The sequence below is a fragment of the Theropithecus gelada genome, chromosome 4, assembly GCF_003255815.1.
Source record: "Theropithecus gelada isolate Dixy chromosome 4, Tgel_1.0, whole genome shotgun sequence".
Classification (NCBI taxonomy): Eukaryota; Metazoa; Chordata; class Mammalia; order Primates; family Cercopithecidae; genus Theropithecus; species Theropithecus gelada.
Window position 1 is genome coordinate 92,683,255 of NC_037671.1, and position 72,089 is coordinate 92,755,343.

Below are 72,089 nucleotides of genomic sequence, written 5' to 3' on the forward strand. Positions count from 1 at the left end.
CTCCTTCGTTCCTTCACTCCTTCCTTCCTTCCTTCTTTCCTTCCTTCCCTCTTCCTTCCTTCCTTCCTTCCCCCTTCCTTCTTTCTCACTTTCTTTTTTCTTTTTCTTATTTCCCTTCTTCCTTCCCTCCCTCCCTCTTTCCTTTCCTCCCACTTCCTCCCTCTACCTTTGCCTTTGCCTTTGCCTTCCCTTCCCTTCCCTTCCTTCTGTTCTCTACTTTTTACTCTCTCTCCTTCTGTCTTTTTGTTTTATGATTTTCTTTTATGTTATTGAAGGGACATTTTGAATAATCAAAATCAGTCTTCGATTGAAGAAAGCTAGAGATTTTAATGTCCAGAAAACTTTTTTTTTTTTTTCAGTGAAATGATATGCTGTGTTGGATGTCTCAATACTGTAATGATGTCATTACAAATTAACAAATTAATTTATTTGCATCTGCTCTCAAGCAATATTCCTACAGGATATGTGTGTGTGTCCATCTGTGTGTGTGTTTCAAAAGTTGTCAAACTAATTTACATTCCCATCAACAGTGTATAAGTGTTCCCTTTTCTCAGCAGCCTCACCAACATTTGTTATTTTTTGACTTTTTAACAAAAGTCATTCTGACTGGTGTGAAATGGTATCTCAGTGCAGTTTTGATTTGCATTTCTCTGATGATTAGTGGTGATTAGCATTTTTTCACTGGCAGTTTGATGATCTCTCAAAGAATTGAGAGTTGAATTACCATTTGATCCAGCAATCTTGTTACCAGGCGTATATCCAAAGGCAAGTAAATCATTCTACCAGAAAGATACATGTACCCATATGTTTGTCACTATTTACAATAGAAAAGGCATGGAATCAACCCAGGTGCCCACCAATGGCAGATTGGAATTAAAAAAAAAAAAAAAGTGGTACATATACACTATGGGGTACATATACACTATGGAATACTCTGCAGCCATTAAAAATGATGAAATCATGTTCTTTGCAGCAACATGGATGCAGCTGGAAAACATTATCCTAAGTGAACAAACACAGAAACAGAAAACCAAATACCACATATCGTCACTTACAAATGGTCATAAGAATGGTAACAATAGACACTGAGGAATACAAGAGTTGGGAGGGGGATTAAGGGTGGAAATAAACGAACTTTTGGGTACTATGCTCACTACCTGGGTGATGAAATCATTTGTACTCCAAACCTCAGCATCACATAGTATACGTTTGTAATAAATCTGCACATGTAACTCCCTGATTCTAAAATAAAAGTTAAAAGTAGGCCGGGCGCGGTGGCTCAAGCCTGTAATCCCAGCACTTTGGGAGGCCGAGACGGGTGGATCACGAGGTCAGGAGATCGAGACCATCCTGGCTAACACGGTGAAACCCCGTCTCTACTAAAAAAATACAAAAAACTAGCCGGGCGAGGTGGCGGGCGCCTGTAGTCCCAGCTACTCCGGAGGCTGAGGCAGGAGAATGGCGTGAACCCGGGAGGCGGAGCTTGCAGTGAGCTGAGATCCGGCCACTGCACTCCAGCCTGGGTGACACAGCAAGACTCCGTCTCAAAAAAAAAAAAAAAAAAAAAAGTTAAAAGTAAAGAATAAATTGTCAAACTGATTTTATGTTTTCTTCTTTGGCTTATTTGTTACTAGTTTTTAAATTGATTTTTATTTCTTATCTTTTCTAAGAACAGTTTATATTATGGATATTAATCATTCACTAATGTTTTTCTTGTTTCTCTTCAGGCCACTTTGCGTTTGACATTTTAATGATGTATACAAGCATATGATCTTAAATATTTTTGTAGACAAATTTATCATTGTTTTTTATTTTTTTCTTCCTCCAGAAGATATTGCTTATGTAAAGTTTCTGTAAGTACTCTTCTATAGTTTATTCCAGATGTTTATGTGTGTATTTATATTTAATGTTTTAATTAATCTGCATAACTTGTATGTATGTGCATGTGTGTGTGTATATACTGGGTGAGATAAATCTCTAATGTGATTTTTGTCTTTGACTCCATTTTATACAAAATGAATCTTTCTCTTAATGTTTAGAAAAATAATGCTTACTGCTAGCAAAATTTGTATATATAATAGATTTATTTCACACTCTCTGATATGGTTTGACTGTGTCTCCACCCAAATCTCATCTTAAATTCCCATGAGTTGTGGGAGGGACCTGATGGGAGGTGACTGAATCGTGGGGGCAAGTCTTTTCAGTGCTGTTCTTGAGATAATGGATAAGTTGCACATGATTTGATGGTTTTAAAAATGGAGTTTTCCTGCAAAAACTCTCTACTCTTTTCTGCTGCCACGTGAGATGTGCCTTTCACTTTTGCCGTGATTGTGAGGCCTCCCCAGTCACGTGGAACTGTAAATCCACTAAATGTCTTTCTTTGTAAATTACTCATTCTTGGGTATGCCTTTATTAGCTGCGTGAAAATGGCCTAATACAGTAAGTTGATGTAAGTAGAGTGGGGTACTGCTGAAAGGATACCCCAAAATATGGAAGTGACTTTGGAACAGGATAATAGGCAGAGGATGGAACAGTCTGAAGGGCTCAGAAGAAGACAGGAAAATGTGGGAAAGTTGGGAACTTCCTAGACTTGTTGAATGGCTTTGCCCAAAATGCTGGTAGTGTTATGGACAACAAAGTCCAAGATGAGGTAGTCTCAGATGGAAATAAAGAATTTGTTGGGAACTGGAGCAAAGGTGACTCTTGTTATGTTTTAGCAAAGAGACTGGAAGCATTTTGCCCCTGCACTAGAGATTTGTGGAACTTGAACTTGAGAGAGACAATTTAGGGTATCTGGCAGGAGAAATTTCTAAGCAGCAAAGCATTCAAGATGTGACATGGGTGCTGTTAAAGGCATTCAGTTTTACAAGGGAAGCAGAGCATAAAAGTTCAGAAAATTTGCAGCCTGGCAATGTAATAGAAAAGAAAATCTCATTTTCTAAGGAGAAATTCAAGCTGGCTGCAGAAATTTACATAAGTAATGAGGAAAAGAATATTAATTCCCAAGAGAAAGGGGAAAATGTCTCCACGTCATGTCAGAGGTCTTCACAGCAGCCCCTCATGTCATAGGCCTGGAGCCTAGGAGGAAAAAGTGGTTTCATGGGCCAGGCTTAGGGTCTTTTGCTGTGCGTAGCCTAGGGACTTGATACCTTGCAACACAGCTGCTCCAGCTATGACTGAAAGGGGCCAGTGTAGAGGTTGGGCCATGGCTTCAGAGGGTGCAAGCCTCAAACCTTAGCAGTTTCCACATGATATTGAGCCTGAGAGTGCACAGAAGTCAAGAATTGAGGTTTGAAAACCTCTGCCTAGATTGCGGTGAATGTATGGAAACATCTGGATGTCCAGGCAGAGGTTTGCTGCACAGGTTTGCTGCAGAGGTGGGGCCCTCATGGAGAACCTCTGTTAGGGCAGTGCTGAAGGGAAATGTGGGGTCAGAAACCCCACACAGAATCCCTACTGGGGCACTGCCTAGTGGAGCTGTGAGAAGAGGGCCACCATCCTCCAGACCTTAAAATGGTAGATCCACTGACAACCTGCACCATGCACCTAAAAAAGCCTCAGATACTCAATTCCAGTCTGGTAAAGCAGCCAGGATGGAGGTTGTACACTGAAAAGCCACAGGGAGCTGCCCTGACCATGAGAACCCACCTCTTGCATCAGCATGATCTGGATATGAGACATGGAGTCAAAGGAGATAATTTTGGAGCTTTAAGATTTGACTGCCCTGCTGATTGCACACTTGCATGGGGCCTGTAGCCCCTTTCATTTTGGCCAGTTTCTTCCATTTGGAAATGCTGTATTTCTCCAATGCCTGTATCCCCATTGGATCTAGGAAATAACTAATTTGTTTTTGATTTTACATGCTCATAGGAAGAAGGGAGTTGCCTTGTCTCAGAAGATACTTTGGACTGAGAACTTTTAACTTAATGCTGAAATTAGTTAAGACTTCAGGGAATGTTAAAAAGAGATGAATGGTTTTGAAATGTGGGGACATGAGATGTGGGAGGGGCTTGAGTGGAATGATATGGCTTGGCTTGTCCCCATTCAACTCTCATCTTAAATTTCCTTGTGTTGTGGGACAGACCTAGCGGGAGGCAATTGAATCATGGGGGCAGGTCTTTTTTCATGATAGTGAGTAAGTTTCGCAAGATCTGATGGTTTGAAAAATGGGAGCTTCCCTGCACAAGCTCTCTCTCTTCTTTTTTCTGCTGCCATGTGAGATGTGCCTTTCACCTTCCACCATGATTTTGATGCCTCCCAAGCCACGTGGAACTGGAAGTCAATTAAACCTGTTTCTTTGTAAATTTCCCAGTCTTGGGTATGACTGTATCACCAGTGTGAAAATGGACTAATACACTCTTTATTCTGTTTTACTGACCTATCTGTTCATTACTGTGTGTATGCTACAATGTTTTACTTGCCTGGCTTTTTATTATGATGTGATATTTTCCAGACCACTAATTCTCAATCTTATGTCAGTTCATATCACTAGGGAATTTTTGGAAGGTGTGAAGTGTTTTACAGCATCACAATGACTGAGGATATATCATTAGCTTTGATAAGTGAGGGCCAGATATGTTAACATATTCCAATAAATGAAAAAGAAAGTGCAACCCAACAAATAATTACCTTTACCAAAGTGTCAATAATACTTCTAGGCCAGGCATGCTGGCTCATGGCTGTAATCACAGCACTTTGGGAGGTGGAGGAAGGCAGATCACCTGAGGTCAGGGGTTTGAAACCAGCCTGGCCAACATAGTGAAACCCCATCTCTACTAAAAATACAAAAAAATTAGTCAGGTGTAGGGGTGGGCGCCTGCAATCCCAGCTACTCAGGGGGCTGAGGCAGAAGAATCTCTTGCACCTGGGAAGCTGAGATTGCAGTGAGCCAAGATTGTACCATCACACTCCAGTCTGGGTGACAGAACAAGACTCCATCTCAAATAATAATAACAATAATAATTATGTGAGCAATTGGTTTCAAGGAAAAAAGCAGCAAGAAATCAATCAAACAAAACCTAGTTTAGAATCAGTTTATCAAGTACAGTTTAAAAATTTGAATTTGATTAAGAAATCTTTAAATTTATTAGCTGATTTTGAGGAGAATGAACAATTACAGATAACTAAGAATTAAGATTGATGCTTATCCACGAAAAAAGCATTCTTAAGTTGTTTTATATTTACAGGAAAGTTGTATTTTTCCCTCCACTTAGATTTTACACATTCTTCTCAGAATAATCTAAAGGAAATTTAGAGATTTTGCTATCACTGTAAATGATTTTTTAAAATTTTCCACTACATTTTCATTCTGTATATCCATTCGATTTTCTAGTCATGATAGCTGGTGCATCTGACTAGTAAAGACATATATTTTTGTTGTTGCTGTTGAAATTGTACTCAGTTATTTTTCCTCTCACTTGGGAATTTATTTATTTTTAAATAAATTTTATTGTGTATATTTAAGATATGTAGCATGATGTTATAAGATACAGTAAAACAGTTATTACAGTGGAACAAATTAACATATCCATTATCTCACATAGTTACACATTGTCCTCCCTTACCCCATGGCAAGAACAGCTGTAATCTACTAATTTAGTAAAACTCCTGAATACAATACACTGTTATTAACTATAGTCCTCATGCTGTACACTCTATCTTTGTACTTGTTTGTGGCACATATTTGCTACTTTATATCCTTTCATCTACTTCTCCTTATTTTCTCCCTCCTCCCTGATAACTGTTGCTCTGCTCTCTGTGTACATATTTGACTTTTATTTTTAGGTTGCACATGTAAGTGAGAGCATGTAATATTTTACTTATGTGTCTAGTATGTGATTTATTTTACTTAGCATAATGTCCTCTAGGTTCATCCATGTCAGTGTCTCTTCCTTTTTTAAGGCTGAATAATATTCCATTGCATTTTTACTACTATTTCTTTATCTATTAGTCAATTGATGGACGCCTAGGTTTTTTCTTTAGCTCGGCTATTGTGAATAATGCCACAGTGGACATGGGAGTGCAGGTATGTGTATGAGGTGTTGATTTTATTTCCCTTGTGTATATACACAGGGGTGGGATTGTTGGATTACATGGTAGTTCTATTTTTAAGTTCTTTAGGAACCACCATACTGTTTTCCATAATGACTGCATCAATTTACATTCCCACCAACAGCATCCATGGGTTCCCTTTTCTCTACACTCTCTCCAATACCTCTTATTTCTTTTCTCTTTTCTTTTCTTTTCTTTTTTTTTTTTTTTTCTTTTGGCAGCATCTCGCTCTGTTGCCAGGATGGAGTGCAGTTGTGCGATCTCGGCTCACTGCAACCTCTGCTTCCTGGGTTCAAGCAATCCTCCTGCCTCAGCCTTCCGTGTAGCTGGGACTACAGCATGTGCGACCACCTCCAGCTAATTTTTGTATTTTTAGTAGAGATCAGGTTTCACAATGTTGGCCAGGATGGCCTCAATCTCTTGACCTTGTAATCCACCTGCCTCGGCCTAACAAGTCTTTTTAATAATAGCTAATTTAACAGGTGTAAAGACGTATCTCATAGTGGTTTTAATTTGAATTTCTCTGATGATTAGTGATTTTAGCATCTTTTCAAACTACCTATTGACCATTTTTGTGACATCTTTGGAGAAATTTTTATATGTGTCTTTTGCCTATTTTAAAATCAGGTTATCTGTTTTCTTACTATTGAGTTGTATGAATTTTTTATGATTCTTGGATGTTAACCCTTTATCTAATATTTTTCCAAATTGTAGGTTGCCTTTTTATTTTCTTGATTGTTTATTTTTCTGTGCAGGAGCTTTTTAGTTTGATGTAGTCCAGTTTATTTATTTTTGCCTTTGATGCCTGAGCTTTTGATGTGATATACAAAAAATCATTGCAAGGTAAATGTCAAAGAATTCTTCATCTGTGTTTTCTTCTAGGATTTTTATGGTTTCAGGTCTTACATTTATATCTTTTATATATTTTTTAGTTGATTTATATGTATGGTGTAAGATAAAGGTCTAATTTCATTCTTTTGCAAATGAAGACATGGTTTTCTTAAAATAATTTATGGAAGGATTAACCTTTGACCATTGTGTCTTTTTGGTGCCCTGGTCACAAAGTAATTGACTGTATATATTTGAATTTATTTTTGGGCTCTCTATTTTTTCCCCTCATCTATGTGTCTGCTTCTATGTTGAAACCATGCTATTTTGATTACTATAGCTTTGTAACATGATTTTAAATCAAGAAATGTAATTCTTCCAACTTTGCTTCCCCACCCCTCTGCCTCAGGATTGCTTTGGCAATTTATGGTTTTTGTTGTTGTTGTTGTTCCAATTTTAGCATTATTTTTTCTACGTCTGTGAAGAATACCATTGGGATTTTAATAGGGATTGCATTAAATCTATATATTGCTTTAGGTAGTATGGACTTTTTAACAACATTAATTCTTTCAATCCATTACCATGGAATATATATTTTATTTATTTGTTTTCTCCTTAATTTCTCATATTGTTTGGCTGTGTCCCCACCCAAATCTCATCTTAAATTGTAGATCCCATAATCCTCATGTGTTGTGGGAGGGACCCAGTGGGCAGTGGGAGGTAATTTAATCACGGGGACAGTTACCCACATGCTGTTTTCATGAGAGTGAGTGAGTTCTCACAAGATCTGATGGTTTTATAAGGGGCATTTCAGGCTTTTTCTTCAGCACTTCTTGTTGCTGCCACCATGTGAAGAAGGATGTGCTTGCTTTACCTTCTGCCATGATTGTTTCCTGAGGCCCCACCCAGCCATGCTGAACTGTGAGCCAATTAAACCTCTTTCCCTTATAAATTACCTAGTCTTGGGTATGTCTTTATTAGCAGCATGAGAATGGACTAATACAATTCCTTTCACCAATGTTTTACAGTTTTCAGTGGACAATCTTTCACCTGTTGGTTAAATATATTCCTAAGTATTTTATTTTATTATTTAATATTATCATAAATGGAATTCTTTACTTGATTTATTTTTTTGGGTAGACAATGCTGTGTGTATAAAAATGCCATGGATTTTTATATCGATTTTATATTCTGTAACTTTACTGAACTCATTAATTAAAGCTAACAGGTTTTCAATGGAATCTTTGGCATTTTCTACATATGGATTATGTATTCTGCAAATAGAGATAATTTTACTTCTTATTTTCTGATTTGGATACCTTTCGTTTATTTTTATTTGTCTAATTGTTCTTGACAGTACCTCCAATACTATGTCGAAAAGAAGGAACTAGAGTGAGCATGCTTGCCTTGTGCCAGATCTTAAAGAAAAAGTCTGTTTCTGTCCATTAACTATGATGTTAGCTATGGTTTTTTCATAAATGGCTTTTATTATGTTAAAATATTTTCTTTGTATACCTAAATTCTTAGAAGTTTTTATTAAGAAATGACATTGAAATTTGTTGAATGCTTTTGCTGAATCAATTGATAGGATCATGTGGTTTTTGCCTTTTATTCTATTAATATGATGTATCACATTAATTGATTTGCATTTGGTAAACCAGCTTTGCATACCAGGAATAAATTCCACTTGATCATGATGCATAATTTATCTTATGTGCGGTTGAATTTGATTTGCTAATATGTTATTGAGGAATTTTGCATTAATGTGCATAAGAGATATTTGCCTGTAGTTTTATTTTCTAGTGGTATCTTTGGCTCACATATGATAGTCATGTGGGCCTCGTAAAATGTGTTAGGAAGTATTCTACTGTTTGGAAGAGTTTTAAAAGTATTGGTATTAATTCTTCTTTGAAAGCTTTGTAGAATCCAAATGTAAAGCCATCTGGTCCTGGGCATGTTTTGGGGGGACGCTGGGGAGTCTTTTAATTACAGCTTTTATTTATTCTTTTGTTATAGGTCTCTTCAGGCTTTATATTTCTTTTTGATTCAATCCTGTTAGGTTGTAATTTTCTAGGAATGTATCCATTTTTTGAGGCTATCAAACTTATTGGCATATAATTTTTCTAATAGTTTAAGATCCTTTTTGTTTCTAAGAAATCTGTTGTAATACATCCAATTTTACTTCTGATTTTGCATATTTGATTCTTAGGTAATTTAGCTAAGATTTTGTTAATTTTGTGTATTTTTTAAAATACCCATTAGTTCCATTGCTATTTTTGTATTACAGGTTTTCTATTCCTTATTTATTTATTTTCTGTTATTTACAATTTTATTCATTTTGCTAACTTTTGATTTAGTTTGGTTTTTTTTTCCTAGTTCCTTGGGGCATAATGTTAGGCTGTTCATTTGAGAAACTATTTTTTTTTTCATTTTTTCTTCATTTCTGAAGGACAGATATAATGGGTATAGTATTCTTGGTTGACAGTTTTTGTTCTGTTTTTTTTTCTCAGCACTTTGAATAAAACATCTCAGTGTCTCCTGGCCTGCAAGGTTTCTGCTGAGAAATGTTCTGATAGTATAAATGATTTTCTGCTATGTCACGTGACACTTTTATCTTGCCACTTGTCAAATTCTCTTTGTCTTTGACTTTTGATAGTTTAATAATAATATGCCTCAGAGAGGACCTTTTTGGGTTGAATCTGTTTGAGATATTTGAATTCCATGGATCTGGATGTTTATATTTCTTCCAAGACTTGGGTTTTTTTCAGCAATTATTTCACTAAATAAGCTTTTTGACCTTATCTTTGTCTCTCTTCTTTCTAGAACTCCCATGATGTGAATATTTATTTACTTAATTGTGTCCCAGGAGTTTCATATGCTATTTTTATTATATTTTATTCTTCTTTCTTTTCTCCTGTCACTGAGTAATTTCAAAAGACCTTTCTTTAAGTTCATAGGTACTTTCTTCTGCTAGATCTAGTCTATTGATGAAGTTCTTGATGATATTTTACGTTATAGTCATTGAATTCTTCAGCTTCAAGATTTGTGTTTGGTTCTTTTCTATGATATTTATCTCTTTGTTAAATTTCTCATTTAAAACATGAACTGTTTTTATTTTTTTAAATTGCTTTTTTGTATTCTCTTTTATCTTGTTGGGTTTTCTTAAGAGTATTATTTTGAGTTTTTTTGGGGGGGGGGAATTTGTAAATTTTCTTTAAAGTTCAGCTACTGGAGAATTATTGTGTTCCTTTAGGAGTGTATACTTCTTTGCTTTTTAATGTGGTTTGTGCCCCTATGTTGATGTCTATATATCCAGTAGAAAAATTATATCACCTCTCCAAATTTTAGAGTGGCTTTCACAGAAAAAGATTTTTACCTTCAGATGAAAGATGCCAGATGGAAAGGGTATGTTGACTGTTTCTGAGTGGATGAGATAGTATAGCATCCATGCAGCTCCTTCAGTTGCACTCAAAATGAGATGACTTTGGATGCCTCAGTGGCATAGGCTGTAGGAGTCTATGGAAATGGATATGGAAGTATAGGTTGTTAAGAACCTTGGTGGCAAGGACTTTTGGGATTCTCCTCTTCTCATTTTTCCTTACAAGAGATAGTTTTGGTTCCTTCTTGGGATCCAAGGGGGGTCCCTCTTCAATACCACAAAGGAGATCCCTCTTCATGTTGATTACGATACAGCCCACAATCAGCTGCAGAAGTTATGGATTCTAGGCTGAAAGTGCTCAGAGTAGTTGTGGTGCTGAGTTTCTGGTCTCAGGGTCCAAAGAACCTATTGTGCCACCTGGGTCTCAGGGCACAGGTTCAGTTTCTGAGTCAGTGTGGGATGCAGATTGCCTACAAAGCTAGGGTCTGTGACTCTGAGCACCCCCAGCAGCTCAGGCTCTGGGGGACAAGTTTTAGCTCTAATTCTGTTCCTGAAGGGCAGGGTATAGCACTGCCCTGGCTCCAGAGAAAAGAGGATTCTCTGAAGATTTGAGCACAAGCAGCAGATACAGCTGGAATTTGAGAATGAGATCCAACAGGGCGCCATAGTTACTCGGTCACCAGAAGATGCAGCATCACATAATGGTGACTCTGGATCTAAGATGGTGGGATACAGCAGTATTTTCAGGTTCAGTGGCAGCAATAAACCCAGAATGGCTTTGACTTGAGCCCTCGGGTACAGGGGACAGCTCAGTGATGATTCCATTCCCTGGGTAGGAGGTTGTGTGAGCAGCTCAGACTCTAGGGTGTTATTCTAATTCCAGAGCAGCAGGGTATTACAGCAGTTTGGCTCTATGGGAGTGTCTCTCAGCTCAGTCAATACTCTGTTTCCCTGGGATGTGGGGTACCATGTCAGGTAAGTTCTGGGATGCACACAATGCTTGACTTGGCCAAAGCACCAATTCCCCATGAGTCAGGGTTCCATTTCAGCTCAAGCACAGGAAGGGTGTGAATGCTCTGGGCAGCTAAGTATCATTTCCCTGTGAGGCAGCACACTGCTTCAGCTCAGTCCCTGAGGGTCATGGCACAGCAGTAGCTGAGAAAAGCAGATTGAATGGCTTCATGGCAACTTGTCCCCATATGTTAGCATGTAGTATAATGATGATGAGTGATGAGCCACGAGGTGAGAGTGGTTCAGAGGTGACAAAGCCTAACTGATGGAAGGGTATCTTGATTATTTGTCCCAGAGCAATGTTTATGGCTCCAAGATGGTGTAGTATGATAGTGGCTTCGGCCATGCTGGGTGGTAGGAGTGGGATGGACACAGTGTTGATTCCTTCTCTGGGTCGGGGGGTGGGGTGCAGCTGTGTGCATCCCAGGCAGCTCCCTCAGCTGGGCTTAGTGCTTGTGAGAATTGCAGTAGTCCCTACTGTGAGGATTGTAGGTACTCAAGGTGGTGATGGGGGATGATGGGGTCCTCTTGCTTACCTTTTCCCTATAGGAAGAATTTTCCCTTGGTTCCAAGCTGATTCCATCTGGGTGATGGAGTGACAGAGGTGAGATGTTTCCTTCTGTTCTTTGTGTGGCTATCCTGGGTTTCTTTGATCTACAAAGTTTCTGCTCTTTCTTTCGTGTACTCCAGTGCGTTCCTTCCGTTATTTTCATCAGAATGTACTCATTGTTTCTGCTGTCTTTGTAGGGGAGATGAGTGCTGGGGGCTTCTAACTGTCCATCTTGCTCTCAATCATTTTTTTTGGAAGTGTTTTATTAGGCTTACTTTAAAAAATTTGTGTTTTCTTAACTCCTTTGTTTTCTTTTGAGATAGATAATCATGTTTTCTGCAAGAGTAATATTTTCCTATCATTCTCACATGTCCTATATGTATTAGTTTGTATAATCAAATTAACTAGAAGCAGAAGCAGTAGCCACAGTGGCATCCTTGTCTTGTTTCTCATTTTAATGGACTCTCCATTAATATTTTATCAGCACACATATTGTGTTTTGGTTCTTATTAGATATGCTTAGGTAAATTTGTTTCTATTCTTAGGATATTAAGTACTTTTATTAAAGAAACTTTAATCCAAAGACAAGTGTTTCAGCTTTGAGAAAAACAATTTTGTAATGATTATTGCTTAATTTGTTTAGGATAAGATAAAAAGTGGGAGATACTTAATTGACCAAGTTGTTACAGTGACAGTTTAATAATTGATTACAGTAACAGTTGCGCAAATGCTTCCTTCTCTTTGTACTCATACCTTTTTTAATTACTTTTTCTTCAAAATTGAGGTGACTTTAATGTTGCTATTACTTCAATAGTACCACAAATAGTTAACTAACCCTATAAAGTACATACTACATGCTGGGCACTATTCCATGTGAGATATATATATACACACACACCAATTTTTCCTCAAGGTATATCATTTGGTAGAGACATTATTGTCTTTATTGTAGAAACATTGAACCAGTTATAGTAAAGAAAAAGTAATATTTTCAAAGCCATCCAGCTGATTATTGGCTGTAATGGAAGGTATCGGGTGATGATGGCACATTAGCCAAATGCCTCTCAAAACCCCTCCCTATTTAAATCTCAGATAATTATTTCCTCTATTATATTGCTGCATATCACCAAGAGATGAACTTCTGTTTCTCTCCGGTTTGTTTTTCATTTTTTCTCGTGGATAATAATGATCTGTGTTTGGATTTGTGTCTTTTGGATCCACCATTTATTATTTTCTGCTATATGTAGCAGTGGTAGTATCCAGCAGCAAATCTTCTTGATAGCACTGGTAGTACCTATGGGGCATCCAAACAAGAGTATTTCTTCATCACAATCTTGGCTGTGGTTCCCTCTACAAAGCTTCTGTTGTTTTCTGCCCATTTTCTTAGCAGGTACCCCATCATGCCAGCTAATTCTGTGAGCTACCCAACATTCTTTCAACAAATTTATATTCTCCTTTTGTTAGCTAGAACTGCTTTTTCTGCTCACATCCAAGATTTTTAACTGAGAGAGAAATTGTTACCTGGGGATGGGGTGCATCAGATACTTTCAAGGAAATGTGGAAACTGTTAAATTGTTCATCTGGCATAGCTGGGGCAGAAACCAGTCAAAATCTTGCTTAAATGCCAATGCAGGAATTCAGTAATCGTGAAAAAGCTAATCAAATTGTTGTCTGTAGTCACCTGGCATCAGGTGCTCATTGCAGTGATGGCTTTTGGGAATTGAGGTGCCCCCACCACAGAATTGAGTTGCCCCCACCACAGAGTAGTGGGGTGTACATGAAGAATTTATGGACTTAGAGAAAGGGCAGCTGTTTTGAACATCAATGGACAGCTTAAAGAAACAGAATGACAAGTTAAAATCCTTGAATTCTAGGCTCACAGCACTGACTGAAATCCAGGGAGTTTCTAGGATCAAGATAAAAGGATCTCTTATCTTTTGTTGCTGCAGGGACTGAGCTGGCAAAAAACAAAATGTGGTATTAGAGATAGTAAAATTAGACTATCAGTTGAATTCAGAGCTTTTCCTCGTCTCTTATGTAAAAATTAGAGAATTGGTAGGGAAAGAGTATTTTGGCACCCTGAACACTAGCTCCCATTGTTAGCCCATTGACACTGAAGAATACACTATGAAAATTCCTTGTACCTCTTCTTAAAGGCACCCATCGCGACTTACCAGGGGAAGAATGCACTGGGAAAATGGAAATGCTAAGATCTTTTTGAGATTCTTAGACACAGAATTAAACACATTAATCTATTTTGCCCATTGGGAGGATTTTCTCTCTAAAACCTACTGGATGACTTGTGGAGCTCATGGGCAAAATAATGCCCCAAGAAGTCCAGTTTTCTCTTGTGCTTTGATAATAGTTTCAAATTGCCTTAAATGTCAACTTACCAGTATTTATGGCAAATAGCTGCCAGTTTGCCTAGAAACTAGATAAGGGATCTCAAAGGAACTGAACTGGGGGACTAGTGGCAGATTTTTTTTTTTTTTTTTTTTTTTTTTTTTTGCGGGGGGAGATTGGGGAAGAGAAGCATGGAAGAATTTCTTAAAATAGGCTCAGAACATAAAGAATATTCATGCTACATGTTAATCCAAAGGACATTTCTAGCCAAACAGCTCATAATATTTAGATGGACGAGTTAACCTAATCTCTCAATGTAGGTTGTCTTCCTTCTATAGAAGCTTTAGAATTTAATGAACAAAGTGACCATAGTTGAAAAGATAGCAGCTACTCAAGCACAACAACACAGGATTCCCTTTACCTGTGTACCAAGATATTTTACCAAGAGTAGTAAATGCAAACCTATAATACTATAGGATAATTGTTTGGACAACTGTTTGCTTGGAATCAGTTGATGATTGTTTTACTGCTTTTGTCATGGAGAATTCATGTAATGCCTCGAGTCAGCATCATTATACCTTACACAACTGAATGCTTTATTCAATGTCACTGTATTTCTCATAGTTTCTTCCAAACAAGGAACTCTATTTCCTATGAACAAAGCAGGAAAATGGGATAATGCCCTTAGGTTTGTTTAGTCTTATATACTTTTTTGAAGAATAAGTTAGGTATCATGTCATAGGATATTACCTATGATTTGAAACATTTGAAACGTACACATTTCTATTTATTTCACAGTCAGTATACAATAGAATTGAAATTAGTACTTCTCCCAATTAAACCTAATTAATTATTCACAATATATTTATTCCTATCTCTGAAATAATGGGAACTACTGGTTTAGAAACTAGTAATGTTCAAGGCAGAAATGTTACACCAGGGTATTCAGTGATGGTTGCATGGAGTAAACATTGCCAACTGGTCAATTCAGAATCTCATGACCTGAGTCAGCAAACAATAAAATGGGTTAGTGTGTTGTATAGGGCAATTGATATTGAAAATCAAGAGGAAAGATAATTTATGATACATCAGGAAGGGTGGGTCTCCAGTTGGTTCCATGGGTAATTTTTATGTGACCATATTTATTTGTAAAAGATTGAACTATACAGATAAAACTAGTAAGAGTTCAGAACCCCTAGGAATGAAGGATTTTCATAAATCTACTTCCCCTTTCTTTCAGTTGCTACTGTGGCAAGATCAAGACTGGATCTAGGAGATCTCGGTTCAATATGGAGATTATCCAAGGATTCTAGTGTTGGAGCTATATGCTGTAACTGAAGAGGGTTAAAATTGTCTCCTTTTGGGACATTGGTAAACTGGACTTTTGCTATGAGAGGAAGTTTCATGGTATAAGACAGGAAGTTTTTTGATTAGAATGGGCAAAAGATTTTATATGAATTCCAGGTTGCTAAAGAGATTATTGCTAGTGGGAATGTTGTGAACCTATCATACACGTTTACCTTATTTGGGATGAAAATCCATACTACGGGCTGGGCGCGGTGGCTCACACTTGTAATTCCAATACTTTGGGAGGCTGAGGCGGATGGAACATGAGGTCAGGAGATTGAGAAGATCCTGACCAACGTGATGAAATCCTGTCTCTACTAAAAATACAAAAGTTAGCTGGGCATGGTAGCTTGTGTCTGTAGTCCCAGCTACTTCATTCCACTCCAGTCTGGGTGATAGAGCAGGACTCTGTCAAAAAAAAAAAAAAAAAAAAAAAAAAAAAAATCCTTGCTATGTAAATCTTGGAGGAAGCCAGAATTTAAGGTCAGACTAACAAGGTCGTATATTCTTCTTTGTTTCCCCTGGCACCCAGAGCAGGGCAACTGACCTAGGTTCAACCTACTGGATGGCCCACTTTGAATTTTCAGGAAGTGATACAAAATTTTAAAAAGGCCTATGAAAAATTATTGACTATCACTGTGTTCATGGCAGCTGTGCCCGGTGACAGTAGGTCTAGTTCAGTGGTATTCAGGAACAACAGTGAGTGATTCCTGTGTTGTAACCAGGAAACTCCTCTAGTGGAAATTACCTGTATTTTCTGATGTTTGACCTTCCTATTTTCCCAAATACAGTTATCAAGCTTTTGAGTGAATTCTAGTATCTACTCAGTAGGCTCCTGTCTATTGAATCTTTTCAGGATTCAAATCCAACTTCAACATTACCTCCAATCAAATGCTCTCCCTGGACTCTACATTGGTAATTGAAATGCCATTCTAAAAACTTCAGATTATAGCTTCTGTCATGGCACTTCTCATATTTTGTTATAATTGTTTTCTTTGTCATGTTAATTTCCCAAGTAGAAAGTTGAAAGGACTAAAACTTTCCTGTGGTTAAAACAATCTGGCCTCATATAAGATTTGGTAAAGTAGGAATTCTACAACTGTGTTTCTAATCAATCAGTATAGTTGACCTCTGGCTGTTACCTTACATGGGTATTAAGTTATTGCCTCTCAGCTCAGACTCTTTCTTCTACACTCTGTTCTGTGAAGCTGGACTAGAAATCTGCAAGCTTCATGTCTGCTTTGCCAGCTGCCTTCCTCTTAGTCTTGGCTAGTAGAAAGCACTAGAGGGAGCTGTAAGGATGGAAGAGGGAAAAGAGACTTGCTCCATCTTGTTTGTTTGGTGCTGGCTTTCCGTTTGCTTCCTGTCATTGAGCATCATCTTAGCCTCATCTCACCTCTTCCTGCTGGTAGCAGCAGTTTGTCTCTGTAGAATGTTTAATTGACTTTGCAGTTCTTCAGCATTTGCAGAATCAATCTCAATGTGCTCCTGCAAAAACAGCAGCCCCTGATGCTGTCAATCAGCATTCCTCTTCAGAGGCCTGGGTCCTAGTCCCATAAGATATTTCCCTCAAGCAAAGAGACACAAGCATGGGTGAAGCAGCACACTTTATCCGAGATCTGAGTTTCAGCTCTGCACAGACCCTCCTCCAAGATTGTACGTTTGCATACCCAGTCCTAGTAGGGTAACTGCAGTCTATAGAAACTCCTTCCATAACAATGCAATTATTTTTCTTTTTGCCATTTTAAGTCTTTAGTACTTAGTTAACACTTATTATATAAAACCATTTCTGTTAAAATAACTGACTTGACTTTGTCTTATGAATGGACCCTGACTGATACACACTCATTCTAGGGTAGTATATGCAAAAGCATGCTTGATGGTACCCTGAACTGTTCTGGCCCATTTTAACCATAAGTAACCATGAAAAGTGCATCCTTCTGCATGTGATATATTGACTCAGAAAACTAGAAAAATTCAGGTGCTTAGGCCAATTTGAATTGTATTTTCAGTATTCAAAATGAAAAGATGTAATGAGGATGTTCATGTTTTACTCTATTCTTGAATTGCTTATTTACAAAAATAATCATGTCAGGGTGTTGCATAGAACAGGTTATGTACTCAAATTGGATAATTTGAGATACTTTGAGATGAAATTAATAAAATGATGATCTACAAAAGCTAGAGCAGGGTATAGAGAAATCAAAAGAGATTTCAATACCCCAGGGCCAGTTGTAATGGAGAGACCTGTTATCACCCTTATATCTGAAAGGACTAAAACCCATAGAGCGATTTGTGCAGCAAGAATCACCCGTCAAGAGCTGTGACCTTTGGCAGAGGTATACAATCAACCTGCAGAAAAGGAGCAAGGAAAATAAATTTTCCTACCTACCTCTGATCTCCTGCCAGGGATATCCATTAGCCAAGCTCAACTAGAAACTGCAGGGCAAGGGAAACACTTAATGCCGTTCATAGAGATCATTGTCCTGTGGGTCTGCTGGGGAGAGGTGGAGGGCAGAAGATCTGAAGGAGTGAATGGAACACAGCTTCAAAAAATGGGTTAATTATAAGCATAAATGAAATGTTTTTAATAATGGAACATTTTCAGGAAGAAATCTTTTTGAATAGGGGAAAATATTCTGAGGGCAGGGAGGGAACGTGATGGGAAGAGAAGAGAACATTTACAAAGCATTTCTGGAAGCATAGAAGTTAAATATCAAAGAAAAACACTCTGTCATCTGAAAACATGAGAGGAATTGGAAATATAAGTGTTCTAAATAACATTTTTACTTTTAACAATAAATACAGATTTTTAACACACTTTTATCTTGATTCTGGGAAGCATTTTAGTGCTCGGTAGCATTAAGAAACACTGAAACAGGTTGACAAATACCTCCAAACATATATAACATGTGTATGTATGTATGCTTTAACGTTTCAAAATATAATGTGGTAAGTTTCAAAGCATTTATAATTAATTAAGCTGTTTTCACAGCCCTTTAGAAGAATATTTTTCCAGGATAGCTGACTGCATAATGCTTTGTATGATTTATTTATAGACTACTAATGAAGACATATCTAATCATCATAATTAATTGGTATTTTTGTGCTTTGGGGCCTAATCACAAAATCTTTTACATGCTAGCTCAAAGTAAACCTGGCTATGGGGCAAATATTTAGGACAAACCCTGCTTGTTGTTTTTAATATACAGCTCCATTTTATTGATTTGTTTATTCAACATTTCTGACTCTGATTATACAATGCCAGAATAAGTGGCCCATTTGGTCAATTTAACTTTTTAAAATACTTTCTTAAACAAACAAAAAGAAGACAGAGGAATCATATTTGGCATAGTAGATAAAAACTTCAGTTTTTTACATTATTTATTGTGTTGTATTACTATCAGATAGTGATACTGTTCAGAAGGATTTTGATTACCTTGAAGTGAAAGCAGAATTATTCTCTTCTAATTTACTTGTTAATTTTCCTTTCTCTTTTACTCATATGAAAAGTAACTTGAACTCACTGTTATGAGACAAATTAAGGTTTTTGTTTTGTGTATTTTTTATAGCTATTGGGAGTTCCTGAGGAAAACTCTCAGAACACCCACTTTCATGTCTAGATACTGAAATAGTGAGAAATTACACCAAGAACAAAGGTGAATATCAAATATCTCTTTTATTTTGAACAGAGGCCAGTTTAGCATGTGGCTTTTATGCTTTGATATGCAGCAAGCACTAAAATTACACTGGTGTTTACCCTGTGTCCACAAACAGAAACATATAGAAGGCTGCCCGGGAAGGGCAGGGCAGAACTTATATTCTCTTTGATCAGCTTCCCAGAGAAAAAGAAGGCCGGAGTGAAGCCAGGTATGTCCAGTTATTCTTTCCCAAATGTATAAATGTCTTAAATCACTCCACCTTCCATGGACAGAATGAGCAAAGAGAGGGGACTAGAGTTTTACTAATTAATCTCCTCTCAAAGAAGAGTTTCAGATTAAAGATTTCAGTCTATTAAAAGGAAAGAAGGAAAAACAAGTATTTTGTATTTTCCAATGGCTTTATTCAGTTTAAGTGATCCTTTGAATATTTTAGCATTAAAATATTCTAAACATTTCATCTGATATATTTAATCCTATCATGAATCCCAAATATCACCTCAGTGTTTGCTTCAGGAACCCAACCTGTGACAGGTGCCCATTGTTTTATGAATATGAGCATGTTCTCCTTAAAAAGAGACAATACTTCAAACAGATTATAAGACAATGATTGAATATTAATAATGATAGTGATAAATTAGAATATAACATGATGTATTTAGTTTTTATTTGAAACTTATCTAAAGTTCTGAACCTTCCTTTGCTTTATAACTAAAACACCATTTATTTGAACTCCTGCAAAGGGTAGTGAGTTTTCTGGATGGTGACTTCTACTGAAGTTTCTGGAATTGGAATAACTTTCCTAACTAAATTAGTATATTAACTAATTTTATTTTTAGTGATCCTTCTATATCTATGATTTTCATTTAAACTGACTACCTAGTGATGCAACATAATTCACTTGCTTCTGCAAACATTCTGATTAAATCAGTCACTATGAAGCCCTTCTGAGAAGCCACTAAGACAAGAAAAACTGAATATTCCATCAATAAAAGGAAATCAAAGTGAGAGATGGATAAATATCATTAGTATTAATTAGTCTAATATAATTATTTAAAAATTTAAGCAATAGAAAAATGTAGGGCCCAAAAGATCGTATTTCTAAGTTAATGAATTTATGAACATGAGAATTGTATAACTGTTTGCATTAGTTTGGGCTGCTATTTAAAAAATCATAGACGTGGTGACTTTAGAGCAGACATTTGTTTCTCAGATTTGGAAACTGGAAAGTCTAAATTCAAGGTGCCACTAAATACAATTTCTGGTAAAATTCTTCTTTCTGGCTTGTAGACAGCCATCTTCATCTTCATCCTGTGTCATAACATGACGGAGACAGATCAATTTTTGCTTTTCTTCTTCTTATAACACCAATAACTCCATCATGAGGGTCCCTCATAACCACATGTAGCCCTAATTACCTCCCATTGTCTCCATCTCCAAATACCATCACACTGTGCATTAGGACTTCAACATATGAGTTGAGTCTTGGGGAGACTGAAATCAGTCCATAGCACCAGTAACAAAAAAAAATATTTGAGATGAGCAGAAAAAATTTGCTTTTCAGATCATAGAGAAACACTTGGATTCCAGCAGGTATCATCTTAGGAATGCTGAACTTAAGATAAAGAGACAGGGGGCTGAGTTCCATTGTGGGGCTGAATGCCTAAAACTCTTGAGATGGCTTAAAAAATGTCTGTAACTATACCTTCCTCAGGAATAAGATAGGGCTACTGAAGATCTTTCATAGGGTTGTGTGTATTTCTAAATGAGGTAAGATATATACTCTATGTGTCGAAACAATAATAGAAAATTAAAGGTAAGATATCACAACGTAATTTCTTCATTTCAGATACCGACACTATATATATCACTATATATATGTATATACATATACATATATATACACACACATTACATTTTAAAGGAGTTATGAGAAGGATAGAGTATTTGAGAAATTAGCAATTTTGAGGAAAGAATAGCTAGTCTATATGAAAGATGTTTAGGGAACTATATTTTAAGCCTTCCACCACTGACTGTCTTATGAACCTTCCCACACTCCTTATTGGATATTGTTCTTCCTGAGGAAGTTTGCTTTTCCTCTTTAAAATAATCCCTGTGAAATTTTAAACTGTACTTTTGCATCCAATTGTTTGAACCATTTAAGTAGAGTTGATTGATTTCAGAAGCAGTGCTATTAAAAATGATGAGTAATTTGTTAAAGAAGGAAAACAAAACATGCGGGAGAGAAAACACAGGGTGAGACTGGAAGAGAAATACAGAATATTGAGACCCCTGTGATGGCGTTAAAGCATTGGGTTAATTACTCCTTCCCGGAAGTTAAGATGAGAGCTACTGGCTCAAACGTGCGAGTGAGTGAGGACAGGGAACACAAATAAACCTAACAGTAATTTATCTTACAAGTGTGAGAAAATACCGTCTCCTTAGAATGTGTAATGTGTATATTTCTTATTAAGGATTGATAGGTAACCTTTAGAAACTGCCCAATTAGCATTAGAAATTGATAGTGTGGGTCAGGTGGGGTGACTCACACCTGTAATCCCAGCACTTTGGTAGGCTGAGGCGGAAGGATTACCTGCGGTTAAGAGCTGGAGATCAGCCTGTCCAACATGGTGAAACCTCGTCTCTACTAAAAACTACAAAAATTATCTGGGTGTTGTGGTGGGCCCCTGTAATCCCAGCTACCTGGGAGGCTGAGGCAGGAGAGTTGCTGGAACCTGGGAGACGGAGGTTGCAGTGAGCCGAGATCATGCCATTGCACTCCAGCATGGGTGACAGAGTGAAACTCTGTCTTAAAGAAACAAAAAGAAAAAGAAATTGATAGTGTGGGCTGGTTGTGGTGGCTCACGCCTGTAATTCTAGCACTTTGGGAGGCTGAAGCAGGCAATCACGTGAGATCAGGGGTTCGAGACCAGCCTCGCCAACATGGTGAAACCCCGTCTCTACTAAAAAAAAAAAAAAAAAAAAATAGCTGGGTGTGGTGGCACATACCTGTAATCCCAACTACTTGGTAGGCTGAGGTAGGAGAGTCACTTGAACCCAGGAGGCAGAGGTTGCAGTGAGTGGAGATCATGCCATTGCACTCCAGCCTATGTGACAAGAGTGAAACTTTGTCTAAAAAAATAATAATAATAAAAAAGAAAGAAATCGATAGTGTGACACAGCACATTCTTGATTAATACTAAAAGTGTGTGTGTATATACATATATATATATATATTTTGAGACGGAGTCTAAAAGCATATATTTTCTAAATGAACACTTCCCTTATTTTTTATTAAAAATACACATTTTCTCCACTTCCACACTGTATAGTTTACTGTGTTAAACATTTGCCCACCATTTTTTTTAAAGGATGTAGAATATACAAAAAAACTCTTCATAGCTTGAAATGTGCATAGGAGATAGACAAGTTTAGCTACTGCAGGATGAAAAGACTTGATGTGTTTTATGCCATGTTTATTTATTCCAACTATAAAAACAGAAATGATCCGCAAAGTAGTTTGATGGATAATGACTGAGGTTGTAAACGTTATTGTGACTAATGGTATTTACCTTGTTTGGTTAAGTTAATTGAAAATCAAGGTGAAATTACCCTCTAGATAGATCCTATATTTTATAACATTTGTAAAATCATAAAAAGGTTATGCCATCCTCAATTCTCAAAAACTTGTATTGTTTTTGAAACTGTCAGAACATATTTTCCATCTGTGTTACAGAAACAGGTAAACAATCTGATATGATGACCTCATTGTGTTTGTGTTTGGCCATTACAAGTGTTGGCAGTTCCCTGGCTTCTGTTTGGAAGTAGTGTGTCAGTTGCATCTTATAATATGTTTGCCTTTGGTGAGGCATCAGAAAACATGTCACATAGTGGAGATTTATGTACTATAAAACGTCTCAGGAGCTTAACTTCACCATTAGGGTTACTCCTGTATAAACTTTGATAAAAGTAATATCTTTGCTCCCTCCCAAGACAAATGAAAGAATTTAAGCCCACTTTGAGAATTCTAAGCTTTTGTGGTCAGTCTTCTTTTGTCCTCCAAGTTTGTAATTAATAGGGTTTAAACAAAGCTGTAATCTGGTGGATAGTTTGAGCTTTTGACTTAATCGATCAGTTGGAAAATTATTAGCTAGTTCCTTTACTTTACTTTTACTCCACCCCAGGATTTAGCTGTCTATCTGAGTAACGTATTTGCCTGGTTTTATGTATTAGCATACTCTCAGTTGAAAAACCAAATCCGAATATGCACATTGATAAAGCACTTGCACAATAAAAGGGGCCATAAAAATATTTATAATGCTTCTGAGATATATTAGTCAATAAAATGAGTTATTCATTGAAATTTAATAGGGTGCAATCTCAGATGGAGTGCAAGCTCCTATTGAAAAATTGACACATTTTCTTGCTGGAGGGAAGGATACATGTACGTCTAGCACTATGCAAGTTGTAAGGATGCTGGGAAGCTGGCAACTGGATGGAATCCTGAATCACATCTTACACAGCTGCTGCTTCACTTTCTCTAAGAGCAGGGCTATGCTGATTAAGCCATAAGCATTTGCAAAGATTTTTTTTAAATTTTCTTTTATTATTTTCTGGCCATCTGTAAATCATAGAAGAACAGGAATAGGTGGCTTTCTTCCTTCAGCAACAGATCACCAATCCAAATACTCCTCTCTCACATAAAATTTTGCCCTGGTCAAACTCTTTTCTATTCCTCAATCAAATTCTACAGTTTCTTTTTTCTTCTCTCTAAAATGATTTTTATCAAATGTTCATTTATCAAAAGGCATCAGTAACCATTTTTTTTCATTTAAACCTTTACTTATCACTTTAATTTAACTTGCTCTTATATATTTATAAATTCTTAGAATGCTTTACCTATATTATTGGAATTTTTCACATATAACCTTGCCAACTTATTGTAGTCATTTAAAAGACATATCTCTAAATTCTTTGATACTCCTCATTGCAAAATACGCAGCTTAATTCATTTCCTTTTGAGTGAGGACTAGACTTAGTTATTCTTTTCTAGTGAATAGCATATGGCAGAAGTAATAAGATTTCACTTACAAGATTATGTTATAAAAATCTGTGGTTTCCTTCCAGAATTTTATTTCTTTCTTGCTCTTCTCACTCTCTTTTTCTTCCTCTATTTCCTGAATTACTCATTCTGGGGAAACCAATATTGTGGCTATTCAGGCAACCTTCGGAGAGGCCCACATCGTGAGGAACTGAAACCCACCAATATCAGTTATCTTGGAAATGAATGATATTCATATTCACTCCTCCCCATTGAACCTTGAGATAACTATCGCTCCAGTCAATATGTGGCTGAAACTTTGCGAGTGATCTCAAGACAGAACCACCCAGCTAAGACACCTAGATTCCTGACCCTCGGACACTGTGAGATAATAAATGTTTACTGTTTTATGTTATTGAGTTTGGGGTAATTGGCTTTGACAGCAAAAGACAGCTAATACACTTGTATATCTTTACTTTCTCTTTTACTAGATTATGAACTTTATGAAGAAAAGGATACATACTATTGATGTTCTATTTTTAGTCTAGATAATACATGCCTGCAGATGTAAAAAATAAAATCTCAAAAGATTAAGCCGATAAAAGTTGATTTGTACTAATATAAAGCCTAATATGGGTAAGGAGATGTAATAAAAATAAACAAATACATACATAAGATAATTTTTATGGTAATTAATTATCTGAAAAATATAAAACACCTGTAGTAACTTAACAGAATTACTGACAAAAGGAAGACAGAAGGTACGTTTGGACAGAGTGGTGAAAAATCCCCACTACTAGAAGTTAATATTAGAGTTGAAATCTGAACATTGCCAATTAACTCTGCAAATACTCAGGGAAGAGCATTCTGGACTGAAGAGCAAATACCCCAGGTAAGGACCTTTCCTAGCTTGCCAATAGGAAACAAAGTGAGCTGGTGGGCAGGAACCTGTTAAAGCAGTATTTTGTAGGTAATAATGAAGAGGTTGGAATTTATCGAAAAGTTTCATTGGAACTCGCATTTGCTGTAAGTCAACACTCCAGAGAAGACCACGGTCAGCTGTGAGTTATTATCAGCCGACACAACAGCTGGGCAATGAGTGGAAAAGGACATCAAAGTGGATCAGCAAAAGCGTCTATGACAATCACATTGGCCATTGAATGGAGAATTAATTGTGGTGGTGGTAGTGTGATTGGGCAAGTGGAGAGTAGGACAACCAATTAGTAGACTGTGGTAATACCACAGAAAAGGGTAAATCGTTCATTAAACTGGCATTAGATGTAGAAAAGAGGAGTTGATTGAAAAAAAAAGATTTAGGATGTATTTTGGAAGAAGAGTCATGAGATGAGATGTTTAGATTTACATCTCCTTTCAGAATACATTCTAAATCTCTTTTCTTTCAACTCTTCTTTTCTGCGTCCAGCCCCAGTTTAATGGAAAGTGGATAATGAAACATGACCCCCTTCACCACCTTTTTGTTTTGTTTTGTTTTGTTTTTGGTTTGGCCTGTATTACTGGATAGTGCTCTCTACAGAAAAAAAAAATTAAGGAGATACAAAAAATACCATATCTTTCCAATATCTCCCAAGATAATTCCATTTTCAGAAAGACACTTCAGTTTTGTATATCACTTGAAGAGAACAGGGTAGAGAGGGTTTCAAGGGGAGGAAGGAAAAGTGGAGAAGGGAGCTAGAGGTCAGTAAGGAAAGGAGTAATTAAAAAGATAATAAGGTAAAGAATAATACAAAAGGAAAGGAAAAGAAATAAAATATGTGAGGCATTAAAGGAAAAAAGAAAAGAAAGACCAAGGGTAATCAATGTAAAGTGGTTAAAAAAGAAAAGTAAAAATGAAAGCAATGAAAGGAATAGAGTTAGATGTCTCTGAGACTCTTCGGGGGTCTGTAAGGTCCTCCTTTGTCCCAATCCATGTCTGTGTGAGGGCAGATTTTCTTCATATAGTTCAACCAAATAACATATTGCAACAGACCGAATGTAGAAGTAGGTATGAAAATCTAGCTATTTTCTAATAAGTGAGGCAATGCAGAGATTTACAAAACTGAAAAATTATGCTACTTTTATCATTTTCTAAGCAATATAGTTATTTTAATAAAACACATTATATTGATTTTAACAGGTAATGAATTTATGTTATTTATAAGAATATTTTAAAACTGAATTCAATATGTTTTCTAATAAGGAATATGTGTGTGTGTGTATGTGTGTGTGTGTATGTGTGTGTGTGTGTGTGTGTGTGTATATATATCTCCTACAGAAATAAAAGCTCTTTGGGATCTAGTTTTTAAGGGAAAAAGTGGTTCTATGACCAAAACATTTGAGGATTATTACTGTAAAAGCAATCGAGGTTTTATGGCAAGTATTAATTAATATACTCTTCTGCCAAGCTGCTCTTCATCTGGAAAAACAATGTGTTATCACCTGTTTATTTAGTAATTATAACTCAGAGATTTCACTCTGAAAAGAATAGCCAAAATTGCCAGACAAGAAGTAAAATAAGTTTATGTCATTTAATGACAGGAATATGTTCTGAGAACTGTGTCATTATATGATTTAGTCATTGCGGAACACCATAGCATGTACTTACACAAACTAGATGGTACAGCCTAATACACACCCAGGCTATATGGTGTAGCCTATTGTTCCTAGGCTATAAAACTGTACAGCATGTTACACTACTGAATTTTATGGCCAATTTAACACAATGGTAAGAAATTGTGTACAATTATGTGCAATTACCTACAGATATTAAAAAGTTATAGTAAGAGAACAGTATTAAAGACTTTTAAAATATTACACTTGTGTAGGGAACTTAAAGCTTATAGGCCTGGAAGTTGCTCTCAGTGAGTCATTGAATGAGTGAGTGGTAAGTGAATGCGAAGGCCCAGGACATTAATGTACACTTTGCAAACTTCAGAAATATTGCAAACTTTGGCTACACTAAATTTATAAAGAAATTTCTTTCTTCAATTATATATTAATCTTAGCATACTGTAACTTCCTTTCTTTATAAACTTTATAAAATTTTAACTTTTTGACTCTGATAATAACACTTAGTTTAAAACCAAAACACCTTGCACAGCTGTACAAAAATATTTTCTTTCTTCATACCCAAAATAAGGTAGAAGAATTTGGAAGAACCCTTGGAAGTAGATGCTGTGATAATTAAATGTAAATATCAAAATTGGGTATAACAAATTATATTAAAAAATCAACAAAATCCCTGCCATTCAGTGTTTAAAAACAGGTTCTATAAATCTGAAGAGAAATCTTTTCCCATATATCAGGTACTATAATAAATTTTGGCAAAAAAGGCTCTGATAAATGTAAAAGGGAATATTAGTCATTGTCACCATGATCCCTGATAAGTGAAGACATGCAAACCATAAATGTACATATACAGAGACACCAGAATGTCATTAATTTGGATTTGCAAAAGCAGACATCTTCTTATTCTATTCTACTAATGAAAGGGTTAGTTTCTATCTAGTTCAGATGTGTGCTGTGAGTGCACAATTAACTTCTACTGAGATCCATAATCATGGATTGTTTCCAGTTTTAAACACTGTTTGTCAAATGATGCTTTTTGTATACAATTTTAAGCCATGAGAACTGATTCTTTTGGGGGGAAGTGGTAAAAATCATTTAGAAATTAGACTTAGATTTTATTTTTACAAAAATTTCTTAGACATTCTGATGTTTTAACACATTTGGATAATTTTCATTTACAACTTTTAAGCTTTGGACAAAAAAACCTTGTTAAAGTGACAAATGAATTATAGGAAGGAAATTCAATAAGACAAATTCAAATAACATAAAGAGTTACTCTTAATGCAAGGTAAGAAATATGTACACAAATATTTATAACAATATTTAATCAAAATTTACTATGTATAGGTCTTTTAACCTACCTAAGGATAATTTATAGTAAATAATATATTATTAAAATAAAATATGTTTTTAAATATATTAAATTTCTTCTAGATATCTTCTTTTCTCTATTAGTATGCATAGCTTATTCTTTTTTCCCTCTTTAATTTCAGATCTCATTCTATTTAAATCATCCTAAATTTTCAATTAGAGAAAAATTTCATTGCAAAGGTTTTACTGAATTGCTGGGGGATATTAGTCCATTTTAACTTTGAAATTAAATTATAAACTGTTTTGTTACATAATAAAGAGAGCTTACAGAATTTGGACAGTGATTAAAGTAATTTAAAAATATGTATTCAGTAGTCATCTCATTAATTTCCAATTCTAAACTGTGGCTAAATACCACCACTGTCCTCTCTCTCTCTCTCTCTCTCTCTCCCCCCCCCATCTTAGGCACACACACACACACACACACGCACATGCGTGCCAAATATGGAAATGTGAAGACAGAGGTTCAGCTAGGTTAGATAACTTTGCTAAAATCACACAACTAATCTTACTTTGAACTCTGCTTTACAGTGAACAAATTAAATTTCTTATTGCTTTGAGAAATTGAACTGAGTGTGGTGGCTCACGTCTTTAATCCCAGCACTTTGAGAGGCTGAGGCAGGCGGATCACGAGGTCAGGAGTTTGAGACCAGCCTGGCCAACATGGTGAAATGCCATCTCTACTAAAAATACAAAAATTAGCCGGGCATGATGGTGCATGCTTGTAATCCCAGTTACTCGGGAGGCTGAGGCTGAGAATTGCTTGAATTCGAAAGGCGGAGGTTGCAGTGAATCGAGATCGAGCAACTGCAATCCAGCTTGGGCTGTCGACAGAGTAAGACACTGTCAAAAAAAGAGAGAGAGAGAGAGAGAGAGAGAGAGGGAGAAAAATTGAATGAGAAAATAAGACTTAGCTATAGTAGCTGAGTGTTCAAAAAAAAAAAAAAATCCCTGAATCCCTCTGAATTCTAGCTTTCTCACTGCAAAGCAGGTTAATATTATCTACTTTACAAATATGTGAGGATTATATTCCAAAAGCTCCTTCTTACCCAGGTGTATTTTTCTCCGTGCTTTTCAGAAGGATTAGGGCATATAATGAAAAGCCAGGAGGGGAAAGACACTCATTTGACATGCACTAGTGTGAAGAGAACTGTACTAATGATAGATCTGGCTACAGAAACTCAATTGGATAGTTAAAAACAAACGTTGTCTCTCCCAGTAGTGATCAATTAGGGCTTTGTGACAAAGAAAAAGGATGCCATACTCCTAGAATCTAGATAGACAACTATATTTGTTTTCTATTGCTGTATAGCAAATTTTCATAAATGTAATAACTTAGTACTCATGTATTACCTCAGGGTTTTATTTGGTTTTTGTTTTTGTTTTTGTTTTTCCCTGAAGTTTGACCACACCTTAACTGGTTCCTCTGGTCTGTGTCTGACGAGGCTGACATCAACGTGTCAGCTGCGTGACTGCAATCTTATCTGAAGTTAAAAGTCCCCTTTCAGCTCCTTGGTTGTTGCCACAATTCATTTCCTTGTAGTAGTAGGATAGAAGGTCTTGATTTCTAGAACTCATCCACTATTCCCTGCCACATGACCCTCTCCACAACATGGCAATTTGATATTCAAAGGCCAAGGAAAGCAAATCTACTACTGCTTCTTCTCTTTTACCTCTAGATTCTTTTTTAGAGGGCTCATGTCATTATGTCAGACCCACCTAGGATAATCTTTCTTTTGATTAACACAAATACAACTCAATAGAAACCTTAATTATATCTGCAAAATCCATTCGTCTTTGCATTATAAAGTGACCTAATCTCAGGAGTAATCTCATAATATCCATAGATCTTATCTGCAATTTAAGGGGAGAGGTTAAAAATTGGGACCATGTTACAATTTCATCATTGTAGGCATTGGAGTTGTCTTCTTATTATCCATTTCACTTCTCTCACTTACATATCCGTCATTCAGTTTGGCTATAATACCTTGTCTCCTGGAGTGAGTCCTGATTAGCAAAAGCAAGGGACTTTCAAACATTTTTAACTTGGCAACCCACGATGATAAATACATGCAAAAACACATGTTGCATTACACTCTAATGCAGATACACACACACACACACACACACACACACACATATGCATATAACTGAAAAACACTTAGCTTTACTATGTGCAATTCACTCTATTCTGTTCTATTCTATTCTGGTCTACTTTAGTCTACTCCATTCCATCCTATAAGTAAACAAATGCTAGTTACACTTCAACAAATTGTTATAAAAAACCCATCAGTGCATCACCCTAGAAGCTGAAAAACACTGGAGAAAGCCATTCATTGTGATTCTATTATCTGGCCAGTGACTATTTTAAGAAAGCTGAGAATTTTGCCCCCCAAAACAAAGGCGGAATAAAAATTCAGAAGTAATGAGTCCTCCAGTGGGATAATTACTCGGTAAATTTGAGTAGATAAAAGCAAATACCTCAACCGGAATCTAGAATAAATGAGAAGGCACGTAAAAACATATGCAAATATAATGGAAGACACTTTATAAATTATTATTTTGTTATCCCACCATGGCTGCCCTGGATCTTTAGTAAACCTTAGCAGAGTTGATGGTGTCCCTACTCATTCTATATAATCATCTCAAGTGACTAAAGCAAGAATTGTGTCTGAAGCCTTGTCTAGCTTAATTTATTTTATGCTGCCATGCTTAGGAATATAATGGGAGACTTAGAAGCCAAGTCGGTGTCAGAATTGTATGTGCACAGCGGCAGTACCGTTGTCTGAAATTCTGATTCAGAGGATCAGGTTTGTGTGCCAGGTGAAGATTAATTGTACAAATGTCAATCTTCTTGGGGGTTCATTAAATTATGATACTTAATTAACATCAATGTCAGTGAAAGAAAAAATACCCAAAGCTTCCCTAAAAGCTGTTCATATTCAAATATATGTTGATTGACGGAAGCCTATTGTTTCCCAGTGCCTAGTAATGTTCTTCACTGCATATATTACCTGGAGACTTCCCCAAACACTGAGATATTTGGAACTCTAATGAAAAAATAGCTTCTATTGTTAGGTGTAAAGTGCAATTTTATGAGCAGACCTAGTGCCTCTCCTTATCCATCCATTGAGTGTGTATCTACGACTTGATTGATTTCGACACATTCTTTACCAGCCAGTTATTGGTTACAGAATCCCATGAATAAAAATAAGAACCTATTTGTTGGTTGGCATATCGTAACATGTTAGCAAGACATGCTTTCAATTTATAAAGTATAATATTGACTTCATTCCTAGGTAATATAAAATGACAATAAAATGTAACTATGTGATTTATTCATTTAAATAGACTCATCCAATATAATTTAGAGTAACTTTGTAAAATACTTAGCAAGGGATCACTAAATAATGAAAATGATTAGGTCAGGTATAGTGTTAGACGTTACAGAAATCATGCTGCTGTCAAGTAGGGGTGTTAATGGAAACATGAATCTAGTCTCATCTTTCTTGAGACTTATTATTGGTTACATAAAATGCATTAGTTCTATGATATTTGTAAATAAAGGAAGGATTCTAAATTATGTTGCAGATTAGGAAGCAACATGAAGCCATGAAACATAGTGAACAATTCCATGTTTATGGTGAATATCCATGATTATTTCAATGCATATTTGTGTGACTTGAGATGGGTAGGCTTTAGGAATTATGATCCTGTAGCAGGATAGGTAGATACCAGGGTAAAGACAGAAGACAAGCTAAACAAAAATCAAATGTATTCATTAGGAATCACAAAATATACAGTATATTTTTATTTAACATATGAATACATTGTTTATCAAGACTTCAGCATATGGCAAAAATGAATTATTTCTTTTCTTCTACCTCTAAATGACTTTAAAGTCATCGAGAATAATGCACTAGGGAACAGGTCTAGAAATAGAAAACAAAAATAGAAAAAATCATAAACAAGAGATCCTACAAACCAGCAATCTAAGTCCTAATGAGAAAGAAAAACTGTAAGAATAGATAGAAATAAAAGCTACAGTTGTAATATAATGTTAACCTCCAAACAAAATGTAATTAAGTGTAGACGCAAGAACCGGTTCCACAAATAGCTATCCATAATCATATACAATTGGCATGCCATTATTTTCTATTAGAAAAAAAAACATGAGAATAAAATACAATATTAAATGATAGAATTGAGTTCCTAATTAAGTCTTCAGCTGAATTAAGTAAGCATCTTCCTTTCACTTTTTCTTTATGTCTTGTGTATAGGCTGTTAAAGATGCTTGGCATAATTACAGTCAAAATAGATGTATTTTTGCCTGTTCTGAACAACAAGAAGTTTGGCAGGAAATTAAGAGCCCAAACCACAGCCAAACTGCTGAATCCTTGAATCATTCAAGGATTCAAGCAAGAAAACCTATGGTCTAAACTGGAAAAAAATATTAATTGTACATTTGTGACCTCTTCTTTCTCCAGCACATAGTTTACAACAACAAATTCCTGCCACATAAAAAAGAATCTGCTTACTGGCACCCAACCATAAGCAGTTTAGCCTGATGAATATGTATTGTAAGATTCTTATTAACATTCTTCATATTCCTAAATTTTAAATAAATTATTAAATCCTTTACCATTTGTAAAGGGTGACTGTTTCCCCTCTAAACTGGTCACATTTCATTAGATCATCACATTTTGGCCTTCCTTAATAAGCACAAAATCTCTATACTGCAGTTTCTAAAAAGTCTCAGTTTCATGGCTGAGGGAACACATCATGGGATATGAAAGCTTTTGCCTCTAAGTTTTACATGTAAATTCAGTGTCTATTGTCAGTGATCAAGTATTATGACATCTCATGATCATTCTAGAACTGACATAAAATATTTAGTTGCCTCAATTTAATTTTTAGGAAGATGTTATTTTTATTACTTTAAATTAAAACCGTAATTGACTGAAAGCTTCAACTGGGTCTACAGTTAAATGCGTTAAGGCATAAGTTTTGCTCAGAGTCTTTGCCATTTATGGAAATTCTAGTTCAGTTGGGAAGCTTGTGCTCCCTTCTACAATTTCTAAGAATTGTAGGGAAAAAAAATATATCAGAACTGAAAGTTTTCAAATGAGGTATGACGATTATTATAAAAAAAGTTAGAAATAGTTTAAGCTATAAACTTTTGAAGAAAGTTATGATTTACCTGTACTTGGGACTTCTGGTTCTGGCCATGATGAAGTAGCTGATATTCTTATGATAGGAGTCTTATCATCCTATAAAAAACAACTACAAATATTAAAATTTTACATGAAGTAACTTTTTCAAGGTTAGCAAAAACAGAGGGTAATATTACTTCAGAGAAGGTGAAAACATACTTATGAGATATTGTCCTATGTTAAATATTCAAAAGCTTAGCATCTAAAAATATTTTTCTTAATTTAGTTTTTTTTTTTTTAACTTTTATTTTAAGTTCAGGGACATATGTACAGGTTTGTTACATAGGTGAACTTGTGTAATGGTGGTTTGTTGTACAGAATTTTTCATCATCCAGATATCCTTAATAAGGATAACGGAGGCCATTATCCTTAACACAGTGACGCAAGAACAGAAAACCAAATACTGCATATTCTCACGTATAAGCGGAAGCTAAATGATGACTACATTTATATATTTCAGTTTAGAAACATTGTCAAATCATTCCAGAAATACAAACTCACAATTTTTTATAACTACATTCATAAAATTATTATTGTTTAATGACAACACTTACTATATTTTTCCTCAGTAGAGATATTAAAAGCAAAATGAAAAAATAATAATAAAAATAAGGGAAGTAGAGCTTTGCAATGTTTAGAGGCAAAATTTTTCTCAGCTTTTTTTTTTTTTTTTTTAGCTTGGTAAACCAACTTCTCATATGATAGTATATTACTTCTCATTGCCTCAGCAAAACTATTTTTGAATCTACAAAGCCTTTGCCACCATCCTATTCAGGGAAATCTATCACAGTTTTGCAAATCACTCAAATTTTGCAGAAAATTATAATGCTGAAAATGATCACACAAGGCTTCATTTTAGCTTCAGCCTAGTTCTGTTCTTGGATATCAGAATATATTGCAGGTGCTTAATCCTAAAATGACTCTATACAATTTGCTTCTTTCTATCAATGAAATAGTTATTTCCTTTAAAAATAATCAATCTCATATCAATCATATGATTATATTTTATATACTCTGTATAGTTATAATATATTAAAATGTTCTTTTTTACATTATTTTAAAAGTTGATATATATGGTGCTAATATAAAATTTAATAGTGAAATATTACATTATGAGGATACTCTTAACTCTAAATCTGTCTGCCTTAAGATTGAACAATATTATCACAATTTGCTAGAAGGTAATGTAAGGTAAGCAGTTTGAAAGTAAGGAAAAAATTTATTGAATGAAGTTACAAATTGATCCATAAAAGATAAATGATGGACTTGGGAAATAAGGCATATTTTGTGCAGGTAACAGCTAATATTATTGTCCATGGCTTTGCATATAATTTTGGAATTGTCATAGAAAGAAAGTCCTTTTTTTTTTTTTTTTTGCCACTAACTACTTGCTTCTATCAAAACTTGAAACTTATTTTAAAGATATCACTTATCATGTACTTTTGAATTTTTTTTCAGCAATGCATATTTTAAAATATCCTAAAGAATACTTCTTCAAATACAAGTCTAAAATATTCCAATAACTTTATAAAACTACATACAAATGAGGAAATAGACCTAGTAGGACACTGAGGTAAAATTAACAATCAGAAGTTAACATGTGATGTACTAAAAGTTATTGAAAATAGATTTGTTTTATGTGGGTTTTTTGACTCCTAAAATATTAATGTCCTGATTACTATAAAAGTTCTAGACAAACTGCATGTAAAGTTTATAAATCACCAACTAATTTTTGCTATAACTATACATATTCTTATATAGACTCTCACTTATCTACCACAACCAGATTTCTGTTTTTATAATCCAGAGACAAAACTTTGCTAAAATTCTCATATGAGATAGGTATAGAATAAAGCAAATATAGGAAACCTTTGCTTCTTCTTTTCACTTTGACTGCCATGAAAAACTTAATGCTGAGAGAGTTCTATTCTTCCGAAAACGGTAAAGAGCAAAAAATTTCTGGTCATTTTCCAGTGACTCCTGCTGCTAAGTTGGTATCATTAGAAACAGACCTATTTTGATGCTCATGCCTGTAGTGATTCTTGCATATTTATTTCTTAATTATTTGGATTAACTATAAGAGGCCAAATGCATTCCAGCTACAGTTTTTCACAATTGTGTAGTTTCCAAAATATTCTCCTCTGCTCATAAGATATATCCTCAATGGCCAAATCTTTTGCAGGAAGAAAATTCTGGTAATTAACTTACTTCAAACCGAAGAGCCAAGGTAAGCCTTGAAAATAAGTTCTTGGATCGTGTGGGAAAATAGGAAATGTCTAATATTTTAAAGGATAATATTGGTATAGTGTTAAATAAACCTAATACCCATTTATCCTACTTGTGAGCTTTGTGCTAGTTTTATCATAGCCCTAATTATTAGATTTATCAACTTTTAAATGAATTTGTTTATTTATCAAGGAATTTATTACTTCCAAGAAAAAAACAAACAAACAGCATGTGAAAAAAAAATAAATAAAGTATGGTCATGGTGGAATATTAACATTTTTATTATTAAATATTTATTCTTAAAATATTTAATATATTAAAATATATGTCATAATAACCAAAGATGAATCAAGCAACAGGCTTCATGGTATCTAGAAACAAAGACTCATAAAAATATCAATCAAAAATGAACCAAGGATATTCTCTGTGATATCTAGGGGTACATGGTCTCACGTCTTCACTTCTCTTTCTGTACTGTCTTTTTATTTGTTCTCTCTGCAGATTGTTTTTCTGTGCTCACTTGCATGAAGCAGATTTTTATCAATCAAATTCTGATATTAGTAACATAGTACATTTAATAATCTGCAAAATAATCTTACACTTTACTTATTAGGTTACTGTTCATATTTATGTTGATAATACAATTTCAAATCATTTTATAAATATAGGATAAAGCAAACAAGTAATTATATTAATATTGTTAGGAATTAAAGTTTAAATGTAATTGAAAAGAGATACAAATATAAGTTCAAGAAAATTAACTAACAACCTGTAATAACTAATTTAATTTGGATACTTTCATATTAACTCATCATATTTATAAAATATGTCAAAGAGATAACTGCACTTCCATGTTAATTATGAAATTGTTTACCAACAGCCAAGATATGGAATTAACATCAATCAATGAATGTAAAAAGAAAATATTGTATACATTTGTATATGTATACACATGAACACAAAAATGGCACATTATTTAGCTTAGAAAAGAAAATCCTGCAATTTGCAACAGAATGGATAAACATGAAGAACATTATGCTAAGTGAAATAAGCTAGGATAGTAATGTATGATGTCACTTATACATGGAATGAAAAAACTTTGAACTTTTGGAAACAGAGAGTGTCATGGTGGTTACCAGGGATCGGGGGAAGGTGGAAGATTGAGATGAAAGATATTGGTCAAAGGATACAAGACTTTAGTTAGACACAGAATCAAAATCATTCAAATGGCTATACTGCCAGAAGCAATTTATAGATTCAATGTTATTTATATTACGCTACCATTGACATTCTTCACAGAACTGGAAAAAACCATTTTAAAATTCAGACGGGATAAAAACAAAAGAGCATGAATAGCTAAAGCAATCCTAAGCAAAAAGAACAATGCTGGAGGCATCACACTACTCAACTTCAAACTATACTAGAGGACTACAGTAACCAAAACAACATAGTACTGGTACAGAAACAGACACATAGACCGATGAAACAGAATTGAGAACCCAGAAATAAGACCGCACCCCTACAACTATCTGATCTTCAAAAAACCTGATAAGAACAAACAATAGGGAAAGAATTCCCTATTCAGTAAGTGGTGCTGAGATAACCGGCTAGTCATATGCAGAAGATTGAAACTGGATCCCTTCTTTATACCATATACAAAAATTAACTCAAGATGGGTTGAAGACTTAAATGTAAAACCACAAACTATGAAACCTCTGGAAAGCAATACCTTTAAGGACATAGGCACAGGCAAAGGATTCATGAGGAAAATGCCAAAAGCAAATGCAACAAGAGCAAAAATTGACAAATGTGATCTAATCAAACTAAAGAGCTTCTGCAAAACAAAAGAAAGCATCAACTTAGTAAACAGCCTATAAAATTGGAGAAAATTTTTGCAAACTATGCGTTTGACAAAGGTCTAATATTCAGCATCTACAAGGAACTCAAATTTACAAGAAAAAAACATTTGAGCAAAGGACATGAACAGACACTTTTCAAAAGAAGATATACATATAGCCAACTCATATGAAAAAATGCTCAATATCATTGCTTATTAGAGTAAGGTAAACCAGAGCCACAATTTGATACCATTTCACAACAGTCAGAATGGCTACTATTAAGAAGCAAAAAGAAAAAATAAACAGATGCTGGCAAGGTTGTGGAGAAAAATAAATACATATACAATGTTGGTGGGAATGTAAATTAGTTCAACCATTGTGGAAGACAGTGTGGTGATTTCCCAAAGACCTAAATGCAGAAATACTATTTGACTTAACAATTATATTACTGGGTATATACCTAAAGGAATATAAATAATTCTATTATACTGTAAAGACACATGCACATGTATGTTCATGGCAGCAATATTCACAAAAGCAAATACATGGAATCGACCTAAATGTCCATCAATGATAGATTGAATAAAGAAAATATGGTACATATACACCAAGGAACACTATGCAACCATAAAAAAGAATGAGATAACGTCTTTTGCAGGGACATGGATGGAGCTGGATTCTGTTCTCCCTAGCAACAAACATACAAACAGAAAACCAAATACTGCATGTCTTCACTTATAAGTGGTAGCTAAATGATGAGAACACATGGACACGTAGAAGGGAACAACACACACTGGGGCCTATAAGAGGGTGGAGGGTGAGAGGAGGGAGATCAGGAAAAATCACTAATGGTTATTAGGCTTAATACCTGGGTGATAAAATAATCTCTACAACTCACTCCCATGACAATTTACCTATGTAACAAACCTGCACATGTACCTCTGAAATTAAAAGTTAAAAAAAAGAATCAAGTGAATAAAAGAAGGACAGAATGGAGGGAGAGACAGAGAAGGAAAGGTTGAAGAAATAAAAAGTCACAAGCTCTTCAGGACCCTCAGGTGGAAGGACTGCTTAAGTTTGGGCGTTCAATGCTGCAGTGAGCTATGATCGGCACTCTAGCCTGTGCGATAGAGTGAGACCCTGTCCCCCAAAGAATAAGAAAAAGAAAGCCATGATTTTCTTAAAAAAAAAAAGCAAGAATAATAAAATCAAATTAATATAACAAATATTCATCTTCAGAAGTAGTTACAACACCAATTTCTTACTCTAAAAATTGATAATTAAATGGAAACCAGACATTTACTTTGTGTAATGAGAAGACACAGTGAATCCCAAGTGGTGAGGAAAATGTTTTTACAGAACAACATTAGCTAATAAATTCTTTTTAATATGACATTTTTCAACTGTTAATGAAATGATTGACTCAGGCAAAAATTATCATTCACCTAAAATTAAAGAGGAATTATTTTGGAGAAGAGGATTCACGTGATCATTAAATGTCACTTCCAGATTATTTGCAATTTGAAAAATATTTTAAAAAATAATGGAGAACATTTGGTGGTCACTGCCTTAGTGAAGCAATCAAATTTATCATCACCAACAGGGGGAAAGTTAACAATATCTGTTTTCTGCAGAATTCAAAAAATAGTATATTTCCTAAGAAGTATAGTGTGTTCGCTACAATACAAACCTTTATGAAGCTAATTAGCTTATACTGACTGGGAAAATTGGAAAATAATATCAGTAAAACATAGATGGTGTGCTCATTCAAATATTATTGTTCCTAGCCAAGAAGAACCAAAATAGCAGGAGTAGAATCACTACCTCAAGCAATATTGCTAGAGAAAATCCTGACTCAGAGAAGACAAGCTCAATGCTTGATGTGAAAAGTTATCTGCACGTACAGAACCAGTCCATAATACAAGTAGGTGTATTCAGATGAGGGCTGGGGGATATAAATGGAACACAATCAAAATTTGCTGTGATCTTTTGAGAAGTGTCTGTTCATGCCTTTTGCCCACTTTTTAGTGAGGTTATTGGTTTTTTGCTTGTTGAATTGTTTAAGTTTCTAAACATATGAAAAAAATGCTCAACATCACTAATCATCAGATAAATGCAAATAAAAGCCAAAGTGAGAAAACATCTCACACCACTGAGAATGATTATTATTAAAAAGAAAAAACAACAGAGGCTCGTGAGGCTACAGAGGAAAGGGAATGCTTATACACTGTTAATGGGAATGTAATTTAGTTTAGCACCTGTTGAAAGCAGTTTGGAGATTTCTCAAAGAACATAAAAGACAAATACCATTCTACCCAGCAATCCCATTACTGGTTATATATACAAAAGAAAATAAATTCTTATCAAAAAGACACATGTACTTGTATGTTTATGACAGCACTGTTCACCATAGTGAAGACATGGAATCAACCAAGGTGATTATCAAAAGGGGAATGGATTAAAAAAAATGTGGTAGATATAGACCATGGAATCCTATGCTGCCATGAAAGAGAACAAAATCATGTACTTTGAGGCAACAGCATGGATGCAGCTGGAAGCCATTATCCTAAGTGTATTAACAGAAGAACAGTAAACCAAACAACACGTGGTCTCATTTAAAAGTGAGAGCTAAACATTGTGTACTCATGGACATAAAGATGGAACAATAGATTACGAGGGCTAACAGGATTGAAATACTGATGAGTAGTATCCTCACTGTCTGGGACACAGGATCATTTGGACTGCAAACCTCAACATCATGCAACATACCCATGTAACAAGACTGTACATGTACCTACAAAAAAAATTTTGACTTTTTTTTTTTTGAGAATTTACTGCAATCTTGGAAAAATTTTTCTTCAAAGTCTTCCAAAAGCATTTTAACTTTTTATTTATATTTAGAAATTCAAGCCATCTAAAATGAAATCTTGCATATGGTCTGACAGGTGCCAACATTATTTTTATGTGTATATATCCAGTTTAGGTGGCATTATTTATTGAGAAGATGAAGCTTCCTCTATGGCTCCACAGTTTCTCCTTTGTCATAGATTAGGTTTATCCATTTTTGTGGGTTTGTTTGTAAACCCTGTATTCTGTTCCACTGGTCTATTTATCAACCCTTGTTTCAATCCACACTGTTTACTTAGTAAAGTGTTATAAGATGATTTTTAGCTAGTAGTATAAAATCTCTGATTTGTAATTATTCGAGATTGACTTTATTATTTCCTGCTTTGTGTTTCTATATAACTTTTAGAATCAGCTTGTCATTTCCCATCCCCTATAAAAAACACTACCATTTTTATTGGGATTATGTTGCATCTATATATATGAGAGAATTGTCTTCTAATTTATAAATATAGTACATCCCAATTTATTTTATCTGTTCTAATATCTCTTGACAATGGTTTATTTTCTACTTGAAGTTTCGACTTAGCCTTCATTAGATCCACGCCATTATAAATGGTACCATTAAAAAAAAAAAACAACTTTCTAATTGTTTGTTGCTAGTATATATGTAACTACAATTTATTTTTATACTAGCTTCATGTCCAGTAGAGTGATCAGCTCAATTAACTAATCCCAATAATTTGAAGTAATTTTTTTAATTTTCTATGAAAAAAAATCATGTCTGCACATAAGTTGATTTTTATTTCTGCAATATAATCATTTGGCTTATTGTACAGGTCAGGCTTTGCCAGATAATTATTAACGGGTCATAGGAGGTATCCTTATGTCATTACAGAAGTCATATATCTTCCCTTATTTCACCATTAAATCTGATATTTCTTTTCATTTTTAAAATAAATGCCTTGTTTCAGACTAAGAAAATTCTATTTTATTTCTAGTTTTCTGTTATTTAATATTACATATGGGTTTTGAGATGATTATGATAATTCTCCTTTTTTGTTAATTTAAAAAATTGTATTAATTGATCTAAAAGTTTTAAGTCACCCCTGAAGTCCTGGAATCAATTCATTTTTTTAAAATTACACAGTGTATTTTTATTAATTGATAAATTTTTCTTGATAATATTTTGTTTATCATTGTACCTAGTCATGAAAGATATTATATTTTTAGGATGTTGGTATCAAGGTTATGCTGGACTCATAAAAATAATGTGGTATATTCTCAGTTTATAAAAGTGGCTATTTAGGACTGGTATAATTTATTATTTGTTTAAAGGTTTTCATATGGAGTTTCTTCTGGATATGGAATTTTATTCAGATAATTGTTTTAATTAGATTCAATTCTAATAGGTTTCGAAATTTCATTCTAATTGGGTTTTTTATTTCTTCTATCAGTTTTGGAAATCTGTGTTTTTTCTTAGAATTTTATTTAATTTTTTCTATTTATTGGCATAAATTTGTTTATAATATTCTGATTTTTTTGATTATGTATTCCCACAGTCACCCTGTGAAACAAACTACCTTAGGATTTACCGGCTTAAAGCAATATATACTGCTTTGTGTGGATGAGTGTTTTTTTGTTTTCGTTTTTGTTTTTTGATCTGATGAACTACATAAATTCATTAATTTTAGTTTAAATGTATATTTGTTTGGATTTTCTGTGTGAAGACATCAATTTATGAGAAAATAGTGAAAATTTTCTTTCTCCCTTTTCACTATTACATGTTTACTTATTTATTTATTTAATTTATTTTTCTCGAATTTGTGTTTTCTGCTTGGCAACATGGCACAGTTCTTGTAGTCTGAGCTGGACTTGGAGGGATCATTTATGCAGCAGCAGTCATTGTGTTAAGCTGAGCAGCACTGCTTTTCTTGGCTGTGCCCTCTTACATTTCTGGAGCCTCTGCTATGCCTTTATTGCTTGAATGGCTCTGCTTCACATGGTTTCTCATCCATGTGGACCAACTTGAGCTTGTTCATAAGGAGAAAGTAGGGGCCTAACAGAAAGAGGGGGAGAGAGTAGAAGCGTGGAAGGCCTTTTGAGACCTTTGCTTAGAACTCACACATCAGCATTTTACACCACATTTTGTCAGTCAAGAAAACTACAAGACCAACTTCAAAGGATGTGGAAGTAGAATCAACCTTTCTACAGGAGGACCTGCAAAGTCACATTGTGAAAGAAAAGATAGAGGGGAAAAGCATAGAGGCCATTTTTGCAGTCTATCTACCATACTCATTTTCTTTTCATTTTTGTTGATGTAATGTTTTTATCCTTTTCATTGTTAATATTTGTGCCCTTTTAATACCTATTTTTAGTCCAGTTTCATGGGATTGTGAATGTTAATTTTTTTAAAAAAGAAAAATTGGACTTGTAAATTATGTTTTCTCTTTGTTGACTTTCTAGTTCATGAAATTCTGCTCTTTTTAAAATAATATTTGTTATTTCCTTTTTCAATTTTTTAATCTTTTTTATTTTTATTATTTCCATTTTCAATTTGGGGGAGCATTAATTAGCTGTTTTAACTTTTTACAAACATTTTTAAGTAACTGACTTAAACGTACTTTTTTGCAATATATACATTTCAAAATATTTTCTACTTTCCAATGTTTTCTACCTTGACAAATAAGCTACTTATGTGAGTCTCTTTTTTCTATCATAGTTACGAATTTTATTATTTATTTTTCTTAGTTCTATGAGCCTCATGCTAAATTATTAGGTTTGAAAATTTTTGAGTAAAAACTGGATATTAGATGATTTTAGGAAATTACTGCTAATTTTATTAAATATCTTATTCTTAGAAAATGCAACATGAAGGATTTAGAGAAAAAGAAATCTGACATCTGAAACCTATGAGCAAATGTATAAAACAAGATGTGCTAAAACAATTGAGTACATAACATGTATATAATATAGTTAAAATTTAACAATTACTGAATCTAGACATCAGGTATACAGATATTACAGTATAATTCCTATAATATTCCTGTATGTTTAAAGCTGTCATAACAAAAAATGTTGGGAAAAATTTAGAAATGATGTGAACCTCTTTCTGAACTTGTTTTTTAGAGATCTCAACATGTTGATTACAGGTAGTAAAGGCTTCTTACTGAGGAATGGGTGTGTTTCTTTTTGTGTGCTAATACTGCCAATCCAGCAATTAAATTAATTATTTTCTCAAAATCTTGTCTAGTATTTTGATAAGTACTTATCTAACCCACATATTTCTGTATTACTAATCCATTTGGACTATCCTATAGAAGAAAGTATTTGGTTCCCCAATTTTACAACCTTAGTGGTCATATAGTGTCGAGTGACGACAGATGAAAACTTCTTATTTCCCAATTTGAGACGTAAGGCCAACTTGACCCAAAAGTAATTCTACATTATTTATGTTTTCTCTGAGAATGTATTGCAATTCCAACACAAGTAATAAATACTGATATCTGGGTCTTGTTTAATTTCAATGACCATAAGCCTGCTCAAGTTTGCCCAAGTAAAGTGAGATTTATTAAGCACATATTAATAAAATAAAAGCCGATTAGGGCATCAGAAAGAAAAAAGGTGGACCATCATATTTTGATAATAGATTGGTTTTAGCTTTTTTCTCTGTCTTAACTATCTTCTTATCTTTTCAGAATCTTTGTCTCCAGTTTGTCAGAAGAGACTACCTGATTGATTCAATCAATTGATGGATTGGTCATCGTTGGAAGAGTGTTCTTCCTCATCCATTCAGATGTCCTTATGTGAGAGGGAGGACATATATTATATATTCAAATGGGAAAACCATAGTGATTTTCAATTCTAAACTGGAAAAGCAAAATAATCATGTCTGCATTATATGAATTTAGCTATTGTTTTATAATAAATGATAGGAGCATTTTTATCTTATCTTGTTTGTGTCATGATCAGCTGTCGGGAATAGGAGGCTTCCCTGTATATTAGTTCATTGGTATTATAAGAAATGCCTCAGACCTTCATCAAGATATAACAAAGTGTTTAGATAAAATAGAACCTCAGCAATAATAGAATTGTAATTACAGCAATAATAGAATCTTCTCAGTTATCTGATCCATGAGTTTGCCACAGGAATTTCCTTGAAGTTATGCAAAAGATGAGAGAAAAGATTTGCATTCACATCTATCATTCTACAATAACACGAGTCATGGGAACTTGTTGTATCTTAAGGAAGGTTTGAATAGATGCACTCTGATTGGACCCACCTATCTCATGGAAGCAATTTATTCAATTTAGTAAACATATATCTATTACAACCTAAAAATGTTACGTTTTGTGGTAGGATTAATTAAAAAATCAATATCCTCAAATAACTTAAATTTTTTATGATTATAAAATACTCATTAATTTGTGAACAATGGCGTTAATATGCGAAAAACTGTTAATATTGGTGATATAAAATGTAAAAGAGTAGTTCTTAGCATGAATTATTAAGTAACTTTTCTAGGCATGATAAATAATGGACTTTACAAATGCGTAAGTTTTGGATAGAGAGGAAGAGGGAAACACAAAAAGAATGGAGGAATGCCATAAGTAAAGTGCAATGAATTGAAGATAGGGGACTATGAGACTATAGGATAAAATGGTATTATTTTACAATAATTTTTGGAAAAAAGTAAATTAAACATATCCTCTCCACCATAACTTGATGGAAAATGCTGTTGTGCTTTGTGGACTCAGGATTGAAAAATTATGCAGAAAAATTCTGATGAATCTGAAAGAGATTTTTATTTCTTTGCTAGTCTAACTGAAACTTAATGACTCAATCAAGATATGTCATTTTGTGATTCAATATTATTTATTTTCTCAAATACAATCCAAATACTAAAACAAGCACAAAGACATACTATGGATTATGTTCACTGCTTCTTGGGAAAAGTACAGTGAATGGTTTTACTCAATTATATGTTCATTGTTTTTCAAATGTTATAATAAAAATCTAATAAAAACCCTATTAAATAATGTGTTTTCATTAAAAATATCACAGTTTCTAGGGGTCTTTTTATTTAAAGCATTAAGAGTACTTTGGCCTATTTTTCCTAGGAAACTTGATAACCCTGAAAATTCCTTTTCATAGGAGATCATAAGTTCATGTTAAGTAGTAAAATGTATAATTTATAGTGAAAGCCTATGCATTGAAAAATAATTCTTATATTTAATCTCCCACTAGTGCTCTAGAATTTGCAGATATTTGTATCACTATTCTTCACAATTTTATCTGTCAAATGGAGTGTAGTGAGGATTAAATTAGATATTTGCATAGATTTAAATATGTGAACCAGTGTAAGCAGTTAACACACAGGCGCTGCTGTAATAATCCAAATCAAAATCTAATGACAAAGTGTATGCCTAGGGTACAATTTTAACACTATTAATGTGATGACAAAGATAAAGCATAGTATTATTACATTATAATCCAGCCACATTCCTACTCTTCTCTTTAGACATTATTTTACATCTATCCTTTTTCCCTATAAGTAATCATCTAGCTCTATCAGTGTTCCTTTTTGAAATCTCTTTTTTCTCTAGTGAAATTATTACTCATCAAAAAGTATTCATTCAGTACTTAAAATGTGAGCATATAAATACAAGTTTTAAGTGGTTCAAAATACATATATATCGGGAGAACCCGTTCCCAATGTTTAACATGGGTTGTTTTCTATTTCCTAAGTGTCTCGGCTGGTTTGAGAAATAAAGGGAAAGAGCACAAAAGAGAGAAGTTTAAAGCTGGGTGTCCGAGGGAGACATCACATGTCGGCAGGATCCGTGATGTTCCCTGAGCCGTAAAACCAGCAAGTTTTTATTAGCGGTTTTCAAAAGGGGAGGGAGTGCACGAATAGGGTGTGGTCACAGAGATCACATATTTCACAAAGTAATTAAATAACAAAGCAAATGGAGGCAGGGTGAGATCACAGGACCACAAGATGGGGCGGAATTAAAATTGCTAATGGAGTTTTGGGCACGCATTGTCATTGATAACATTTTATTTGAGAGCAGACAACCTGTCTGACCAAAATTTATTAGGCAGGAATTTTCCTCCTCCTAATAAGCCTGGGAGCACTACAGGAGACTGGGGCTTATTTCCTCCCTTCGGCTTAGACCGTAAAAGGCAGCACGCCTTAAAGGGACCGTCTATAAGCCTACCTTCAGGGAGCATTCTCTTTCTCAGGGATGTTCCTTGCGGAGAAAAAGAATTCAGCAATATTTCTCCTATTTGCTTCTGAAAGTGGAGAAATATGGTTGTGTTCCATCTGGCTCACCGGCAGGCAGTTCAAAGTTACCTCCCTTGTTCCCTGAACATTGCTGTTATCCTGTACTTTTTTTAAGACGCCCAGATTTCATTTTGTTCAAACACATGCTCTACAAACAATTTGTGCAGTTGACACAATCATCACAGGATCCTGAGGCAACATTCATCCTCCTCAGCTTACAAAGAAGATGACAGGATTAAGAGAGTAAAGACAGGCATAGGAAATCACAATGATATTGATTGGGGAAGTGATAAGTGTCCATGAAATCTTCACAATTTATGTTCAGAGATTGAAGTAAATACCAGCATAAGAAATTATAGGCCGGGCGCGGTGGCTCAAGCCTGTAATCCCTGCACTTTGGGAGGCCGAGACGGGCGGATCACGAGGTCAGGAGATCGAGACCATCCTGGCTAACACGGTGAAACCCCGTCTCTACTAAAAAAATACAAAAAACTAGCCGGGCGCGGTGGCGGGCGCCTGTAGTTCCGGCTACTCGGGAGGCTGAGGCAGGAGAATGGCGTGAACCCCGGAGGCGGAGCTTGCAGTGAGCCGAGATCCGGCCACTGCACTCCAGCCTGGGCGACAGAGCGAGACTCCGTCTCAAAAAAAAAAAAAAAAAAAGAAATTATAAAAGTATTAATTTGGGGAACTAATAAATGTCAATGAAATCTTCACAATTTATGTTCTTCTGCCACGGCTTCAGTCGGTCCCTCTGTTTGGGGTCCCTGACTTCCCACAGCACATATACATTCTCTGTTGGAATTTGAAGATGTGACTTGACCTCTAAGTTGACCTTTAAGGGTTCTGAACAAATTGAGGTAAGATAGGTTCAGCAATGGTCCAAATATTAGCTTTTCTATGGATTAGAGAATAAGTCACTACTGTATTACGGGGAGGGGTTAAAGCCTGTAAGAGGTGCAGGAAGACTTATACTCTCTTGGAAGAGCAGAGATTACAGGGAGAGATTTCTTTACCATAGATGCAGAAAATAGAAAGGGCATATTCTCCTATACTATGATGTCTGCTTATATTTGGGAGATAAGATATGTATCCCAGTTTCTTAGTGATCAAGAGACCATTTATACCAAAAGGGATGCTAAATATACTTCTGAGGCTTAAACATGAATAATTCTTCTTGCATGACTGTCATAATTTACTCTGACCTGTCTCATTTCAATATTAGTAATTTCAGCAAAATTTAAATCTATATACTATGTTAATATATTTCTACTCTTGAAACTCTAAGAGACTATTGTTTTGAGTGAATCTGTATTTTCTTCTTTTGTTCCAAGGCCAGGCAACCCTTTTCTTTGAGAAGTGTCTAAGGAGTCCCATTATAGCAAGGCCCACTTTGAGTGTTCTTAGACATTATGACTAGTCCTTAAATTAGAAGAATTTCATGATCAGTTGAAGTAAGCTGTTCTTTCTCTTTAAATACATGGATGCTTCCTGGGGATTTTGCATAGGAATATTATTATCATATTATTTGTAACCTGTGTGAACATAACACAACGAACATTTCAAAAAATCAATTCCTTTCATCCTCGACTTTCTGGTTAATTAGATTTAACTATTTTTTCATTTTGTTGATACACTTTAAATTTTGTTTTAATATCAATAATTTATCATTCATTTACAGATTTCTTTAAACACTGGAGGTAAAGATACTAGTAACATAATGTGCATAATTTACTAATGGTGACTGTATCTGATAAAATGAATTCAGCTATGGAAAATCTGACTCAGACTGCTCCAACAACAGAGAATATGTTGGCTCATCAATGGAAGTCAAAAGATAGGGTACATTTCAGTGACAGTTTAGAGTTTATTTCAGTGTCCTGGTGTGTGTGTGTGTGTGTGCACGCGTGTGTATGTGTGTAATCTTAATTGCGCATGTTGGTTTAAACTTCAGGCAACATTTCTCAAGGTGGCTCTAGTTTTCACATTTCACACACTATAGCATGCAGAGGAAGAGAGAATGCTTTGTCTTAACACTCCAAGAAAACTCTGAGATTCCTCATGATTGGAATGTTTACAACATGTCTGTCCCTATGCTGCTCATGAGTATGGAATATACTGGTTAACTTAAGTCAAGTATTGCCTATCTTAGGAAATGTGGGTTTGGGCAGGTATATACAAGGCTTGGCTGTGTGCTTAAACTTAAGATATCTTAACTAAACTGAAATTTTTATTATTAAATGGGAAAGGGCTGCAAAAGTGATCAACCTGCTCACTACAACCAATCTTCTTTTGAAACAAAATCTTTTGTCCAGTGTCTTTTCTTTATGATAAAAAGCAGCTTTATTCCACATTGCACAAAGAACAGGAACTGCTCTGTTAGTGTGGATAATGTTTTGCTTTACAACTCTTACAAGTACATATTTAATTAATATCATGATCCTTCACATACAACTTAAGCTCTTGGGCTAATTATCTCAAGGGTGATCCATTAGATGACTGGGGACAACATTCAAGGTATCAAGATCTATTGATTATTTGTTCAATGTGTTCACAGTGGTGATGTTTTTAATTTCAATTAGAATGTAGTATCTTATGCTTTCAAAAATTGTGTTTTAAAAGTAATATTTTATAACTATCTTTCAAATATTTTTATGTTTCCATTCCTGGAAAAGGCATTATAGGTTGAAATGACGGATCTCAGATCTGATGTCCCCATAGAAACAATATTATAACAGGAAGTTATGTTCCACGACAAGTGCCTGATGAATATTTTTGTTTTATTTTATAAATGGCTAGAAATAAACTATCTTGTCAACTCTCAAATCACATATAAAAATATAATTATAAGAGCAATATTATGATATTTTTCAGTGTGTTTATTGAATTGGACAACATAGTATCCACATATATAAAATTTTGTAAATTCTGAGATAGAATTCTAGAATTTTTTAAAGAAATGAGGTAAAAGAAACATTAATTGGGAACATAGAAGTTAAATGAATCATTTGGAGCAATTTTTTCAGGAAATTTCAAGATATTTTTAGGACTCTCAGGGATAGCTGCTGGACTTTGAGTATTTATTTATTTAGAAGCTGGTTTATGGATGCTTATTTTTATAGCTTCTACTGATAATTGAGATATCTTCCATAGCAAACAAAAGCTTAGGTTCGTCTGTGTTTGACATTGTATCCTTTTCTTCAGCAGTGACTTTATAGCATAACTGTGTTACACGTATCCCGTTTCAGAAAAGTCACACAAAGTGCAGTGTTGTAATGACAATATTTTGATTTTTTTTATTTTACCTAGTTTTTTTAAGCACATTTGGAAGCAAGAGGTTGTAGAGTTTGGTGGGAACTTTGAGATCTTCCTGTCCAATTGTACATCCATTGTGAATTGCTTCCCCCACAGAATAAATAATTCTGTTCAAGTGTCAGAAATCCAGTTCAAGCTAACTGAAGTCAACAACAGGGTTTTAATTGCCTCACAGAGCTAAAGAAGTCAGGAATGGAACTGACTTCTTTAGCCCCCCCAACCCCCCTCTGGTGGTCTCCCACACAGCCCGAGCTTCCCCTATGGGTGCCGCCCCCTGCTCCGTGGCACCCACTCCCATCAACCACCCAAGGGCTGAGGAGTGCAGGGGCTCAGCGCCAGACTGGCAGACAGCTCCGCCTGTGGTCCCAGCGCGGGATCCACTAGGGGAAGCCAGCTGGGCTCCTGAGTCTGGTGGGGACTTGGAGAAGTTTTATGTCTAGCTGGAGGATTATATATGCACCAATCAGCACTCTGTACCTCGCTCAGGGTTTGTGGATGCACCAATCAGCACTATCTAGCTAATCTGCTGGGGACTTGGAGAACTTTTATGTCTAACTAAAGGATTATAAATGCACCAATCAGTGCTGTGTCTAGCTCAAGGTTTGTAAATGCACCAATAAGCACCCTGTCAAAACAGACCAATCAGCTTTCTGTAAAATGGACCAGTCAGAAGAATGTGGGTGGGGTCAGATAAGGGAATAAAAGTGGGCTGCCTGAGCCAGCAGTGGCCACCTGCTCTGGTCCCCTTCCATGCTGGGGAATGTTTATTCTTTTGCTCTTTGCAATACATCTTGCTGCTGCCCACTCTTTGGGTCCACAACACCTTTATGAGCTGTAACACTCACAGCAGAAGTCTGCAGCTCCACTCCTGAAGCCAGTGAGACTACGAACCCACCGGGAGGAAAGAACAACTATGGATGTGCCACCTTTATGAATTGTAACACTCACTGCGAAGGTCTGCAGCTTCACTCCTGAGGCCAGTGAGACCACGAACCCACCAGAAGGAACAAACTCAGTGTAACGTAATGGGGAGCCAAGCAAGAAGACATGAGGCAGATGAGAACAGAGGTAGCCTTTATTGGGCTTGTGGGTGAGGTTCACTGGTCCCCTAGGAGGAGGGCTGAGGAAGTCGCTCTTGGGGTGGGTATCGGGGGCCTTTTATAGGGCAAGGTAGGCGGGGTTTGTAGGTTTCAGTTTTCCTGAGTTAGGTTTCAATCTCTGAGGAATGACGTGTCCAGGAGCTTGCACAGAGCGGGGGTTTTTTGGCGGGCACAGGCTTTTTTCGCACGCTGAAAGTCTTAGCAGGAATTGAAGGGCGGGAAGTCCTAACAAAGGGCCAGCCATGCTGGGTGATACAGCCATGTTGCATCTAGATTCCTGCCTAACATTCTGACCTCTTTCTAATAAGAAAAGGAGGCAACGTATTCATCTGGCTGCTTCCTGCTGATATAGGTCATTGTGGGGTTCTTCGGAGGTCGGAACTTGGGTTTAGCGATGGAGTAGCATCTGAATGAAAGTGACCTGGGAGACTTCCTTTATGCGGTCCTGGACGAAGTGGAGGACACAGGGTGCTATGAGTAGCAAGAAGCCAATGATTAGTAAGGAGCTTAGAAAGGGTAGGACCTAACCGGCTGTTGATGACTGCCACAACCTAAATGAGGGCCCCGATCCGAGGTTTCTCTGGTGGAGTCCTGGGGACCGAAAACCAGGAGTGAGGTATCAGCCTGGTGGGGTTTATTAGCTGAGAGGAGAGGCAAGAGGAGCACGAGGTGCGAGGAGGGGTTGGGCCAGAAGTGAACTGAGGCCTTTAGCTTGGAGAGGAGTTCTCGTCCTAACAAGGGGACTGGGCACGAAGGAATGATATGAGTGCGAGAAGAGGGAGCCATCCAGGTGGCAAGACAGAGGAGGAGTCTGGCGGTAGGTGGAGGGAGTGCCATCAATTCCTATGACCGTGACAGTGGAGGGATGACTGGGGCCACTGGAGGAAGGCAAAACAGAGTAGGCAGCCTCCTGTGTCCATAAGGAAGGACATGGACTTACCCGCTGCCTGGAGCATAACCTTGGGCTCGGCGAGAGTAGGAGGGATTTTCCAGCCTGGGTCTTTTAATCTTCATCGGTGAGGAGATGGAAGGCACCTCCAGGACCCAGAGGAGAGTCGTTATGTGGAGGTGTAGCGACCGTCCTCAGGTTGGGGCAGTCTGACTTCCAGTGGCCCATCTGCCTACAGCTCGGACAAGGGAGAGTTGGTTCCTCCGGGTGGGGGCACTGCTTGGCCCAGTGGCCTTCATTGCCGCACTTGAAGCAGGCACCAAGTGGCGCTTGAGGAGTACCTCTTCTCTGAGAGCTCCTGGAGCCAGCCAGCCTCAGGGCTGCTACCAAGGCCTGGGTTTGGAGTTGCACCTTCTGTTTTAACCTGGCCTGTCGCTGGGCCTCAGCTGCTTCCTTCCTGGAGTTGTAGACCTTGAAGGCCAGTTTGACTAAATCCTGGATGGGATTTTGAGGGCCGTCCTCCACCTTTTTTAATTTATTTTTTCGGATATCTGGAGCCAACTGAGAAATAAAGTAGGTGGGCAAGACAGTCCTTCCTGCAGGGGAGGCAGGGTCAAGGCGGGTGTACTGAATGAGTACCTCAGTCAGTCAGTTAAGAAAAATGGCCGGATTTTCATTTGAGCCTTGGACGATCTCCTTTAATTTATTAAAGTTGACCAACTTATTGGAGGCTGCCTGCATGCCGGCAAGAAGGCACTGGACCATCATGTCTTGGTGGCGGCGGCCTGCCCTGCCTAACCTGGTAGTCCTAGCTGGGCTCGGCCGAGGGCACTGCCTTGGTGCCAACTGGCATGACGGGGTCAGTTAAATGAACCTAGTCGGCATGCTGCCTGGTTGTCACTAGGATACGCTCCTGTTCCTCAGGGGACAGGGTTGAGGTCATAACGACATGGAGATCATGCCAGGTGAAGTCATACGTCTGGCATAGGTATCTGAACTCTTTGATATACAGGGTGGGGTTGGCCAAGAAAGAGCCTGCATGCTCTTCAATCTTAGACAGGTCTGCCAGTGTAAACGGCATATGGACCCGGACTATTCCTTTGCACCTGCCACTTCCTGCAAGGGGCACAGGAGGTTGGTCCTGGACCGGGTATGGGCTGAGGCAGGCGAGCAGGAGGAGGAGGTAGGAGAGACAGGGTCTGTCAGGTTTGGTTGGGACACAGGAGGAGTGGAGAGAAGGGGTGGCGCAGATGGAGACAGCGAGGGGTCAGAGTAAGGGAGGGATTGAGCGGGGGACTGAAGGGGAGGTGGAAAAAAAGCATTAGGGGGCTCAGAGAAAGAGGGGAGATTTTTCTTCTTCTAGCCTGAGGAAGAAGATGTCGTGAGCAAGACCTGGGCCAACAAACATTGGGCACAGAGGTCTGGGCAGGAGCACAAGTCCTAAAAGGCCTGAACGTAGGGTACCTCAGACTGTTTGCCTACTCTCTTGCAGAAGTTGGTCAGGTCTGTGAGGATGTTAAAGTCTAGAGTGCCCTCTGCAGGCCACTGAGATTGATTATCTAATTTATACTGTGGCCATGCCACTGTGCAGAAGAAAATAAGCCGCTTTCATTTTAGGTCTTGGCTGAGACCTAAAGCCTGGAAATTAGCCAAAAGGCACCCCAGAGGGGATTTTGGGTCTGATTTGGACTGGGCAGTCCCCATGATCCTGAGGTGGGCAGTCCGGAGTCAATGGGAGCATCCTCCCACTGCCACACAGAGTGCGGGATATGGCGGCTTCTGGGGAGGTTGGATGTCTCCTAGTCCCTGGTGCTGAGGTCACAAGTGATGGACGGGGGGAGACCCTGACACGGCCGTGTTTTTGGACAGGGACTCCCGGAGCCTGAAGGAAGGGGGAAAACTTACCCAGCAGTGATTGAATTGAGTCTTGGATTTGGTGAAAGGGCTCCCTGCTTGGAGAGGAGGTCTTGGCTGGGGGAGAGGAGAGCCTGCCCGAACCGTCAGGGGTCCGGGGAGGGGGTCTCCTCCCGGGTTTTCGGCACCAATGTAATGTAATGGGGAGCCGAGCAAGAAGACATGAGGCAGATGAGAACAGAGGTAGCCTTTATTGGGCTCATGGGCGAGGTTCACTGGTCCCTTAGGAGGAGGGCCGAGGAAGTCGCTCTCGGGGTGGGTATCAGGGGCCTTTTATAGGGCGAGGTAGGCAGGGTTTGTAGGTTTCGGTTTTCCTGAGTTAGGTTTCCATCTCTGAGGAATGTCGTGTCCAGGAGCTTGCGCAGAGTGGGGGTTTTTGGTGGGCGTGGGCTTTTTTCATGCGCTGAGAGTCTTAGCAGGAAGTGAAGGGCGAGGAGTCCTAACAAAGGGCCTGCCATGCCGGATGACACCACCATGTTAGGTCCAGATTCATGCCTAACACTCAGGACACACCATCTTTAAGAACCATAACACTCACCATGAGTGTTCGCAGCTTCATTCTTGAAGTCAGTGAGACCAAGAACCCACCAATTCCGAACACAGTATGACTCTTCACCTATAAAATGTGATAGAAACCCCACACCATGTGTGCAATCCTAGAGAAGTGGAGAGCTATGATTAGGCTCCTCTCATCAAACCTATATGGAGTTGGGGAGAAGTGTTTCACAATGTTGGGGTGCCCATAATCAGAAAAAGGGTGGAGAAATGGTGGACAATTAGAAAGATTAGGTGTCCATAGTAGTTTGTAAAAATGTTGCTTCATACCTGTGGTAGGCTGAGTAATGGTCCCTCAAAGATGTCCACATCTTAATCCATGGAATTTATGAATGTTATCTAAAATGGCAATGAGGATTTGGGAGAATATCCCCCATCAGCAGGGTGGTCCCTAAATGCAATCACATGTATCCTTTTTGAGGGAGGCAGAAAGAGAGAGAGAAATTTGACACGTGATGAAAGAGAGAGAGCCATTGTGACCACAGAGGTAAAGATTGGAGGGATACAACCAGTAGAACCTCCAAAACTGAAAGAAATTGATTCTCCTTTACTGTCTCAGGAGGGAGCACAGTCCTGCCAACACCTTGATTTTGGCCCAGTGATACTGATTTTGGGTTTCTGGCCTCCACAACTGTGAGAGAATAAATTTTCTTTGTTTTAAGCCACCACATTTGTGATAACTTGTTACAGCAGCCACTGGAAACTAGAGCAATACCTAGTGAATTGATATTTTCCTCATTCTAATTGTTACTCACCAATTAATCCTATCTAAATGTCTTAACAACCAAAAATATGTTAATTTGTTTTTCTTTCTTCTTGCTCCTTATAACTCTCAAGATTTTCTTGTTAAGGCGACATGTATTCAGTTTTGCTTGATTGCCAGTCCTTCAGGGTAATTCCACTATACCATCTTGCCCCACATCCTTTCAGGAAGGAAATGTGAATTACAGTTTAACACTGGCTTCAGCAATTCTAGTTGTTTCATTTTCTACATATTGACTTATTTGATTTATACATATACACACACTAATTACACACATATAGGATATCTGGAAAACAGTAGATACTAAAATACTGTTAGATACCTATCTCAATTAATGCTTATCTTATTCTTCGAGTACATGTAGAGGTATTTCTTTTGTCAATTGTCAACATCTCTCTTAAAATATTGCATGAAATCAGTGTACAATAGCTAGGCATAATAAACTGTATGTGGAATAATAAGCAAACAATTCAGTGGAATTCATACTTTGTCTGGAATACACACAGGGACACACAAACACATACACATATTCCAAATTTTTATTACAAAGTATTTCAAATAATCATAAAACAATGAAATGGATAGCAATATACCCCCAACTATCAACAGATGTTAATATTTTGTTATTTTTGATTCATGCAAAGATATTAAATGTGACAGATATATTAAAGTTCACTTTCACCATCCCTACCCATTTCCTAAATCCCTACAAAGGAACACTCACCTGAAATTGGTGTATGTCAATCTGCTATATGCTTTGGTCGCTTGGTAGATATACATGTATCCATAAACATTGTGTCATTGTTTTCTATGCTTTAAACATACAAAAAATGTATAATATATATATTACTTTGTAATTTCATTTTTATTTTATTTATTTATTTATTTTTTTGAGATGGAATCTTGCTCTGTCGCCCAGGCTGGATTCCAGTGACGGGATCTCGGCTCACTGCAACCTCCCCCTCCTGGGTTCAAGCAATTCTCCTACCTCAGCCTTCCCAGTAGCTGGGACTACAGGCGAATGCCACCATGCCAGGCTAATTTTTTAATTTTTAGTGGAGACGGGGTTTCACCATATTGGCCAGGGTGGTGTCAAACTCCTGACCTTGTGATCCACCCGCCTCAGCCTCCCAAAGTGCTGGGATTACAGACATGAGCGGCCGTGCTTGGCCTGTAATTTCCTTTTTATAACTCAAAAATATTTTTAAAGTTTATCCATACTTCATAAAGTAGAATTAGTTTGTTCATTTTAATTATTCTTTATTCACCTATGTTGAATGCATGTACTTAAGCCACTTATTTATCTATTACTCTACAGAGGAATAATTAGGTTGCTACCATCTCTTTTCTATTACACATAGTGATGCAATTAACATGCTTAACTCTGTTCCCTTGTGAGCTCACGGATGTAAATTACTAAATAATAAAGTTCATACAAGTTAACAACTTTATTAGGTATTGTCATCTTGCTCTCGAAATTTATTGTGTCTCTCTAACTCCAGGAAAGCATAAAAGATTCTATTTCCCCACAGCCTTGTCAACACTTAGTGTTTTCAAACTTATTAACGATTTCAAACTTATTAATCCTCATATGGTTTTAATGGTACCTTGAAATTTAAATTTGCATTTTCTAATTAATAACAAATTTGAAGGTATTTTTAGTTTGATTTTCCTTTTATAAATTGTCTTTTCCTAACTTTGTTTATTTAATTGAGGAAGGTTGTTTTTCTTTTCATTTAATAGATTTATAGGACTTTCATAGTCTCTCAATTTTGTATTTTTGTTAATTTTATGTGTTACAAACACTTTCCCCAGGCTTTCTTTTTTTTTCATTTCATTGATCTTTTTTTTTCTGTTTGCTCATTGAAATAAAATTTTAAGTGTAAATGTCATTTAATTTAACAGCATTATTAAATGCCATATAGATAGCTTCCAAAGTATATTATAATTTTAACATTTACATTTTTAATCCATTTGGAATTTAATACATTTGGTGTTTTAGAATTCAATTTTAATTTTTTCTATAGATTGCTAATATTGTTATTTCTCAGGGGGTTAAAATTCCATCTCTCATAGTATAAAGTAATGCACCACATGCATCAGTCAATCATGGGCTGCTTAGACAAGGGTAATACCATAAGATTATACCGTATTTTTACTGTACATTTTCTATATTTAGATATGTTTAGATACACAAAAACTTTCAATTCTGTTGCAATTGGCTACAGAATTCAGTACAGTACCATGTTACAGAGTTTTGCAGCCTAGAAGCAGAATAATAGGCTGTACCATATAGCCTTGGTGTTTAGTAGGATACACCATCTAGGTTTGCGTAAGTACACTCAATGATATTTGCACAATGACAATATTGCCTGATAATACAGAATGCATCCTGTCATTAAGTAACACATGACTCTGTATCTGTTCTTACATTTATTACATTGCCTTGTTTCTATAGGATTCCTAAAAGTGTTCTAGTTTTGCAGTAAATTTCGATATGTTGTTGGGAAAATATCCAAATTTGGCTGGGTGTTCTTGGCCGTTAGTATTTACATATACATTTTAGCATAGTTTTTCAAGTTCATAAAGTATCCTGATGAGATTTTGGTTGAAATTGTATTTAATTTCTTATTTTACTTGGGGAGAATGAAATCTTTATGATTTTAAATTTTCTAATTTATCAATAAGTTATAATATCTCCATTTATTTGCCTTATTTTATGTCCTTTAATTAAGTTTTATACTTTCTTTCATAAAGAACATGTACTTTGGGTACATGTAGTCTTGGATTAATTTCCATAAACCTTATGACTTGGGATTGTACTGAGAATGGTATTTTCATTACTTCAATTTCCTAATTATTTTATTGTGGTAAAGTGTGCTATTGTTTTCAGAAAATTTTCTTAGATTCTTCAAACCTGATTGTATCTCTTATTATGTCTAATAGATTATCTAGAAACTGTAAATAATGCTAGTTAATTTTCCACATCAAGATTTCTATTATTCTCTTATACTTACTAGAATCTCCAGTGTCATGTAAATAGATACAAGGATCATGAAAATTCTTCTATTGCTTCTGATTTTAAAAATAATGTTTCCAGAAATCCAGCAGTAAGTATATTCTCTATGTTTTGTTTTTAGTTACACATTACCAAGTTAAAGAAGTTTATTTTAGGAGTTTTCTATGAGTTTTGATTATAAACAAATGTTGTATTACTTTTTTTCCTGCACTTAGTGACATTATCCTATGGGTTTCTCCTTTAATATATTAATATGGTGAATAATGTTAGTGGATTATCTAAAATTCAGTACCTGAATTCAGAAGATACATTTAGAAATCGAGAAACATGCCTTAAATTTTGTAAATGCATAGGGATCAGGAGCATGTTTTCCTTTCTGTAATAATTGTACATATTATTGCATCATGGACAGCTGGGCTGGCCCACTATTCATTTTATGGGGACTGTCTTGATTTTAGCACTGAAAGTTCTACAACCAGGAAATCCCTCCCTGAAACTCAAAATCAGCCATTTTTTCAGCAATAGGTATGGAAGGTTGGGAGAAAGGTAGAGAAGTTCTAAGGCAGCCAAAATATAGGATCTGAAAACAGCATTATTTTACCATTAAATGCATGCAGCTTGGGCCATCTGCTTCCTATAGTCCCTATTGCTGTTTTTTCCCCCGGCCACCTACATTGGCAATCATGCTTTGCAGTTTCTAATAATGGATCATCCAATGCTGTATCACCTGACTGAAGCAAGTTAATTGTGTAACTTCAGTGTGTTTTTATTTGTGAGCATGCATAATTTGTCCTTGATCTTGGTGATGGATTAACTATGATGATTTGTATCAAGATACTACTAGTTTAGTTGTTAACATTGTGAATATTGTGACCAGGTTTTCTAACAATTCCCATAATGGAAATGAGAACGAATATAATACCAACATCAAAATGACCTAGCCTTCAGTGGAAAAGAAGCTTAAATGGCTGTACAACTTAATGGCAGATGGAAGAATATATAAAAGAGGATTCAGGAGGTAAATAACCAAAGCAGAGCTTACTATAAAATATACAGAAAACAGTCTGGGTTTGAGGAGGTGAAGAAAGCATATATAAAGACTGAATCTCACAAGCCAACACTGAGAAGTACTTTTAAATCAATCAAAATGTTTTTTTTATCTCAGCGAAAGACACAGATGGTTTATTGAAAATAGTGACTGCTGCATTAATGTGGACATACCACATAAACAAATACATAATATCACATCTATCCCTTGATTGCTCTATGAAAATGAGTAAAATTACATTTCCTGATACAGAGGTTGTAGCTAAAATGTCTGAAGTCAGCCCCTTATAGTGTAGAGCTGATTCTGTCAGATTTTATTAATATTAATGATCATGCTTTCTTACAGTATATCAAGTGATGTGTCAGATCATTAGAACAAAAACAACAGGGTACTCTTAAGCACTTCAGTTTGTAAAATCAAATACAGCACTTAATTTCTACAAAAAATTAATAAAACCACCAAAACCAGAAAAGAGTAGATTGCTGATATTTTGTTTAAATACAAACTAGGTCAGGCTCATCTACCTGCATATTCAGCAAAAATTACAAATACAAATTTTGGCAAATTCCATTCCTCCATAAATTTCAGGCACAGAAAATGAATAGCTCTTACTCAGCTAAATGTCCTGCTTGCTTTCTATGCAGGATTACTAGAAGAGGTGTAATTTGCTTATCTGTGATATTGAAGCTTTCATAATGAATGCATTTTGTCATTTTTCATTTCTTCAAAATGTGCAGAATCACACAATAAAATTTTCAATTCATAGAAGTAAAAGTAGATAATGTCCTAAACATGTGGCCTACAAGATGTACATCATTGTTGCCCACCATAGAAACAATTTTAAAATCTCCTGTAAAAGCATATTTTCAAAGTATGAGAAAAAGAATGCCCATTTCTAATTTGGAAATACATTGACAATGAAAATAAAAGAAAATGATTACAGTAAAACAGAAGTTGATGTACTGTTCCCCCAAAACTCTATGACGGTCTTTTGAAGAAGCCATGAGCAGTCTAAAAAAGGATGAACGAACTGCATCTGGAATATTTGCTGTTGTTATGTGTAGATGGTGATAAAAATACGTATTGGCAACACATGACCTTTTAAAATAGAAATCAGACTGCTTTAGAGCCCCAAAATATACGACTAGAAAATGGCAAAGGTAAGGGTAAGCAGGACTTTCTCAATTTTTTTTTTCACTAAAACTGTTACTTAATTGGCTTTTACTTTAAACTTCACGAGTTCTAATTACCTCCCTGCTTTAAATCCACTTTTCCTGAAAAAAAAAAAAAAAAAAAAAAAAGAAGAAGAAGAAGTTTAAATTCTGATGACATTCAATGTGAGTTTTAAAATTATGGGTATTTTAGGGATGGATATCCTGTATTATGAATTCATAGACGCAAAGGACTTAATTGCAAAAGCTGATCTACCAAAACAGGCCTGTAGATAGAGTATATGGGCGTTTTTGAGAATAATTCCCCCAAGTTTTAAAATTTGCTGTTGCAGGAAGGTAAAATACTAAGTATTTCATGCTCAAATGCTTTTGCATAGAGGCTGCTTAGCTTGTTGTTATCAATCAGACTGACACCAGAAATCAGCATAATGGGGACTTGTTAAAAACAGAGCTGGAAATCACAATGAATCTTAGGAATGATTGTAGTACTACCTCTAAATAAAAATAAAGAATGATGTCCTAAATGCTGAAAGCAGTTAAGGCAAATACATTTGCTTCCTCTTTTTTGTAGTTTTACTTGGCTGTCTGTGATTTTAGTTATCACAGTCGATTGTGATCTAAAAGTGTGCGTACAGTACAATAAGATTTTGAGAGACAGAGACGGCATGCACATAACTTTTGACATTATATTGTTGTAATTGTTTTATTTTATTATGATATTGTTATTAATCTCCTAGCTGTGCCTAATTTATACATTAAATTTTATCATTCTGTATCATGTATACAAAAAAACCAATACCGTCTTCCCTTGATATCTGTGTGGGATGTTTCAGGACCTCCAGCTGATACCAAATTTCCCAATGCTCAAGTCCCTCCGTCGGCACTGCGGTAACTCAGATATGAAAAGTCAGTCCTGCATATCTGTGGGTTTTGCTTTCTGTTAATACTGTATTTTTGATCCATGGTTGTTTGAGTCCACAAATGTAGAACTCGCACATATGAATGGCTGACTATAGAGAGAGTTTGGTACCATTCACAGTTTTAGGCATACACTGGAGGTCTTAGAACTTAACCCTCGTGGATAAGGGGAGACTACTATATTATCGGAAAAGAAAACAGGATAAAATTTCTTACCTTATTATGGATTAGAAGAAGGTATGATATTATTTATTATTAAATATGGCTAATTTTTCATTAGTCCTACTTATGTTTTCCTTTAAAAAAGTTCACATTTATGAATCTTAAAGAAATAATAATAAATCATATAACATTTAACATCCACTTAGAAGTGAAAAAAACATAAGGGCTGTTCTAGAAAATGGAAACAAGATTTCAGATAAATACCAATTTGTCATATTTTGTGTAAAAGTGATAACATGTGTATGTGTAATTATTATATAGTATTTACTATAATTGTTATTTGCTGTTATAATTATTATTGTTATCTAGGATGGCTATGTCTTGAGTTTGCTTTCTAAAATATTGGCTATAGTAGGTACAGTCCATACATGATATTTGGTATTTACTGTCTTATAGTTTAATATATGGTTAACTTTTATAAATGCTTGCTTGAATGTAATGTATATTCACTAATCATAAAGGTGAGTTATATGTACATGCCAATCTGTGGGGACTAAACTTGTTATTTGTTTTGTTTGAATAATTTATATTCTTTTTTTTTTTTGTTCTGCTTGATGAGTTTCTGAAAGAGTGGTATTATAATCTCCCATACTAATTTAAGATATGTCCAGTTTTCTCACAATACAGACAAATTTTGAATGATGTGTTTTGAGACTCTATTTGAAGCTCATACTTGTTCTGAATTACACTATCTTGTCAAATTGTTCCTTTAATCATGTGTACAGTAGTGACTTTATCTATAATAATGGTCCTGTCTTAAATTCAAAACTGTCTGCTTAATATCATTATATTAGCTTTCCTCTCTTGAGTATTTGCCTACATCATTTTATATCCTTTCATATAAAATCTTTCCCTGTCATTGTGTTTTATGTGTAATTCTAGTGTTCATCATATTACAGATTTTTATTTTTTAGTTCATTTTGAGAGTTTTTGTCAACTGATGACATTGGCCTGTGTCTACTTATTGTTATTACTGATATATTTGGATTTATTTCTGCTGTCGTATTTTGTAGATAATATATCTGCAATATTTTTATTTCCTTTCTTACTTTTTAAAATTTACTAAACATTATTTTTCAGGAAGTTTTAGGTTCACAGTAAAATTGAGCAAATTACAGGAAATTCCATGTACCCTCCGTCCCCAGTTTGTGGATTGTCTTCTCTTTCTCTTGACATTGTCTTTAGTAGAACGGAAGTTTTCAATCTGAGTGAAGTCTAATTTACCAATTATTTCTTTCATGGATTGTATTTTTGGTATTGTAGCAAAAAATCATCCCCATACCCAAGATCGTCTAGATTTTCTACTGTGTTATCTTCCTACAGTTTTATTATTTATTTATTTATTTATTTATTTATTTATTTTTAGTTTTGTGGGTTGCATTTAGGTCTATGATGCATTTTCAGTTAATGTTTGTGAATGGTGTAAAGTTTATTTCTAGATCCATATTTTTGAATGCAGAAGTTTAGTTGACCAGGTCTTATCTTTGGTCCTTTGTCAAAGACCAGTTGACTATAATCACATCGGTGTATTACTGGGCTCTCTATTTTGTTCCACTGATTTATTCATCTATATTTTCAACAACACTATCTTGATTACTATAGCTTTACACTAGATCTTGAAGTGCAGTAGTGTTAGTCCTCTGACTTTGCTCTTTTTCACTATTAAATTGGCTAATCTGGACCTTTTGCCCTTCACAGAAACTTTAGAATAAATTTGTCCACAAAATAACTTGCTTGGATTTTGATTGGTATTGCATCAAATCTATTACTCAAGTTGGAAAGAACTGACATCTTGACAATATTGAGTCTTCCTGTACTTGAACATGGAATATCTCACCACTTATTTAGGTCTTCTTTGAATCATTCATTAGAGTTTTGTCATTTTCCTCATGTAAACATTTAATATATTTTATCAGATTTACACAAAACTGTTTTATTTGGAGGGATGACGTAAATAGTATTTTTTTTTTAAATTTCAAATCCTGCCAGCTCATTGCTTGTATATAAGAAAGTTGTTGACTTTTGTGTATTACTGTCTTTGATATTTTTCACCTCTTTATCACTGTGTGTTTCACCTTTGTAAATTTTCCAGGTTTTTAAAAGTTTACCATTTTCATACTGAATTGTTCCTTAAAGGGTGTTTATCCCATCCAATGAGTTTCTCAGGAAACATGAAAATGTTGCTCTTTTACAAATGCACTTATACTTCCTAAATGTCTTTTTTATGGATATTTTATTAAAACTCTCTTATTAACCATTTTAAGCATATTTAATTATTTTATAGTGTTTTTTGTTTGTTTGTTTGTTTGTACTGTATTGACTTCTTGGGGCTGAGTTTGCCATATTTGTTGAGTCTGTTGATTCAGGGGCCAAGTAGATTGTTCTCTTTTACATTTTGTAACATTTTTGTCATTATATTTTAATTTAACTTTATTTCTTGGTATATGTGTGTGTTGCTATCCCTGTACTATTGGTTGTGGAAATTATCTCCTGAGTGCCTTTCCTATGCTTCTGCCAAATATCCCAGATTTATCACCAGAGGGTACAAATTTTTAACGTTAATTTTTTATTGGAGTTATGCAGACCTCATGGATAATTCTGAACCTGAATCTATTCAAGATAAAGTTTTTGGATTTTGATTTCTCAGAAGAGACATATTTTTGTTTTACCCAGGGACAAGGCAAAAAGAAAATAATATTCTTATCTTTTATTTGAGTCAATTGTTGGGTATACTTTCCTACAAATGTTTATTTATTTATTTATTTATTTATTTTGAGCACTGACTATTTTGGAGCTAAGAAACACCCAGACGTTAGCCCCCATATGAACAATAAACAGAGTACCTATGTTTTGGACACCAAATTTTTCTCCACTGAAACCATAGCCAGTTTACAAATTGTCTTTCATTGTTTCCCACATTTTTCTCTTCAATTCCCTTCCATTTTTAGCAACTCACACTTGCATTAATTTTTTTTTAATTAATTATTTTCTTTCAAGGATTTCTAGCCATTTGGGCAGATGAATTTTACATTTTGTCCGTCTGTTATTTTGATGGAATGAGATATAATACTCAAAATCAGTAGACATCCTAACTAGAGGAAGAACCAAGATGATCACATAAAACAATGTCCCCAAACATCTATTATAACCCACATATAAGGTAATAATAAACCTATAGTTTACTGATGTAGACTGTATAAACCTCCTTTTACTTTGTGGCAATCAACTTAGGCATCTGGCCACGCAATCTCCACTCAGCTATGAGGGAAGCTGGTATCATAACTCTGCACTCCTCTAACCTATTTGTAAGCACATTGTGTTCCTCAGCATGCATATTAGGAAACTCCGATAAATAAAATTAATGTCTTATTGTCTTCATTTTTTAAATAATTTTAACAATATAATATCTTAGCATACTTGTTAAAACTAAAAATGTTGTACTTATATACATTTATACACACTAGAAGCATAGTGTAGCAAAAATTATCTTTCCCCCCATTCTCTACTATGAATATTTTCTTAAAAATACCAATTTATTTTATAACATCTTGAAAGAGAAACAAGACATACAAAATTAACAATAATCCTAATACCAAAAGAAAAAAATTACCCGTAACTTCAGTTTCTGACATGCTTATCTGGCACAGAGTATGTGCTCAATAATATTTATTGACTTGAATGAGTTCAAAATTTTTGTAGAATTTTAAACAACATTTTACTTTATATATTTAATTATATATAATTGCTGTCTTTGTATATGTAAGTATAGTTTTATGTCCAGCTGTATTTTCTTTTTCACCTAACATTGTAATGTGATTATATCAAGATACATTTGTATGCACGTGACAGAAATGGAAATCAACCTGGTAAAAGGCAATTGTTATAAAGATAAAAACTTGTATTAAACAACTGAAGGAAATTTTAACCTTCAGTCTCTGAAAAGATGAATGCTCTTACTTAGTTTCAAGAACTACCGGGCACTCAAACCATCGCTGGAATCTCTCTGACATGTTTTTGATTTCTCTTTGTATATCTAGCTAAAGCTGAACATCCCATGTTATAGTTTTTATCGGCAAAAATAACTATTTATGATTTCTTTGATCCCACATTTAAAAAAATAAGTCAGAAGAGAATTATGATAGATCATTTCCAGAAGAAAGTAGACATAATTTCTACAAGAAAAGGATAGTATTTGAAAGGAACTTTATATATGTGTTATAGAGTGTAACTTTGCCAATTTAAGCTTTTTATCAATATTTTTTTACATAGTGGATATTGTAGTGGATGCCCCACAATTTGCTTACCTATTCTGTTTCCAAGTAGTACATTGTTCTTATACTCAATGTTGTAATGGAGTTTTCTTGGTTGTTTGTCATTATCTTGTACAATTCCCTCAGAACATATTTTCAAAATTAATTTCTGGGAAATACACAGAGATTATACAATAAATAATGTATATGAGTTTATGTACATCTTAACCTTCATTATTAGATCTTAAATTTTCACTTGAGTATTTACATTGACTTTCTCTCCCTCTTTTCCTCTCTCTCTTTGTTTATATTTTTTAGGAGAGTGTTATATCCAATGTATCATATCATTGGCACAATGAACATCTGTAAAGATGGAAATTGGTTTACTATGAATTGTAAGGAAATACTTTTATATACTGAAACTTGTATTTATATTTAGCTTTGTGATACCAGATGGAAGTCTTGCTCAATGACCTATATTTAAAACAAATGAAATAAGTTATACTACATTGACCAAATGAAATTTATTATTGTTATAACTTAAATGTGGTTAACATCAGCAATTCTATGTGGCTAAACCCAGAATATCAGTTAAGAACTTTTTAAAACCTGAAAATAAAAGAATAACTGGACAATAGTAACATAAAACAAATAGAAGCAAATTTTTTCTTACATAACAAGAAGTTTAGAAGTGGTTGCAGATGTTGGTTTAGTAGAACAATGTCTGCAGAGATACAAGTTCCTTCTATTCATTTTACTCACTGTCTCATGTATTTCATGTTCATGCTTATTCACCTCACATTCACCAAATTGCTGCTATGACTCTAGACAACATGTTTGTATAATGGGAGAAGGTAGGGTCAGAAGAAGACCATGGTACCGGCTCTATTCCTTTTTACCAGGAAATAAAATATTTTTTTTCTCAGAATTCCTAGTATACTTCTGTTTACAATTCATTGAATAAAACAGTATTATGGTCACATTTGTCTGCAAAGAAAGCAAGTATAATAATAAGTACTTAGCTAGGCACATTGTAGTCCTGAGCTTTAGTGATTCTCTTGGTAAAGTATATATAAGAGAAATAGGTATTGGGAATGTAATTCACAGGGCCTTTCACAGGTTATTTCCTTACTAAATTCAGTACTACGTAAAGCCAGAACAACTTCAAAATCTCTACATTACAAGTATTAAAAAGGACTTTAAACATCATAAGCATGGTCTTTGGTACATAATGGTATTTTTCGTTATTGAAACTCTGTTATGACTACTTTAAAGACAATCCTGCATGGTGGGCATCTAGAAGCAACTAGTAGCTTGGTGACCACTGTGGTTCATACCTGACCAAACATCCCTGGAGAAATTATGGAGCTGACTCACCAGAAGTCAATTTGCATTAGGAACTTTAAAGCCTCCTGAGAAATGAATACTATCCTTGGGGTAGAAATATTCAGATATGAGAAGCTTGTATTGGAATGGAGTGGTGAATCAGAGTCTAGCACTGTTCGGAAACATGGATTTGTTCCTCAATCCAACATGGCTCCTTTCCACAATTAGTCATTCATGATGGATCTAGGGATAGAGAGGGCAGGGCATGATTTATACATGAGAAATGATTTGTAAACAGTTTGCAGTCATACTCACTAAATTCAGTTATTGGAACCCAAGCAGCTCCGTTAGTAGAATGTAACATAAAAATGAGGGACAGACATTCTTCTCCACTCAGCAGCACAATATTTACGAAGAAACATATTGCTTCTAATGTAGCAGGCAGTAGCAATGACTGGTGGACGTATAGATGCACAAGGTAAGCTGCTGTTCATGGCATGAGTAGATATGCATCAGCCTAGGCAAGAATGCCAAGTGTAAGAGGAAGGCTAAGAAATCACAGCTGTACCCAACACAAGTGACACTGATCAAAAGCAGAGCTCAGCATGAGAAACCGTGAGAATCAGCAGAGATGGGACTCCTAAGTGGTCATGGTGCCCTCCAGGAGATTGAGCTACAGTTAAAAGGTAAGAAGTAGAGAATGCAATGTGATAGATGATTAGTAAACTAATCATATTTGTTTGTGTGTGGGTATCTGTGCTCTCAAGAAATTCTTATGAGCATTTTTTCAGTAGTTATGACTCATCTTTAGCACCTGTGGATGAGAGTCATTGGAATATACATTACACCTACAAATAAATATCTATCTCTGAGATGAGCTGGTCACAGTTTAATAAAAGTAGGGCAAAATAACAGCAAATGTTTGGCTTTTCATATATGGATGTGGATCTATAGCAAGATCTTAAATATTTCCCATTCTTGTTCCTGGAGCCCTTTTTGCTCTCAGATGGATTCTCAAATAAGAAAAGAAAAAGGTAAGGGAGCTAAAAGCATTTTAGAGTATTTAAAAAAATGCCTGTTATCATTCCAGAACAGGAGTCAGCAAACTTTGTTTGTAAAGGTCAATGTAGGAAACACTTCGGCTTTGTGGGCCACGTGGTGTCTGCAGCAACTACTCACCTGTGCCATTATAGCACAAAAACAGCCGTAGTCAATACCTAAACAGAAGAGTATGGCTGTGTTCCAATAAAACCTCATCAATATTGAAATGTATATATCATGTAATTCTCACATGCCACAAATATTCTTATTCTGATTTCTTTCAACCGTTTTAAAACGTGAAAACCATTCTGAAGCTCTTTAGTTATACAGAAAGAGATGGCAGGCCAGGTGCTCTAGTTTGCTGACCCTTGTTCTAGGAGCATAGATTAACTCATTTGATGTCTGTAAGAACATAACAGAATAGAACAGTTACAATTCCTATTGTACATCTAAAGTATATATTATATATATACTATACATACAGTTTATTCATATATATTATACACACATTATTACATGTATTATTATATGTATATTTATATATTATATGTGTTACTATTATATATGTATTACTATATTTATTATATATAATTAATATATTATATAATTATATGTATTATATATTCAAAATATATAATATATGCATATTATATGTATAGCATATATTCATATTATATGTATAGCATATATACATATACTAATGCATATATCATATATATGAATAAACAGGCCAAGAAAGATTTGCTGCCTGACTTACGGACACACAGTAAGTGGTAAAACCAGTATTCATACCAAGGTAAGTCTGATAAATTTAATATTCTTTTGATATATGGAAATTTCTGTTAAGTGGCAGTGGTTTTCTGGAGAACTGTGCTGACATGGACAGCAAGGTCTTGCTGTGGCTCAGCAGCAAGAAGTATAGTGATGAATTTGCAATATCTTCTGTGAGTAGGAGAGGTAAGGGTGGCAGCAGATGCTGTAAATAATTATTTTCCATCTCTAACAGGTGAAAACAGAACTAATGATGTTTTCTGACTTTGAGAATTCCAGAATGATTAGGGTTTCATCTGCACTACAAACAACTTCAGCTCCAAAGAGGACTTTCACAGATGAGCTGGTTCGTGTTGAGATGTCCAAGTGCCTGCATTTTGATCATTTTATCACACGATAGCGGCTGATATTGTCCCCACTATGACTTCTGTGTCCCCACACCTCTTCTCTGGCTGCCGCTGCCAATTTGGTCTGCTTACAGGTGTGAGGTTTGATAATATTCTACTGCTTCTGATAATATATTTCTATCTGGTACATAGTTTACTCCTAGGCTAATTTTTAAAGGCTGGTGGGAGAGAATCTTCCAGGATGCTGCAGACTGTTTACCTAGAACGTCCTCATTCTTTATGGCTTCCATTGAATGCTGATGTCAAGAAATTTCTGTGTCACATTAAGACTGTCAAGACTGAAATAAGAGGCAGTGTGGAGGAAAGTGTCGAAGGAAGGGATTCTCAACTTCTTTCTTTTTTGTCAAACTCATCCCTATTCTTCTTTTTCTAGGCTTATATAATTTTTGAACTGGCTTTTTTTTGTTGCTCAATATAATTGTTAATCTTTGGTTTATGACAACTGGTAGGAGTCCTCATGTGTGCTGGGCTTTAGCTTTTAAAACTCATGTGATCATATTGGGCCCACTGAATAATCCAGAATAATTTTACTACCTTGTGGTCAACAGATCTTTCATCTTAACAGCATCTGCAAAGTTCCATTTGCCATATCACTTAACATGTCAATAGGTATAACACAGGGGTCAAAGGCCACTGGGGCCAAAGTTCTCCCTACCACACAAGTGTTTATACAATGTGACAATAACACAGATTAATATGTAGCTATAGTACAATTCTCAACATATGTGCAGAATAAGCTTGCTTTGAACATGTACCTCTGGTCAGTTGAAGAAGTAGAAAAGCCTCTTCAGACCTTGCTTAGACAGTGTCTGACTTTAAGCTGCACGATTTAATCTCTCAGTGCCTCTGTATTTTTATCTTAAAGCAACAATAATATATCTTATCATACCTAACTCACTGGACTGATGTAAACATTACACAAAGTAAATGAATAGTAAACTTACTATCTCAAGAATTTAGTATCCATCTTTTATTTTTCATCACTGAGAACAGATCATAATTAGAACCACTAATCTTGGTTATAAAGAGGAAAGAAAAAAGTAAATGTTTAGAATAGTATATATTTAAAATTATTTAACTCTAATGAACTTTGAAAATCTTATGGAAAACCCCATATGGTGTGTGTAAGTGCAAATACATGGAAAAATTCAGATGAGGAATCTATTTCTTTTCATGTTTTATTATGCCAAGAGATAATGGAGTGCCTCAATCTGAAATCTCATCTGTCATACCGTGTTCTGTAAAGTGACAGAACATAATGTGACATATTGATGAGAACCAACGTGACACAAGGCATGGTTTGTGGTCTGCGTGTAGGTATAGATAATTAGAAAAACCCTGGAAAAGAGCAGTTTTGGAAGGATTTAATGAAGAATTATTATGATAGATAAATAAGAGGTAAGACTGAGCATACCTTTTTAAATAAAATAAAACATACAGGATATCAGATGTTATCATCCTGACCCCCAAATTTTATAATTATAGTTGGTATTTAACCTTTACATATGACTAAGATAGCAAACCTTATACCCACAGCATTCCCTTGTAAGAGGAGTATATGGTGATAGGAGGTAATTGAATTTTGTTCTGACCTGGTTTGGCCTCTGTGCGGAAGCAATTTGTGAATTATTTAGGAAAAAAGGAAAAGGATATTGCCTCAAGAGAGAAATGCTGGGTGCAAAGAAGAATTTAGTTCAGTGGTGCTGTCTCTTAGAATACATCTGCTTTCTCAGCTTGAAATGAAAAACGAAATGGAAATTTACGTTCATCCTTACGCATTAGCAAGATCCCTTCATATCACTGCCATGCTTCATAGGTCCCAAACTGGACCAATGGTGGATCTAAAACTTTACAAATCATGCTGGGACCTTTGTTATTAAGATGGCAGTCTATGACTGAACCAATAAAAGGAAGTAACTCCACCGTAATAAATTTGGAATGAACATTTGGGCTTCACAAACCAAGACTAAGGTACATTAAGAACAACATTAAGTGCAGTTGTTAATCTTAGCAGTGCTATTGAGTTACAGCTCCTTATAGTTATACAATTTTAGAAAGGAACTATGGATTATTGGCATTACAATAGTAATTAAATGAGAAAAATAACTGCTTTTTTCATTCTTGTCTTTTTCTTTGGTTTTTAAAGTACTATTTTATGTTGTGATTACATAACTTACTATCTGTGAAAATTTTTAAAATGCCAATATTATCATTGAACTTTAAAACAAGTCACAAATATATTTAAAGAACACCATTCTCCAAAGATTATAAATATTTTACTTTTTATAGCCATCAATGGCATTGGCATGTATGTGACAGCCAAAGGATCAGAATGAAAATGATTTAATAAAGAAATTCAACACTAATGTTAAAAATGAAATTGCAACTGGGCTGTCATGGCCTTAGAGAGTTGAGGGGTCGGTATGAAACATTTTGTTTTATTTCGAAAGCTTTGATTGGCCTGCCAACATGCATTTGTGCTGTCACTCTGAGGGCCCTTCCAGTAGCACTGAAGTGGCAGGCAGCTCTTGATTGATGAGTGTTTGCATCAATTTTATTATTTGTTGTATATTTCTTCCCTGACATATTTAACTGAAAAAAATTCACACAAGAACCTTTACAATTATGTGAGTCAACCTACATCAGAATTCCATTTCAGCGTATTTAGGAAACTGCAACAAAAACAAACATACATAGAAGCACCACAGGTTAATTGGAGATAAGAAGATGATGTCAGTTCTGTAACATTATTAATATATTCCTGTTCAAGTAAGAGGCAACAAAAAATCACATGCCAACAATTTTTTAAAAAGTTATAAGTTAGGC

The 72,089-nt window shown here is 35.5% G+C and overlaps 1 long non-coding RNA gene across 1 annotated transcript; it reads left to right on the forward strand.

Annotated features, from left to right (window-relative positions):
• Positions 1–13,514: 13,514 nt before the first annotated feature.
• On the forward strand, positions 13,515–41,870 carry LOC112623559. The gene is made up of 5 exons (XR_003119166.1): positions 13,515–15,533; positions 19,287–19,379; positions 31,737–31,788; positions 35,541–35,585; positions 39,232–41,870. It is a non-coding gene; the product is annotated as an uncharacterized LOC112623559 (long non-coding RNA).
• The last annotated feature ends 30,219 nt before the right edge of the window (positions 41,871–72,089 follow it).